Raw genomic sequence first — 72,089 nt, forward strand, 5'->3', positions numbered from 1 at the left:
ATGGGGGTGAGATTAGTGGCCCAACTAACTCCCTCCCTTCTCTGTTCTGCCTGTGTATGTGTGTGTGTTTGGCCACTTATTAGGTGTGACAGCATCCACATCCATCCCTTCCCCAAGGGATTTTGCCACACACATTCATGAAATTGAACGTACATGTACAATGAAGGGAACTATGAGGGTGTTAATTTAGTTCTCATGTTATGCTTTGTTTGTTGGCTTTGCACTCTGTGGTTTGTTAGTGAGCTGTGTGTATGGGTAAGAGAGTTTTTTGCCCTGGAGATAGTAGCTTGAAGGTGACATCTGTCTGCCAGTGTGTCAGTGCACTATAAATACCCCAGCACAGTGTGTGTGTGTGTGTGTGTGTGTGTGTGTGTGTGTGTGCCCAGGAAGCAGCTGAGCAGAAGTGTTGTGCTCGACTGCATATCTCCAACTCATTCTGTCACCTCTGTAGAGCTCTTAATTATTCTGCTATGTGCTCTGTTGCATACCCACCCTTACTTTTCTACATCACACACAGCAGTAAACATGTACATAAACACCGATAATAAGATTTCTATTAATTTATTTTGCACATGCTTTTATCCAAAGTGAATTATAATTAAGACCGTATACAATGCAGGCATATAACTGTATGGTGGTTAAGGTTCTTGATGGCTAAGGTTTTTGCTCAAGGGCCCAGCAGTTGCACTCTGGCACTCTGGGAATTGAGCTCACAATGTTATGGGATCTAGTTTTTGATAGGATAAACAAATTTAATAATCTCTAACATAAGGGATAACAGGTGTCACTGGTAGCGCCGAAAAAAGCAACAGAGCAAGAGGTTCTATTCTTATTCACCATTTTCCAGCAACATTCAATATAATATTAATGAGAAACATAGTGGAGACAGCAAACGTTGGCCTCAAAGGTCCAGAATGCAATGCAGCTATACGATGCAGTTGTATGCTCTTATGCTGCATTCAGCATGAGTTTACAACTTGTAATTCCCCGTTTCCAACCAGTAAAAGCCACAGAAAACACCTCCTCAACATGAAATATCAACTTGTAAACTTGGGGTAGTATTCTCAACCACCAGTTCCTTCTCTATTTACGAAGTGAAGTCAAATCGACACAGACATGCACACTGTGAACAGTATAAATTAGTTTATAGCAGTATTGGCTGATCACACTGACTATACTAATCTCTGAGATGGTAATCATCAACATTAGAGTCATCACTCATATACTGTAACTAACATTACAGGCTAGCTTGTTACTAACACTACTCACTATGGTCTGCTGTTGTTGCTGTACATTTACATTTATGGCTTTTGGCAGATGCCTCTTTTTTACAACTGAGCAGTTGAGGGTTAAGGGCCTTGCTCAAGGCCCAGCAGTGACAGCTTGGCAGTGCTGGGATTTGATCTCAAGACCTTCAGATCAATCATCCAATGTCTTAACCACTGAGCTGTACTGCAATATCAGTCCAAACTGTTCCATGAATGTTTGCAGCTCACTATAATAGAACAGTACCAATAGCCACTCAGGCTGTAAACTGTAAATGTGCAATTAAAGTAGCTTTTTATGAGCTTTATGTGCTTTGACAAAACAAACAAAAGACACACTGTCGTGGAAGTATATGTTGTTTTTTTTTCCACTTTGCATATTGAACGTCCCAAGATGGGAAATAACATCATTACAACTTGCAAATTGCCACTTACAAGGCACCACGAATGCAGCATTAGTTAAGGAAGAGACTCTACTCAGCTAGTTAGCTATCTACAAGATGACAAACACAGTGGTGTTGAAGACAGTAATTAGCATTGAAGCACTGGAACCTTATCTCTCTGAGCTGAGTATACAGATGAGGCAGTGAGAAAGCTGGACAGACTAAAGGACTAACGCACTGCTGCATCGTCTCTTAAGGTAGAGACTTTAGGTAAAACAAGGGCTAAATCCCACTAGTGCACCTATGAGCAGGTAGTCGAATGGTATTGTGGGTAATGTAGGAAATGGTTACCCAGCCTGAAAACAGACCAACATGTCAATGAAAGAAGTTTAAACTAAAACAGTCAATCCAGACTTTTATTAAATAAAAATAAATTCTGGATGCTATTGACGGTCACATGTTAATTATAAAGATTAATATGCAAGTAATACAGGGTGGATGTTTCCTTTATTATTTTCATAATTTATATCTTATATCTTGGCAATTTTTTACAGAATAATTCAGTCATTCATTCATATTTAGCAATTGCTTTATGCTGGTCATGGTGAATCTGGATACTTTGAACACTTGAATACACATTTGATGGGATGCCAGAGGAACAAGATATTTTTTTTCATAATCTATATAAGCACTAGCAAAAGCACGCACACATACAATATTCTGTAGAACTAATTCTGTAAAATATACATATATCACGCACAACTTGCTTCTCATCTGTGTGCCTGCTCCAGGCTTACACTGGGTCTCTTACTAAGACTCTGCAGGCAGCTAAGGGTTTCTGAAGAAAAGTAATGTGAGAGCATTGCACGGCTCGTCTGTTAGAGAACACTGTTCAGGGTTTGAGGTTAAGATGTGGTCTCCTAAGTGTTGCTGCTTTAGAAGAGGGTGTGCATTATGTGAAGCCAATAGGGCAGAGCTGTTTAAGTTCACTGTAAATGGGTAAGTGTGTACGTGTTTGTGTGAGTGTGTGCTGTGGTGTTAGTGGGAGAACTGAATAACGTCTGACTGCCCACACAGAGACAGAGACAAATTGTAGGTCTGTATAAAGTCCATCACAATGCATTATACACACAGATGAATTAAAATGGCTGACATATATGCAGTGATGTTTTCTATTGAGAAGCGTGCGCACAAACACACACACACACTCCAGTAGTCAAGGCAGTGTCAGGTTCCTACACCTCTAACCGCCACACTAGGAGCCAGTGTCGCCTTTACTTCAATTTGCTTTAGAAGAAAGAGGGAAAAGCCCTCCCCTCTTCATGTCAACATTTGAATTGGACGCCATTCTCTAACCACCTCAGGCCTGCTGTGGTTTTTGGCAAAAATGAACAACTCTTGGCATTTTTAGGACATGAGAGGTTTGTCTTGGCTAGCTCTTTCAATCTTGTGTCTACAAATGTTCTCTCTGTCTCATTGAGAGGAAGATCAATGTTGTTGTTTCAGCCTGGCATCAGGGGGAGAAAAGGTAAATTTACCATACATTTCCAGGGACGTATGCATAAACAAACAAACAAACAAACAAAAAAACACAAATGCATCATCGATGTCAAAGATTCCCTGAAAGCAGGGCATTATGTAGAATTTCTTGAGTAATTCCAAAAATAAAGTAGACACTAATGCCAAAAAGTGCTTTTTAGATTTATCTGATGGTTTGTCTAGCTTGAAGATTTCCTGGTGTATTGATCCATGCAAATTGAATAAATTCAGAGGAATAAAGGCAAATCGAGAAAATATTCCATTCATTCATTCATTCATCTTCAGTAAGCACTTTATCAGGGTCACAGTGGATCTGGAACATATCCTGGGAAAACAGAAAAAATAACAACAAATAATACAACAAATAATCTCGGTTACTCTGCTGCTAAACAAAATAATTCTACTTAGAAAGCTGTTTCCAGCTCATACAGAGTAGATACATTAAACAGCTTGTTTCTATGTTCTTAAAAATACTAGGTTCTCATTTACTTATCAATGACTCTCAGCTCCCATTGCCTGAAATCGTTTCAGACGTCACACTACCCTTTGCTTTTTAATCTGCAGATGCGCCGTTGCCTTATGATGTCTGGTGAGTCATCATGTCCCTAAACATTCAGAGCCATGGATGATGAACTTCTCATAGCAAACCTATAAACGAAAGTCTGTCACACCAAAGAGGAATATTTTGCAGGCCTTAAACCTTAAAATAGAGTTTCTACAGATAGTCATTACAGGCATAAGAGTAATCATACATTCAATTAGGCATATACATCACTCTTCATCATAAATAATAATCACACATAATAATACTATTTATTAGGTTAGTGTGATGGGCCCATCTGTATAAACACTTCACAGTTTATACACACTATTCAAAGTATTTATTTAGGTTAATGCCAGTAAGTGACTGAAGTGAATACACTAAACTGTAAAGGAACTCTTTAAAACACTTGTGAGCTTTGGGCATTTCTCTTAACCTTTTTTATTGTTGAATTTTAATTGCATGTTTAATAATTCCCATATAGGCTACATTACAAAGATGGTACAGCATCCAATGACACAGTATTACATCAACAAAACACGGCAGGATTTTATTAGGAAATAAAAATTGTAAAGTGCTTTTGCTTGAATTTTAATTAAGGTTGCTAAGCCACTAGCCACAAAATTAAATATTTATTTTTAAAGCCTTAATAGTTTTTGATGATGATGATGATGATGATGATGATGACGGTGGTGGTGGTGATGGTGGTTGTCTTAGCATAATCATGGCCAAAAATATCTTTTAATCTTTAAAAAAAAAAAAATCTCTTTTTGAGTCTTTTAATAATACAAACACCTCATCTTCACAAGTCCTGTTCAGAGTTTAGATCAAACTATATTCTAAATGATCTGCTTGGACCTAAAGCTCTTCACTTAAAATATTTCTGATTCTTGAGAAATATTTCTGAGCTCCTTTTCTTCAGACAAGAGACGCCAGACCTTGTGTTCTGTGAGCGACTATGCAATCAAATAAAAAGTCTGTGCTAGTGTTAGAACACATCATAGTCATCCTCCCACTTCCTTGAATTGCCAGGCTGCCTCTCGGCACGGCTGTGACATTTCTCATGGCCATCAAAGCAGAGTGCCAGAGAAGGCTACCAGTCAGAAAAAAATAACAGGACTATTTTCCTTGCAATCCCATTCGTATTCTTCAGATTTATCACTTTCCAACCTTGACGAGTCATGTTTGAATCGCTCAAATGGCAGAGAACCATTGAACAGTCAAATGCTTTTCATGTTTTCTCAACCTCTCTCAGGTCCTTTGATACTTCTGAGTAAGGCAATATCTTTTATGTTAGTAAATTAGATTCGAAGGTCACAGCACTTCATGTCGCTGTCAGAAAAATTATGTGGAATGTTGTGAACCTTTTCTTTTCATCATTCATTCTCTACTCTGTTTTTTTCTCTGGCAACTTGCCCTCTCTAGACTCTGTGATTTTGGTACATGCCTCAGGCACTTCAGTGTATAAACACATGATGATGAATGTAATGCCTTTGTGAATGCAGATTTTGTGAATCAGACTTAGCTCATAAACACATGTATAATATCCTACCTGCTTTTCTATATACATTGTATTTCAATCTAATGAAAGTTCAGAGTGGACTGAGCTCATGGGCTTCTCTTTCTAGTGCTTTCTGTGAGTGTTCTGCCCATTTCATTTCATTGCAAGATTCAAAATATTTCAATTATTTCACCAGCTTCTCTCACATTTAAACAGTGACTGTTAACTACCTTTTTGTTGTAATGTCTGTACTCTACAAATCCAGTCGATAAGATAACGACCCGTTTAAGTATTATGAAAGTCAACATTTAGAACCAGTTGATGAAAGCATGAAAGCCTCTAAAGTTTGGCCTAATTATAGCCAGATTTGCAATGAAATACAGACCTTTTCAGGAAATATGAAATATATTAATTAATTCGGGTAGCAGTTACCATGTAACTATTCTCTGCCACATAGGACTGTCAAGTAAATTCATTTAGATTTTATTTTCAAACACTGGTTACAAATAAGTTGTGATTTTTTGTTATTGTTATATATATTTTCACTGTCTGACTTATGCTAGAAATATTCTCAGTTACCCTACACTGCAAATGATGAATGAAATTATCTTATTATGAAAATATCTTTATTAACCTATATTAACCTATTTCCAGGCATTTCTTTATTTCAAGCCTGACATATATATTATATTGTGACATATATAATATTATATATTATATTCTTCTATTGGCTTCTTAATAAATAAAGACATAAATGCTTGAAATAAGCAAAATGATATGACAAGAAGATAATTTCATGTTTTATTAGTAAAAATGACAACCAAATGTCTAGAAATATGTTTAATTATCTTATATTTGTTTTATTGTCATCTCATAATGAGAAATATTAGATACATTGATTATATTTAAGATATTTTCACTTGAAAAGTATCTCATATTTGCTGTAGATTTTACCATTACAAAAATAATTCTGAGTTAATATAATTAATTGAGTAAGCTTAATATTTAGAGTTTTAGTATGCACAAACAGTAAGCATAATTCCAAAATTTATCCTTGGAGGAATTGTGAAGAATGTGTATTTCACTGTCAGCATTCTATTCTGACAAAAGACTGGTGTACTGTGTGTGTGTGTGTGTGTGTGTGTGTTTTCTTTGTCACACAATGATAGACTAAGACCCAGTCAAACTGATTAGATGCAGCAGACCCTTGGAAAACTCGTTGTGTTTACAGAGGCAGTCATTGATTTACTTTAGCAGAGCCAATTTGCTTGTAAAAGCCATTTTATTTGCCTCTTCTATGTTGGAGCAGGAACTTCACTTTGTAATTTTACAGCAAATAAAGTGTAGAGTAGAGAAATAAGACACAATCACACTTCATAACACTCTCATTTGCATGCCAGGAATGACCTAGCACACCAGAAGGATTATAAAATATCCACCTCAGCAGAAGAACAGATTACATATCCGCTTGGTGTTTGAATATTTGAGTGGAGACGCAGCCATTGAGCTAAGTGCTTATTATAATCCAGGCCATCGTTGTTTATAATGGTGGAAGGTTTAAACTAGCCATGGCCAGCAGCTGTCTAACTGAAAGCTCAAAAGAGAAAAATATGAGCGTCATGCTTTTTGTCAGCTTTGACACCTTACCAACAGACCACAAAGTGTGTGGTGTGTGTGTGTTTGTGTGTGTGTGTGTATGTGTGTGTGAGAGAGAGACAGTAAGAGAGAGAGAAAGAGAGAGAGTGTATGAGGGTAAACGAGAGAGTGAGCTATAGTGACAACACTGGATAGATTACCTAATATGGACTGAGCGTGTGATTAGACTCCAGGGTCGCTGACTAAGTCACTCCAAGTTCAGTGTCTGGCCTTTTAATTATTCATCAAGGTATTGCTTGGGATGTAACCTCATTTGGAGCAGGCTTTGGGGCCAGGCCATGTGTTGTTAACACTGCGCTATGATCAGATTAACCACAGGGAGGACTGCCAAGGGGAAGCCACACTGTGATGCCTGGCGCAGGGCTGGGAGCCACTGACTGGATTGCATTTAGCACGGCTACAACTGGCCTTCTGACGCCCATTTCATGCTGCGTTGGCCTGCGTAGAGTGGGCCTGGTTAACGCTTGTCACATTTCAGCTCCTGTCAACAGCCTGAGCTGAGCACTGAGATTCAGAAGAGAGGCCGAGAGGAATAAAAGGACATGTGGTGGAGGAGCTTTGGAAGGAGAACGTGCACCAGCTGAGCTCATTAATGAGTTTAGGAGAGAGAGAAAGAGAGAGAGAGAGAGAGAGAGAGAGAGAGAGAGAGTAGAATCGTGTTTGTCTCTGTGCTATGCCGTACCTGCAGTGTGCGTGTTGGCCGCACTATCACACACTCATACCCCCAAGGTGATGGCAGGACACAACAGGTGAGTTTTCAGTGGACCACATCTAGGATCTGCACTGAACAGTATTTTAGCTTCTTCTCTCCCATGGCCATCATCCAAAGAACAAATGAGGAAAGAATGGTGCACAGATCATTTTATGGCTCACATAATATAGCTAATATTAAAAGTAGAAGCTTTTGAGAATGTCATTACAGCTCTTTTCTTTCTTTATCTGTGTCATATGCTGCTGGCAGACTGGCTTGGTATGCGGGCGGACTGATTAAAACTGAGTTATTCTAACTTGACACCAACAGAAGGTGGCTTGGCAGAAGGAGCTGCCTCTTATGCTAACATTTGTTGAACCTGTGCTCTTGCGAATGGATAGAGAAGTTGTTTCAAGCTGAACATGCGCCAGTATCTTTAGCCCAAATACCTACCCCTTACAAAATCTTTAGAGAAACTTACAAAATCTTCTGCAGAGAGACCACAAAACTGATCTCAGGTTACTTCACCAAAACTGGATGGTGTCCAGACAGGATTAATGCTTCAGTCATGGCGTGAAGACACCATAGCGAGATACTGTAGCGCCAATTCGCTGCATGAAGGAAGTGTTCCAGATCCCCAAGACAGGATGTTTACATTTCAGTTCCTCCTGTGTGTGTTTGTTTGTGTGTCTGTGTTAGAGCCTTCACGCTGTAATCTAATGAAATGCTAAAAACGCATCTTGCCTTCTTTTCATGGGCTCTGAATCATTTTCCTGCCATATGTGGACTAAACCAATATGGAGAGGCGTAACAAATGTCACCCTTATTTATCTACCTGCCCCTACACCTTTCTGCAAGTTATGAAAAGCCATTTCTCTGACTCACAAGCATACTCTAGGGAATATGTCTTACAGATTCATTAGATGCTATTTAAATGTTCACACCCGTCTCTTCTCGTCAATCTGAATTGGTTCGTGCAGTGAAACACAGGCGTCCCTTGCGCCCTTACTTTCCCATCAACCTCTCTGTCATGCAGATTCAGGTAATGCTAATGAACGGCGCTGCCATGGTAATGTGTGACGAATGGCACTTCCACGCTGCTTTAGATCTTGGGCCCCGGCCGTGTCATTTCCTGTTGCCTGAACTGCTCGGCCCTCAAAGCTTGACATTGATCTCCACCATCTGCTCCTCAACAGGGGAACAAATTGCACATAGAGCCCTTCAATTTCCCCCACTGCCATTAAACACAACTGATTCAATAGAGGGAGAGGGCAGGGGAGAGGTAGAACGAGCAGACATGTGGGACCAATCTAGAAAGCACTACAGGAAAACACTCCCCCTGCCTTATAATTGACATGTGCTAACCTTTACCAGAGTGACCAAAGGTGCTGATTTGAGATTTGAGTTATTTTCAACAATGTATCCTTCCTGCTTGCCAATTACCCCTGTTTATGTCACACTGATCCTGAAACAGCCTTCACAACTCATGAATATGAGTCTCAGCATGGAGATATGACGAGAGAAAATCCCAGCATGTGCCAAACAAGAGGCTAAACATACAGATCATTACCACCCATCTCACACCACCATATAGAACACTTTGTCTTTCACGCAACATATGGCACGGGGGTAAACATGTGAGGCTGATGACTAAAGCAGAAGTTCTTCTGAGCTCCAGGAGAGGCTTGATATTACACCCAGGAGTCCCACACAGATGTCTTGAAGACGTGTAAGCAGATCCAGAGATCACATCCTGAAAGGGTCCTTAGACAGGAAGCAGGAGCAGATGGAACATCCTGTGTCATAAATAGTGGCCATGTTGCGAGCACACCAAAAGAAGTTTTGCTTTATTGACAGTGATGGATGATTTGTGAGGTTGCTTGTATATCATGTTGGATGATTTACAAACATTTTGTTTGTTCATGGAAATTGTGTTTATGACAGAAATAGCTCAAGATATGCTTGAAATGGGCTGGATAGACAGAAATAGATCACAAATGCTTTCTTGCCACTCCAAAGGCAGCACAACATAACTAGTGCACTTAATAAATAGGGAAAGCTGAGTGTTCTTAGGAAAAATGGACGGCATGTCACATTGAAAGTATATTTTTGCATGTATTATGTTTCATCTGTTCGTGTGCTCTCCTCCACTTTGGCAGTTCAAGATCTCAGAGCTCATATTTAGCACCACGTTTTTCATTGTTAGTTGGAAAGAGCATTTAGTGTAGCATTTAGTTTGGCAGAGCCGTGTGCTATGCGTTTTCCAAAGGAAAACTAATTCACAGGAAGCTATATTCCACTTCCTACAGAAGCCGTGACTGAAGAGATAGAACACTGAAATGTGACAAGGGTTAAAGACATGTTATAAATTATTTATTCTGAGACACACTTTGTTCCCCCATCTGCATCATCTTCCAGACCCAATGATTTTCATTAGTCCAGTATTTGCATTTTGTGCCCATATCCTTTGCGTTTATCTATCACTGGGTTTGTAAAGCTGACAGCCAGCAACGTGTGAAGACAGATTCTTAAATGGCTGGATTTATTTACTATGCATACATGACAGGATGTTATTTTTATCGTTGTTAAAAAAAATAGTGTATTTGAAAGGAGTGCCAGAGTCTCGTTTATACATTTCCATATTCAAATTAATTGGCTGGCTTGATTGGATGAGGTTTCAGCAAAATGAGCCAAGATCTTCCTCTGATTTGCAAGTGACAAATGGAATGGCTTCTGCCTCAAATATTCAAATTTGAAATCTTCCTCCAGCCAGTTTCCACTGATACACCATGCCATCATGTGTCAGTGTGAAAAGCTTGTAAACACTGCGTCCAACATCCTTTCGTTCTTTACTCTGGGAAAAACAATTTCTCTGGGAGGTATAATATGGAATAGTAGAAACCATATGTTACCCAGCTGTTTGATTTGCATATGATATATAATTACACTTGAATTCTTTATGATAAATTTGTCTTCTTATACTTGTTAGTAGTATATAATTGATGTCTTGCTCTCCTGAGACTAGCCGGCTGAAGAATTAATTTGTTTAGATAATGTAGATTAGTAAACAAAAATATAAAAATGATGTGATTAATGAATCTAAATCTAACATATAGCATTTTACATACAAATGCACAATATTATTCTCAATATTATTCAATACAATCCTACATTATACAACAAAAACCTCACAGAACCCAAAAGTGAGAAATCACAAAGAGAAGTCTGTTATTGTCAACGTTAGAACATAATTTCCCTTGTGAAACGCAATAACCTTCTCCCTCATCATTGTGACCTCATCCTTTTATATTGCATACATATGGATTGGCATTTTATTTTACCTTAGCACTGCTCTCCAGCCCTTTCATCCTCTGTAGCTTTAAAATAGAATGTAATATCAGCTTTATTGAGTGTGCAGTGCCTTTGTTCCGGGATATGAAGGTAAACTGGGCCTCTTCGGGTGATGAATCACTCCAGAGGCCCGTTTGGGTGCCTGGCTTGTGTTAACGGCTTGTTCAGCGGGATACTCCTGGGTGGCTTGGCTCTTTTCAATTGCTACTCGGCACAATAAAGTGGTGAGAGCGCTATAATAACCTGGCAGGGGTTAGAGATGTGACAGTGCTGCCAATGATGCACGGAGCAGAGAGCAGTGACCCGGGCAGGATTATCTATGGCAGTGGGGTGGCAGGCACTTGGAGAGAGGGACTTTTATTATGGAGTGTTTTATTGCTCATGGGGGTAGGGGCTGACTGACAGGGGAGGAGATGCAATAAACTGGGGTAGTAAAATATTGCACCCCAAGCTTCCAGTTGTCTAGTAACGGTGACAGAATTACTGTGAAGGGGAGGCGGGTGGCTAAGTGTGTGCGGGTATGTGTCATATCTGTGAGTGTAGTGTGCATATATAAACAAGTGGCTAAGAGAGAGACAGAGAGAGAGAGTATAGTGTGAGTGTGTGTGAGTGTGTGTGTGCATGTGTGTAGGGTGCCAGAAAGAAAGGTGAGGTTGATGTTAATACTGAAGTCAAGTGGCTGAAATAAAACACTCAACTGAACTATATATCTGTGCTGCTGACTAACGCCTAATCTCCATTTACACACACACTCACACACACACACACACAGGTTTATGTGCACAGAAGAGGCTACAATTAGGATTACCATAAAGTGATGTCACCTCTGTTTTTGGGACTCAGAGTGGTTTCACTATAATTAAGTGACCCAAATATCCCATCATGCATCACCCATCATGTACAAGTAAGAGTCTCAAATCTGTGCAATGCTGTTTAATTTATATATATATATATATATATATATATATATATATATATATATATATATATATATGTGTGTGTGTGTGTGTGTGTGTGTGTGTGTGTGCGTATGTATATACTATTCTTTAATTTATATCTATCCACTGTGAGTGAAAATATTATTCTTGTAATAATAATTTTTTTGTGTGTGTGTGTGTGGGTCAACCCAAACCCATCACTGGAGTGTGTCTGAAATTTTTTGAGCGTGTGTGCGTGTGTGTGTGGGTGGGTGGGTGTAAAAGATTAGACTGAACAGAATGCTGACACACACACCCTGCCAAGGCCAAACCCATCTCCTAGTCTGTCTCTGAACAAAAACCCACACACAACACAACACATCATGTAACACACTGAGTCGACTTCACACTTCAGGGAATTATGCTTTTTCTTTCCAGATGAAGACATGGCACTGAACAGGGCTGTTGGAAATAGTGTGTGTCCACACTTATGTGTGTTCTTATTGTATATCGCTATTGAATGTGCATATGTGTGTGCTGTTTCTATTTTCTCTCTCTCTCTTTTCCTCTCTTTTCCTGCGTCTCTTATTACAGTTGCTTTGGCAGCCTGGCTGTGGGTAATGGACGCCAAGCTGTCAGGGAAATTTGTAGCTGTCTGCTTTACAGGAGTTCTCCATTCCAATCAGTAGCTGTCAGCCCAGGCCAGGGCGGATATTAATGGAGGCCACTAACTGCCTCGCAAATTCTCCGCACTATTTGGGAGCAGCCATGACATAAAGGCCGCACTCTTCCGAGTGTGCAGTGCTTGGCTGATGGTTAGAGGGCTCGGGTATCTTACCACACTAGAGGCAAGCTTTACAACACCCTGCTTAGCTGCCTTTCCCACTCAGGATTAGCACCAGAGCTAGGGGACCAATGGCATTCTTTAAATGGTGTTTACAGGTGAATTGTCATCATTCTATGCTGATTAATTGTACAGAATGCCTACAACAGGGGAGTAGGATCATAAATAATGCTCTTCTGGCTGGGAAAGAGTAGGCTGTGCTAATAGAAATGTTCTCTCAGAGCCATAAATGTGGCTCTGACAGAAAGAGCATGTGTGGGCTAGCTAGGGAGCACTGGCACATTTGACCAATAAATCCTCCAGGTTATGGATGCACAGGCAGACTGGAGATATCAGTGCTTCACTTATAATTGGCACTATTGCCTTCTGATTGGTTTGAATGGCAAGTTCTAGAAGTTCTACACATACTTTGTGTTCTAGATCTGAGGCCATTTGGGAAGGCATTACACAGAACGGCTGAGAGTGTGTTGTATTACAGACCAGTCTGAACTAATTACAGGTTCACCTCCTTAAACCCCCTCCTGAACCTTATAAATCAAAATTAGATTTCAGGATAATGTGTAATTCTTCTCTTTTTTTCACCTTGACAAGCCTTTTGCCGTTGGCGACTTAACACTGGCTGATCTGCTGTGCTGCTCCGGTACATTTCTTTCCGTTCGGCTTTATCTTTCATCTCTCATCTTTCAGTCATCACTCACACACACACCCCTGCCACCCCCCAACCTTACAATACAATTAAGAGCACTGCCAGCAGACATCCCACATTCCTGACCTGACCAGGCACTCATTATGCTCTTAAGAGGTGTAACAAGCCCTTGTCTGCAGATTTATTCCCTTAACTGGCTCTGGGAGGCTGCCAGGAAAGATGCCTGTCACTTTCACTCTGCCAGTCAGAATTCACTGCAGGCTAGTTCTCTAAAACAACCCAAAGAGGACATGCTTTGTGCTTTAAACCAGTAATTACTCTGGTTATGCTCAGAGGCTCCACTTGTACAGGCTTAATCATTCCTGATGCTGAAACACAAAGCAGGTAAAATGTTAGACCGTTAAAAGAGAGGAACTTTTTAAGCAGTTAATCTCATTGAAGGAACCAAGTGTTATATGTGTAGATCTGCTTCCGGGCACATATCTAACCACAGAGAACAAAGAAAACATGATGGCGCCTTGTTGTTATTTGCATGGCGAGAGATAAAAGCTGTGGACTTTTGTCTTTGCTGCGCGCTGGGTAGAGACAGAAGCTAAAGGAGCATTTATGAGAACTTCTGGCATGTGGTGAGGCAAGTTAGATGAAGTGTTCACATAGGGGCATAAGTTCAAGTTAGAGAAGTAAAGCCACCTAGCCTGCAGGCTCCCAACGCCCTTTCACACACCCAAATAAGTGTGCGACAACAAGTTCGTACCTGCAGCTAAAACAAACATACACACACACACACACACACACACACACACACATATATATATATACCAGATGCCAAAAATGTGGGTCTGGTTGGCTCTATTTTGGAAACAGCCAGATAAGCAGTGTAAAACAAATCGGTGTGATAACACAGAGCATCACAAAAGAGAGAAGTCATAATGATGTATGACAGTGCGGTGAGCAGTGATTTGGCCTCAGCTTCCGGTGGCCTCCTCTCCTCCTCTGGCTGTCTGTCTGCGCTGCCTCATTAAGGCAGAGCCCACTCCTGGGACTGTGGACACACACATTCAACAACACCTGGAGATGCTGTCTGTGTTCAGGCAGAGTGTGGGAGCTCATCTGTGTCTGTGCAAAGTCACAAAGGCCTGCTAGCTGTGCTTGACTCATTCACGAGAGTAACAGAGCATGAACTAGTCAAGCACTCTCATTATCTTTAGACAATGGGAATAGTAGCTCCTTGTAAAAAAATGTACACATTTTGTTGAGGCTTTTCTGTTCTTCATAACTGGCTACTTAACTAAAATCGCAACATGAATGAGTACCATACGAAGTAATCTACACCTCGCTCAAGGCATTGGTCTGTTTGTTTGCTTGACTTGAGAGACGTGCACTTGGGGTTATGTGCGTATGTGTTGTACATGACAGAACAGAGCACAAAGACTGGCCCAGCTATGCCACCACATCATTAGAGAGGTATGTAATCTCAGATTTCATCACAAACTATCTCTCTAACTTTCCGTGAGCACCTCGCACCTGTTTCCCAAGCTACACACACACACACACTCACACAAGTCTCTGTAAATCACCTCTTCAAAGCCTTCATTTGTTCAAGGCTTTATGTGTTGACAGTTGCCTTGGGTGTAAGCAGTCAGCTGTCATAATAAGGTCAATAAACACTCACTTTAGCATGACTTGATGGTCTGCTATTCTGAACGGTGCGTGTGACAGGTTTGTGGGTTCAAAAATGAACATGATTGTTAGGTGGGAAAGCCGCACCCATGTTTCCTCGACTTCTTGTGTATGGTTGAAAGAGCTCTGATTCAGACTAATCTTCATTCCAAGCCTGACCCTTTTGTAGTGAGGAAGTTAAGCAGAATTATTTTAGTTCCTGTTAGTTCAGTATAATAAATGGCCTCTGTATGTCTTTCATTACCCATTAAAATGTAGTGCACCACAGCCTTGGTTTGCTACTAAACCACAAGAATTGTAATTCCTATTGGGGGAATGATAAATGCATCACTTCCTTTTTCATGGCAAGTACTCTGTGGCTGAGAACCCCACAGACACAAATGCAGAGCTCAATATTTTAATTCCCATCATACTGAATATTTTCAAGAAACTGATATTGCTTTATTTTATACAGCTACTGTCAAGTTATAAAATTAAGCATGGATTGTATCTACTGCAACACAAGTATCATAAAATATTATTTACCAAACATATTTTCTCTAAATATTCAATTTAAGAAAGGGCAGGGAAGGAAATGTTGAAAGACATGGACCAATTTCAGAAGCAATATAAAAATCACCTCCTCCAATCCATGCATGATTAACAAGCAGTAATATCACGCTTGAAGGTCTAGCCACCTTCTGACAATTACACCTATTCCCTAGTGCTCTCGTTTGAAAGAAATCAATTTGGGCATGCATTCATGAACCCCTGTTTCATATTTCATATCACATTTTTATGCATATTACTGGGTGCATTTGTGAAATAGAATTTTTTATGGCAAAACAATTAACATGTGGCAGATATCAGTACTGCAGTAGATGGAACAGTAACGTTAAAAAAAAAACTGCTTGGCTCTCATTGTAAAAGAGAATATCCATGGTGTATTGGTTTAATTTCAAACTATTTCATAATGATACATTATTGATAGGTAAAACATAAATCCTGTAGGTAGTGTAGCAGTATTTTTGTGTGCTTCAGTGCTTACATATGGTACATGATGACACTGAGTTATGGCCCAAACAGGACCAGTTGACAACCGGCATACAGGCCTACTCCTGCTGAGGGCTGTGGGCAAATCTGCTCACACTCATCAAGCTCTAAAAACACCTCTGTAGGACATTGGAGGGTCGAGCAGTGGGTGCTGAAGTATGTGTTGAAAGCTGCGAGTCCTCCAAAGAGCTCAAACTCTAAGGACTAGTTTGACAGCAGCAAGGAAGTGGAACGGATTCAGCTCCTTTGGCTCGTGTTCAGCACGTGGAGGGCCGCCTATGTAAATCCAGCCCTGTTTTTCCCTTTCAGAGAAGTTCCATTGCTTTGAAGGGGGAGAAGAGGCCTATAATTCTTCGGTTTGGCCTACCACAGCCTTTGCCAACCCCACATCCTGTGTGTAAGACCTGCTCTGTTGGGAAAATCAGTTTACTTTACTCACTGTAGCCTATTTAAACTTAAATTACAGCGCAGAATGTTATTGCACTGTCATTATTTGTTGCAATAATTTGTCCGTTGAGTTGCTGTGTGTAAGCACTCACTTAATTTGTTATTCAGATGCTTTAACAGCTGTTTGGGAGGCTGTTATTCTTGGTGTGTCACCATGCTAGGGAACGAGTTTAGAGCATAAAGGGACCTTTCACCTGTCACTGAGAGTGGGTTGTTATGGTCTCAGAGCTGAAACACAGAGAGATTTAAAAAGAGCTGTATGAGTCATTTTATGAAGCTAGAAAACAGTAGAAACGTCAGGCTTCCACAGAATTACTACTATACTATGTATAATGTTAAATTTGTGTCGTCTGGCAGATGTATGAAAATAGGAGCTTTTCACAAACTTGAATAAGATGAACAGTTAAGGCGTACGAAATAAAATCAGTCCTCAAAATGTTTCTTCACCTACAGTGTTCACGCCACCAGCAAATATTCACTATATTCAGCCAGTCTGACCTAATTTTGCCATTTAATGAAGCAAAAAATGGCCTGTGCTTGAACCACCAAATATGGCTGAAATGTACTTTTAAGTATCTGAATAAAACATAGATATAAAAATCCCACTAAATCTGTACAATGAACTAATAAACTAAAAAAATAATTTGGTTTAAGGATTTGCTATCATTGTCTATCCATGTAACGTCATGCGCAAATTTGAGTCTGAAAGATTAAGATATGTGTAATATTTTGCATGCATATGTTTAACTTTACTTAGTTATACAATTATTTTTTCATTTTGGTTTTGTCTATTAATGCTTGAAGTAAGAGCCCACTCCTTTACTGACAGGTATAACTGGATAGTTTCATAGTATTTCAACTGGCTACGTAAATTAGTTAATTATTCTCTTAACTGTTAAGTATCCAAGGCTGTTGATGTTGTGTTTATTCATGCTATCATGTTAGCCAAAGTTAGTAATTACAAAGTAAACTATGTCCCCCGAAAAACAGCAGCTCTGGAAGGTAAAGTACACACTTATATTAATGCACTCCTTCTAATACTTAATACAGTGGACACTTCATAATAATCTAAGGCTAATAATAAATGGATTAAAATGCGTTGTAATTTTAACAAAGAAATATGGTTAAGCTTTCTGTAAGGAGATGTTTATTTAAGTTTTATGGAAAGAGTCACGGATGTCAGCACTGAGGACTTCTCAGTTTCTTGGCAACATGACAAGCTGTGTTTTTTGTCTTATTAACATAAAGAGAGAGAAAAACGAGAGGCTGGTGAATAAACGACTGTTTATCGTTGCTATAATGTAAGTGACAACAGGAAGTAACGGATGTTCCACAGCATTAAATGTGACTATAAATAGTTAAATGTATGATGATCATTAAGAATTGTAAATTTTAAAAATGTTACAAGAAGGATAAAACACCAGGATGTGCTGTTATTGGAAAATAATCAACTTCAGGAGTGTGGCATCACACCGCCCTGTCCTTGATGATTTTCCTATCACAGCATGACCCACCATGTTTTATGACTTATTTAATGCCTGGGTACACAATCCTTTTGTTCCTACTCTGTGTCCTAGCTGTGGTCATGCAGAGGTGTTTAAACAACATGGTCATAAAAAAAAAAAAAAAAGTTCCTGCCACCCTAACCCCAGGGCCAAGTTACTGAGAAGTTAACTCAAATACCACCCACATATTTTTTAGCAGTATGATGAGGCTTCCAGATTAAATAAATACATTCTGTGGCTAGGCTGTTTGTGTCTTACGCAGTTTGCAGCACTGGAGATGGAGGGATTAGCTGACTGTGATGGCAAGCATCTCTGGATCAGATCTGGAGAGGGAGAGGGAACAATACAGCACATTAGAGAGGCAGCCAGCTAACACAAAGTGGAGGGGGGAAATGCAAGATTTCTAATTAGCATTCATTAACAGCAAGGAGGAAAGAGTGATTATGGTGTTTAAGGAGTGCATTAGCTAATGCTGCCTTTTTTCACGTCAGCAGATCCGAATTGGAGCAGTGTGTTTCCACATCAAAAGGTGTTTGTGTTCTGCTGACATTGTTGGCTTGGGGGTATAGTGGGGGAATGTTTTCATTGGTAATCAGAAAAGATGTTCACTCTTCTGTTGGTTTGTTGTTTAAATATAGCAGAAACCCGTTAGCCTAATAAGGGATGTTTGAGTCTGACACTCACCTCAGATGTTAAGCTTACTGATCCGTATCAGAAACTCAAACCACACACAAAAGCAGGAAAAGGCAAGCGAGAACAATGGCTGTCAATGATGCTAACAACTCTGGTGCCGTGTTTGTTGTGAAATTTGAACTAGCATTGTATATTCTAATGATATAGTTCAAACACATTATATTTTCATATAGACAGACCTATTGTTCAGATTACCCACTGACTTTAGTGCATCAGCACAAATTGTTCACGTATGTCCTGAAGCAAGGAAAAATATTTTCTTTTGCTGGCATGTTGACAGCGTCCCAAGGCCTGGAGGAAATTGCTACAGGGGTATATAATACCGAGAGAGCTCTGGTTCCAGACGGTCAATATTAGTCTCTTTGTTTGCCAGGAAGGCCTATAGATTAAATAGGACAGGTTAGCAAGCCTCATCTAAACAGTCTGATACTGTCATCGAGTAGTCAATCTTTCTCCTTTATTCACATTCTATAATGAGATGTAATTCAAACATTAGTCACCCTCCTGTTGTTATTAAGGTACTCACCCCACACAATTGCTTCTATGGAGCATTATAATTCACACAAAAAGCCTTCAGTGTTTGCAGGGGGTCATGTGACAGCCACTGTTGATTCTCCAACTGTTTGCCCAGCTCTCGGCATATAAAGCAGCCGTGATTGGGGAGTGGATGTGTTGATACGAGCGTGCAGGTGGGGTTGGGTGTGGGACCAGTGAATCACTCACTGCACCAAAGTCAGAGGAAAAAGACCTTGGGTCAGCAGACTGTTGCTTCCTATGGAACCCTGGGAAAATATAGCCCTGATAATCCCAGGGATTGCCATGAATAAACATTTCACTTTAAGGCAGGTAATCACTGATGTCTCCAAGAAGAGGTGCCAGTGAAAAGGATCTCTCTGTATCACGACATGATTGCTGTTGCTTGCTGCCAAGGTTGGTGGAGACACTCTAAAGTAGAACGAGGCACTCCTCTTTCTCATATACACACACACACACACACACACCACTCTCTTCCCCCACCCTCCCCCTGCCCTAACCCCAGTCTGTGTACTCTGCTAATATTGACTCTCCTGGCTAACACTGCCTCTATTGAGCCCAGCCTTTCACACTAACGTTTGACTAGCATTAGTACATCATTGAGATAACAGGTTGAGGCGAGCAGAAGGCTACACTGAGGCCACAATGCGAATCAAGGACAGGCTGTCAGCTAATAATGAAGGCCTGCAAGGAAAGGGACGCACCCAAAAGTTTTACCCTTACACCCCAACCCCCCAACCTCCACTATGTTTTCCATATTACAGTGCTTGTGTTTACTTCCCCATGCTTCACTGTTTCCTTTCAGCTGTGGATTTTTGTCAGGGAGGTATGATTTGCAGACTGTGTTCTGACAAGAAAATAGGGCATTTTTGTGGGGCATTTACTTTACCTCCAGCCATCATGCTTGCACAGGACATTGCAGTATGGCTCATCAAGCTGCTGCACTCCCGCTAGCAGAGGGGAAAAGAGTGGAGAAACTGCACATGGTGGATTACCAAACAGAGCCAAACAGACAGAGAACAGTGCTGCCATCTGCTGGTCATGAGCTGGTCTTGCGCTCACTCATACAAAGCCTTTCTGAATCACCTCAGGATCCACCTCCATTCAGCTAGGTAGCCTAAATCACAGCTTCCCAATCCTGGTCCTGGAGAACCCCCCTGTGTGTCCTTGGTGGCATGGTGGTGCAGTGGGAAGCATTGCCATCTCACAACTCCAGGGTCCCTGGTTCGATCTTGAACTTGGGTTACTGTCTGTGTGGAGTTTCCCATCTTCTCCCCATGTTCACATTTCCTCTGGGTTCTTTAGTCTACTCCCACTGTCCAAAAACATGCAGGTAGGTAGACTGGCTATGCTAAATTGCCCCTTGGGTGTGAAGGTGTGTGCATGGTGCCCTGTGATGGACTGGCATCCCATTCAGGGTGAGCATTTTTCTTTTTTTTTTTCGAGGCTGTAAAAAATCATTGCTGTTGCTGAGGAGAAAGTTAGAGGAAATGTTGTGTTGGGTAATATTCATGCTGTTTTATAGGTTTATTACTTAAATATTATAAAAAAGAAAAATATTTCTTATTATGCTATAGAATAGTATACATAATGATCATGTTGTCTAGCTATATTTATAGTCTAAACCACATATTAGTAGAGAGTCAGTTTAAAGCTTATTGTTTGATCTAAGTTGTAAAGGCTCGTTTTATGATAATTAAATGTAATCTCATATCATAATTTCTGATATCAGACCATACGCCCATTTTTAATTTAAACAGAACTAATTAATTTATTTGGCCAACGCCCTTATCCTTTCATTTTTGTTTGAATTTTCCTTTGAAAGAGAATACAGTCTGAGCAGGTAAGTGCTAAATGTCCATGCACTAAGCTCAGTATTGTTATATATTGTTTGACATATTTTTAAAATAAAAAATTTCACCCCATTTTTTTCTCCCAGTTTTATTCTGTTTTATATTATAATGACCTGATGGGTTTGCATTCAGCACAAATAATGCAAAGCCTATTTCATGTCCACACTGAGAAATATTTCCTTGCTTTTTAACTTTTCCCAACCATGTGCTCCTCTGACGCATTGTAAGGGATGAACTAGTGGCGCTGCAACCTTCCACAAAACTCCTCAGCAAACACAAAAGCTCCAGAGCTCTGGCCAAACAAGCTCATTCAAAAGCAGACTTCTCTGAGCCATGTTAGCTCAGCAAATCCAGCCCTCTACACAGACACACAAGGCTTCAAAGAATGAGTTTACCTCTTCCTAACCTCTGATGTATTGTGTATTGATCGTACAGAGAGCTGGGGCAGACCTGAACACCTTCATATGGATTAGTGAGGCCTGGACCTGAACCGAACACTAATGTTGTCATAAAGCCTCTCCTTTTCTCTAACTGTGATTTCTCCTTTTTCCTTTCAAATACTGTTCAGTTTTAAATACTATTCAGTAACTAATGTGAAACATAAGAATAAGAATTATGAGATGCGTCAGGTCCAGAAAAAATGTAATCTGGGTTCTAATTTAACGTTCTACACTTTCCACAGATTATTATTATTATTATTATTATTATTATTATTATTATTATTATTATTATTATTATATTAACAGAATTGCTCAGTCTAGTTTAGTCTTAGTGGCCATTGACATACACACACACAAACACACACACACACACCTTATTTATAACTGTATAACACTGAAACCTTTTCACAACCCTTATAATTATGCAATATTTTCTCTGAAAGACCAGTTGTCAATACCATATGATTTAGAATTGCCATAAACAAAATGCCAATCACTATTCTACCTGTCACATGGAGATGGAGCGAATGTAATATCACTGAACGATATATCCTGACCTGTAGATAACCTGCACCTGCATTTCACAGGACTCATAAAATTGTGATTAAAATACAGAAAGGTTCCTCACCAATGGGTTACATTCAACAAAATTGCTCTAATTAAAACTGATAACTTTTGTTTCTAAGCAACAACACACAATACTGCACAAACACTCAGAGACTAATAAATTATGGCTCACCAGATGTGCCAGATAATAGCTTATAAGGAAGTGGTATACCTGTGGGTGGATAATTGACTCGATTCTTGCATGCCCTCACTGTGTTACAGCTTGCCTCTCAGGTAAATGAAAATCTATTTGAGTTCTTGTGTAAGTTAATTAGAGCTGTGGTGCCCTGTTATTCCTTTTATCACTTGATATAACAAGTTTAGACATGCAGTAGCTATGAGGCATGAAATGGCAGGAAACTGTTTCAAACTTGGGGGCCAGAACATTTAAAAACCGTCTGTCAGTTCTTTAGAATTACATATTACAACAACGTGTCTCATAATTATTGCTATATAATTGTTTATTATGTATATTATGGTTATACATTTAATATTACAACATATAAATCAGGTTTAAATATGTAATTGCACATCTTATCATTTTACACATAAAATAGAAAGCTATGTGAGCATCAGTGGAAATGCTTTATCGATGAGAGAGGTCAGAGGTTTGACAGGAAGGCTACAGTAACTCAAATAATCACTCTTTTCAACCGCGGTGCGCAGAAAAGAATCTCATAAAACACAACACATCAAACCTTGAGCAGAACCTTGAACCTGCAACAGCAGAAGAGTGCATCAGGTTCCACCCCTGCCAGCCAAGAACAAGAATCTGAGGCTGGACAGTTGAAGATAGGAGAAAGACCAAGCGATGTTTTTCCAATCCTGAACTGTCCAGTTTTGGTGAACCTGTGCCTACTGCAGCCTTAGACTACTGTTCTCCACTAACTGTCTTCTGCTGCTGTAGCAGATGCCTCAAGGTTCGACATGTTGTGCATTCTGAAATGCTTTTAAAATCCCAGGAGATCAACAGTTTCTGAAATACTCAAACCAGACTGTTTGGCATCAATAACCATGCCATATTCAAAGTATTCATTTTTCTCCATTTTGATGTTTGATGTGAACATAAACTCTTGACCTGTGTCTGCATGATTTTATGCATTGTGCCGCTGCAAAATAATTGGCTAATTGGATAAGTGCATGAATGAGCAGGTGTATAGGTATTCCTATTAAAGTGGCTAGTGAGTTTTTATAGGCATCATGGCTCCTGTAAAATAATAGTCACATAATCCACTGCCACAGTGACTGGATTAAATCAAAAGCTCTTGGTAAATAGGGGGAACTCATATGCACACAGTGAAAGGATATGAGTCCCGACAGTTTGTCACCACTCTGAGGTCACCGCTTGTTAATGTGTGGTCATGACATGTCCTGGGCTTCAAGAAAGCAAGCACATGACAGCTAGAGGTGTTTAGAGTGCTGGCAAGAGCAAAGACTCAGGCAGGGAAAAATCCACATTCACAGAAAACAGTCTATTTCCCCAATTCTGAATTACAGATCGTTTTAGAATCAAGTGTCGCTTATGCATGATTACATCACATATTTTTCCAGATGATGCATCTGTAATTGTGCAGTGAGTCATGGCACAAAAACAGCCTCGTGTCATCTAACCTCAATCATTACATGGCCTCTTGGAATACCCTTCTCTCCTTGTTAACAAGCTGTGAGCAGTCAGTCATAGACTATTATATATCTATTGGTATTTATGTGATAATAAACCTGTCCACATTTTGTTGGTTGAGGGGAAAAGACTTGAACGAGGTATTGGTATGCATGAGCAGCGAGAGATCTGTAGACGAGCATAGCAGCAGGAAACAGCGAGATGAGACCCCAGGGAGGACGGGGGCACGAGATGTTCCGAATGACAACAGGACCAGCCTGTCAACACTCATCTGCATTTTAACCTCCCTTTGGAGTGACACGCTCACTGGCGGCCCGCCTGATGTATTGAGATGTAGTGTGAGAAACCCTGCTCTGGGCCTTCATTATCCGAGTGCTGAGCTCATGCACTATTTACTGAGTGGCCTGCTAATTGAGTTTTAATGTCAGGGAGTTCTCCCCAGGAAGCACAAGCACAGCTAGGTAGATGAGACTTTAAAGGGCAGCTATAGCTGTGACTGGACTGCTGTGAACCACAATGCTTTGCTCTGATGTGTGCAGGCCCAGAGGCGATAAAGGTCTACAACACACACACACACACACACACACACACACACACACACACACATACATACATACTGCACATGCACACATCCCCAGTCCAATACAACTTAAGGTTGGGGAAAAAAAACAGCATACACTGTTGTAGCCTCGTGATCCCAGTGCATTAATAAGTAAAAGAGTAGCTCAGCACAGGCTGTTAAAACATGTACACTCTAACTGCAAACACTAATCTGCTCTCCAAAGATATGCATAAATCATATGATCATAAAACGTACAAACAGCAACAAACTTGCACACTAGAGACTTCTGCACTGACCTGAAAGATGCCGAAGCTGAAAGATGCAATGTTCGCACACTAGGTTCAATATTCATTAAAAACCAGTCAAAGTCAACTCTGAAATTCTTCTTACAATCATCAAATTAGAATGTGTGAAATGATTAGAGGCAAACCGAACATTGAATAAAAGGAGTTAATAGGAGAAAACAGACTAAGAGTGTGCACTCTGATTACCCTATAAGCCGAATAAACAACGTGGAATTTGCATCTCAAATGATTCAACATTCAGAGATGAAATACTCGGAAGCTCATTAGAAGCCCACTTTACTCCAAATTATTTTGCTAGTCCATCCTCTCCTGCACAAGAAGACAGACAGCCAGGGAAAACATTCTTTTATTCATGCAAATAGCAGATAAACCCATGGCAATCATTTATTTCTAAAAGCTGGGCTGGTTAATTAACAGTGTGAATTCAAGCAGGAAGTTGGTATTCCTTCCAACACACTTAACTGCATTGATGTATATTGTGAAGATTATAAACTCAAATCGACAGAATCACGTATTTCTGGAATATGAGAGTTTCCTGTTTCAAAAATAACTGCCAGATTCAGCTGATTAGCTCCCTCCTGTGCTTAATTTAATTTAGTGTTATCAGAAAATATTTAATCCTGAATGGAGTTTGTGGAACGTCTGCGTTTATGTTCTTCTTCACTAGATCCTGTTTTTGCTACATAAGAATTCAAGTAGATATCATGAAGGGATTAAAAGAGGTGCTAAATTAATTCCCAGAATGAACACCGTGCAACAGTGATGTAACAAAATGACACTATCCACATCTGTATCTGTTTTTTGCTCCAAAATATCCGCATCGGTATCCGTATCTGTATCTGTATCTGTTTTCAGATTTAAACCTGAAGAGGGTATGGCCTAAACCAGAAGGGTTTTTTGTTTGTTTGTTTGTTTGTTTTTTTATTAATAATTAAATATAAACCCTACCACTCTGGCTCGGGAAACACTGGAAAGTTTATAATTGGTCTTGACTTTTTAATCCCGGTCATGCAGTCATTATTTTTGATCGTATCTTCCCGTGATATTTTCTAACAAATTTACTTAGTTCTACTTCCCAAAATATAAACAAAACTAGCAGCCTACTGTAAACCACCGCGACCCTGACCAGGCAGTAACTAAAGAGGAATGACTGAACCTTATGTGTGAATGCATTGCACAGCGACTCACTCTCATGTTAATAAAAGTCCTTTTTTCTTTGTCACACAAACTTTATAGCCCAAGAACTTCATATCTGACTTCTGCTTGCCCGCATGAAAGTAAAAACCTCCAGCTCACGTAACTTTTTTGTTGCTTTCCTTGTCCTTTGCTGCACACCTACAGTCTCAATCAGAGGCCCTGTGAACCTTTCTGGTAAGCTTTTTTATTTTATTTTTTTTAGATAATACACCTCTTTAGATACACTATTTGTATCTATATTTGTATCTGTTTAACACATCATTTGTTCATTCTGAATAATGTATTCATATCCAGTTATATCTACCATACGATTACATGCTAATTGAGAATTACAGCTGAAAACATACCTCATCCTCAATTAGTACCAGTTAAGAAGTTCCTCAAAATAAGCAAAAGGCTGCCAAATATTTTAATTCTTCTTAATCATATTGGACTTTGAGAGACTTTTTTTGGCATGATCAGGGTCATAGAATGATAGAAAAATGTCTGTTGATAGATATTTTCCTATATCATCTATATTGCCAATATCACAAAAGTCACTTTTCAGCAGCTGATTTACATCACTAAGGTCAGCGCTAGGAGCTACTAGCATTGTGCTGTAACAAAAACAAGCATGGGGGAGCATGACACAGAGCCAACACTCCGACACAGAACAGGTAGCCCAGCTAAAAGATGATGAACATGTACCTAAAAAGGGAGGTACTTCTGTGGTTTGGATGTAGTTTTCTGTATAATAAATCAGATACTGACCAGAAATCTGCCATTTGTAAAGTATGCCTCAGACCTTGTGTTTACTTCACAGAATTATCAAAAAGCAGTCGTGAATGCATGCAGTTATTCTGTATAGATAATTTTTTCATCAATTTTAGAGAAAATGTAATATATAGTGATATGTATTGTCTCAAGATTAGAAATTATCCATATCGTGATATTAGAGTATGTCCAGATCACCCAGCCGTAGGCATGACTTTTAGTAAATTTTGAACAATTGTTACAATTGGAACACTCAAAACCTTCAAGCAAATTCTTTAAATTGTAAATCCCTTACTAGAAAATGAACAGTTGCTGAAGTAGGAGGTCAATCCACCAGCGATAACCTACTCCTATTACTCCTACTCTATCCCTCCCTCCCTCTCTCTTCAGTGGATCCATCCATCCTAATGCAGTCATTTTAAGGTTCCATCATCACAACGAGAAGTTGTCACCGGCTGCATCTCGATGTTGAGAGCGATTATTATTGTAGAGTGGCTCATCACAGCTCCATGCTAGTGCACAAAAGAGTTTAATGTGTGAGCCCTTGACCCTTTTCTCTCAGGTTAGTCACTCTCCAGCAAGCTCAAATTGAATCCAAGCCAGGGAAGCAGAGGTAAATGAGACACCCTCTATATGTGTCTTGGTGACAGAACAGCAGGGATGCTGTCTAAATTTAGTCCTCAGTGTAACGTGAATCACTAAGAATCACTACCTTACAATCAATTAGGCAAATGGCTTAAAATGTTAATCAATTCATTTGAAATGACGGTTAGGTTTGTCAAGTGGCAGATTCCCTATGACCAGAAGAAATGTTAAAATAAACTCTACATACATTTTTCACTAGTTGCTGAACTAAGACATACTGGTTGTATGAATTTTGCTTAATTACTTTTGTATTGGAGTTAGAATTAGGATCATGCTAACTGCATCACATGCTTACTTCAGTGACTAATACCATTTGTTAATTCTCTGTAATTGGTTTTTTATTGTATCAACTGAGCCTGTCACTTTGCTTTTCTGTAAATGTAATTAAATTCAGTTGGGTATTTTTAAAGTCAAGCTTGATTCTCACCTTCCAAGCTGTGAACTGTGCTATTTTTCATTTTTCAGCCTGAAAGTGGAAATAGACAAGTAAGTGTTGCTGCTTTTTTTTTTTTTTTTAACAAGCAAAACTAGCTCTATAGATGCTTGCAGGTCTTTTGTAGCTTTGTGTTATACAAAAGCACAATGACCAAATATCTAATAGTACACAGAAATCCTTAAGCAAATTACATATAACCAGGTTTGTCCATGCTACAAGATGCTATAATGCTGTAACATATAGAGCATGTCATGAAGAGTTATATTCCTATCATAATCATAAATAAATGGAAACAGGAAATCAGAATTTTACGATGTTGTATTCCGATTACAAATCACAAATTTTATTTACCTGCATACAAGTTTCATATTGCATGTGTTCATGCTATACAGTTACACAACCAGGAGGTCATTCATAAAATTAACAGCCTACTTGTTAAATACACACAAATACCACATATTAAGTGCATTACTTTTTTTTTTTATTTTATTACCATTTCATGCATGAAACAACAATGAACAGACTTGTGCATAGAATCTATTGTCCTTTTGCAACCTGCTAACACTATTTATGCTTAATCAAACTTGCAGAATAGCAGAATAACTCATCCTTACAAATAAACTTCTTTAAAAATGTAAATATTAAATGTCTCCATGTTCAAAATGGCCACTAGATTTTTATCTACTGTTAGATTTTTATAAATAATAGTATCCTACAGTGTTAGGGTTATGAATTCTCAATACTCTTTCAACTTTGCAGTGGTATTTGCAAGCAATATGATCAATCAGAGAGTAAATCCAATTGAGAAGTTAAAATAGTAAGCATATATTTCAGAAACGGTTTATTCATTTGAAAATAAATGCCAGAGATATATGTACAATGCTCTACTGCAGTACTGATGCAGATTGGACTGCACTCCCCATTTTAAAAGAAAAAAAAATTCAGAACAATGATCATTAAAACATCTTCAAACCCTTGTAAAATATATCAGATCAACATTTTGTACTTCTGCAGATTAACTACCAGATAGGGCCAAAAGCTGCAGTAGTGGGTATTTTATTTATTTATTTTTTTTTTATAAAAGTACAAGGGAATGTAATAGGTAGTCAGCCAAGCATGAGGACATGACAGATAATTTCACCTTTTTAATTGAATTTAGCCTTCAAAAAGCCATGGAGGGAAAGTATTTTTCCATAACAGTTGTTCTAAAATTGCTTGTCCTTATATAACACACTCTGACCTGACTAGCTGCTGACCTGTATAGAAACCTGAAACATTACCATTACAGATGTAATACCATTACCACATGATACTGGTACACAGGGGGAAAAAAAAAAAAGTCTTATATAATGCAATGAGATTAAAGTCTCAGAATTAGCTGTTTGTTCAATTTGTTCAGTAAATCATCCATGATTGAAACAGTAATTAAATAATTAAACTTGTCAAAAGTGCTGTCAATTGTTTTGCTTAAGAAATTCATTGCGATAGGAAATCAGTTTCACGAAGCACATAACAGAGTAAATTAATATACTTTTAAATACACTCACCATCCACTTTATTAGGAACACCTGTACACCGGCACATTTATGCAGTTATCCAATAAGCCAGTCATGTGGCAGCAGTGCAATGCAAAAAAATCATGCAGATACATGGCAAGAGCTTCAGTTAATGTTCACATCAAACACCAGAATGAAGAAAAAGTGTGATCTCTGTGACTTTACCCACAGCATGGATGTTTGTACCAGTAGGGCTGCTTTGAGTATTTCAGAAACTGCTGAAAATACACAACAGTCTCTAGAGTTTACACAGAATGGCAGGAACTCACAACCAGCTGCCAATCACAGAAAGGGGAATGAACATGGCTGATGCCTCAATTTTAAACATATCTGCGCCAGACGGAATCGATTGGAGCCTTCAATGGTGGCGTCATTTGTAAGTATTGTAAATAAACTGTAAGTATAAATTTCTGTTTGATTAGTTGCATTCATGAACTGTGTTGTTTATAAGTCTAGCTAGCTAGCTGTCACTTCCTAGCAGTCTAGCTGCGTTTGGGATGAAATGACAGGCACTGCTAATGTTGACCTGATTTTAGAAAAGTCTTTGATGCTCATACCAGTGGCGAGGCCAGAAATTGAAGAAGTGGGTGGGCCTGAGTAAAACAATCTATTGGCTTAACATGTACACAACAAAGGGCCTGTCAGAGAATGCGCTGATTCACGCCTAACATTACATATCAACTAAATCCTGCAGCTGAACACATCACACCTAACACAAAATCACAAAGTGAAACACAACTGGCTGCAGAAAATAGGCTGATAAATGTAGAGATGTTCATCTGCATGTAGTTTACAAGTGTGTTTGACATTAAACCCAACTATAATTTAATTTCAGTGAAATACTAGTTACGGTTATCGAACATGCTAAAGCCACATAGCCATCCATCAATCCATTTTCTGTGCTGCTTATCCTACATATGGTCATGCGGAGCCTGGAGCCTATCCCAGGGCACAAGGCGGGGGACACCCTGGACAGGACACAATCACACACTATGGACAATTTGGAAATGCCAGTCAGCCTACAATGCATGCCTTTGGACTGGGGGAGGCATGGGTGGAACATGTAAGCTCTGTGCCCACAGGGCAGAGGTGGGATTCAAACCCCCAGCCCTGGCGGTGCAAGGCAAATGTACTAACAAGCCACCATAAACCCCCAGCCATGCAGCCAGCTTATGTGAAATTAAATCATTATTTTCCCAAACAACAACAACACAACACAACCAAAACGATTGCCCCACCTTTCAACAAGATTTTAACCTTAGCCTACACAGGCTACAACAGGAACAGAGAAAATGTACACTCACCCTGTAAAGTGTGCTAGTTATCCTACAAGTAAGCAATGAAATGAAATGAGGAGGGTCATTGTGCTTAATAACTGTTAAAATTTGCAGTCATATTAATTCAAATGGAACATTTTTTTTTCTTCAAGCCTAATGTTTGCTATAGACTGACGTTAAATTGTGAGGGAACATCTAACAAAAAATACCTTTTCAAAAGAAACCAACAAATCACACAAATCTGTTAGCAGAAGTATTATTATGGACTGGCAGATTAATTGTTGGTTGCTAAAATAATTTTATTTAAGTGAGGACTCAAACATTAGAAATTGCCAGAATTGCCAACTGCCCCATCAGATTTTTTATTAAATCATTTCATTCACACACAAAGCTACTGCCTTCAGATCTCGACTGATATAAAGGAAACCAGGCCTACTCTTATACCTGTAATTAAAGGTAACGTGTACAGACACAGCCATTGTTTTGTTCTTCACTCTGACAGCGTGTTAACACAAACGGAAATACACATTTCACGTTATTATATCCTTTCATTACATTGTACGAGTGTCCGGGGGGTATGGCGTGGCGTGTTTCAGAGAAAGTGAACTCTTTATTGAACTAGCCTGGTGCAGGACTACACACCGAGCACACAAGTTTACACCCTGTTGAGCAACTTCACTCAGAGAGACCTGGGTTTTGTGAATAACGTTAACAAGACAGCGGTGTAACCCTCTAGCTATAAGAGTGCTTTTTTTATTTTTTTTTTTTTGGGTTGGTGTCCTGATGAAGTCCTTTGTTGTGTTGGCTGTGTGTTTTGGGTCATTGTCTCACTGTATGATGAAGTTTAGTTTGGATGCATTTCTCTGTAAATTGGTTGACAGAATGTTTCTGTAGACTTCTGAATTCATTCTGCTGCTACCACCATGAGCTACATCATCAATAAAGATTAGTGATCCTGTTCCAGAAGCAGCCATGCAAGCCCAAGCCATGACACTACCTCCACCATGCTTGACTGATGAGCTCATGATCATGAGCAGATCCTTTCTTTCTCCACATTTTGGACTTTCCATCACTTTGGTAGAGGTTAATCTTGGTCGCAGGACTTTTGTGGCTCATCGCTGTATTTCTTTAGGAATTCCAATCTGGCCTTCTGTTGAGTGGTTTGCATCTTGTGGTATGGCCTCTATATTCTTCTTCAAATGGTGGATTGTGAAACCTTCATCCCTGCCCTGTGAAGGTTGTTGGGGATATCCCTGACTGTTTTTGTGTTTTTCTTCACAACTCTCACAATGTTTGTCATCAACTGCTGTTGTTTTTCCTTGGCTGACCTGTTCAGTGTCTGGTTATTTAGTTCATCAGTGGTTTCTTTCTTTTTTGGGACATTCCAATCCTTAGGCTATGGCTCTATTTGACTTTCCCTTCCTTCTCATATATAAACCGATATAAACAAAGACAGTTGTCTATGTATAAGAAATCTGTATTAATCTCACAGGCACAACCAAAAAGTACAATCAAAACCTCAAAATCCACTGCAGCCCCCACTTACTAACTGCACCTCATCCTTCTGACCACCAGAGTGCATCAGTGTGCACTGTATTGAATTAATAAAAGCATAATGAATTTTTTTTAAATAGCTGTGAAGAAAGCTTCATTGCTTTAGAATGCATCTTTTTGTCTAGCCCAAATTTAAGTTGCTCTAGTTTTCAGCTCAATTTGTTCACTACGGTGTGGACCAGTTTTAACTCTGAGCACTGTATTTTCCTGAAGCTGCTAGAATGTGAGTGTTGTGACTTTCACTCAGTGAAATAAATAAATGAAACCAAGTTAACAAGTATACAAGTATTCAATTTATGTGAAAATAACATTCAAAAGAAGAAAGATTCAAATGCCATTTAACAGTCCATGTGTACTGTGAATGCCACTGTGTTCAAATTTGTTCTGACAAGCTGTAGTTATATAATACAAGTGAGAAAATAGTGCTTTTCTAGGAATATGACTACAATCAACATTGCACTCAATAATGGGGCTCTAATTAGAAAGCACAATCCAGACTACCATATGCTTCGATTTCCCTACTTCAGCAACAGCCTATTTCAAAAGAGGGGAAAGGATTATAGAAAAGCTTTACACACTTGAGGGTCAGCAGGGGAACAACAACACACACCATACCTTTGTTTCAAGCCACTCCAAGGCCTTGATTAAATTAGGCCTGAATATTTCACGGTAACACTAAAGTTGAAAATGCATTACATTACAAAACCACTTTGGTGAATTTATATACAGGCCTATATATAAAAGTGTCTTATATAAAAGTATTATTAAAAAAAAGTTAAATAGTAGAAAGTATTGCACAGTGATGAGGTTTCAAGAAGGAAGAACTCTTGACTGTGATAGCAATGCCAGGGCAATGCTTAGGGCTTTCTGCGTCTGCAAGACAAAACGTTAGGTCCTGCTCAGTTACATGCTCAAAAAAATTTCAGTTTAGTGGTGGGATTAAATGCAAATGGTAAATGATATGTTTAGAAAAGGACTTACTTTGGATATCCATGGTGTTGATAACCAGGTCCGAGGTTGGAGCCAGTCCTCATCTCCACAGCCACAGCACACTAAACAGGAAAGAGACAAAAAGAGTGGGTTTGAGCAGTCATAATATGCAGTACTGCCATTAGAAAAAAAACAGGCAGTCAAGTTATTCAGTATACTGGAAAAGTTTTGCCATTACATTACAAATATAATCAGTAAAGAGGTACAAGCAGAGCAACTAACTATCCCTTACCCTGGTCTCTACATCTGTCCAGTCTCCATCCTTACGCTCATCCTGGCGGTTCTCTGATGATCTCCTTTTACGGCTGCAGCAAAAAAACATTCATAGCTTAACGTGCAAAGTACAGCCAATAAAATATATAATAATAATTAAAAAAAAAAAAAAAAAAACTTCTATGGTCTCCTGTAAAGTATACACTACATTCAGCTTGCCTTTTTTTTTTTTTTTTTTAAATAAATATTCACCTTGGACCAACAGCATTTTCTTGTTTCAGTGTTTCAATATCAGTGAACTGAACTGCTTGTCCTCCACCTCTAGTTTTGAACACCTCACCCTGGAAAACAAACTTTTTATTAATGAGGGACCTCAATTATAAGACCATCATATGCTCAGCAGGTTAGATTAAACATTCAAAAGCACCTTGATGAGTTTGGTTTGGATCTCGCCATCAGAGGCCACTTCTTGGTGTGTCAGCATGTACTTGTCACACTTGGACAGGGCTTTCTCGCTGGGAGCGGTCACCTTGATCGAGTTGGAAACGCTGGGCTGCATGACCGTGTCCAGCTCCACATTGGTGCTGGGTTTGTGATCCACCCATCTCTCACCACCAGCTGAGTGCGAGCGCCTGTGCAGAGGCCGAACCGCCGGCCCAGTCTATACAACCAAAACACACATCAGTCAGGATATAGCCCAGAAAGCTACCCAATACATACAGCTGTTAGCAGGTTAGTGGAACTACATTCTATTGAAGCGTGGAATAAACATGCTACAAGAGCAAACACATTACGGAATAGCAAGAGTAGTCCAATACACATTCAAAAGCAGGATAAATCTATTTTGTTTATGAGAAATGGTTTACTGGCAAGCCATAATATATACAAGGATGCTGCTACTCAATGCTCCAGAGATGACACTTGTTTAAAAATAGAATTCAATTTATTTGGTTAAAGTGCAAAACAGGACATAAAAACATGGCAGTTTAATTAGCAGCACACAATTTCCCTACAGAAGTGCATCCATCAAGCGACACATTTAAGAACAAAGTTTGGCAAGTACTATGTTAGTATAAAGGCAGCTCTACCTACAACTACAGCATGATACATCACCGACCCTGTAACCTCTCTCCTCTACGTCTACATCTGCTGGCTGAAATGGCACCTCACAGTCTCTGGCCCAGCACCTGCCTCTCCTCCTGCTAAGGCTTCCAGGAAGACCCTGACCTCTGCTTCTACCATGGGGAGGGGAGGGGCTGCCCTGCCTGTCGGCCTGTGGCGTTCGCTGCTCCCACTCGGAGATGCAGGAGGCCACAGACACACTGCTAGTGCTGGGGGAAAGAGGGGCTGGCCTGACAACTTTGGGAAGGACATATTCTGAGGCCTGACAGAAGGAAGCAGTGGATTTAGACTGCACACAGATTTCAGTTAGTACACATGGATCACATGCACATCATATTTGCTTAAGAACAAGATCAGTAACTGATTCTGAAATGTTAGGCACAAGTATTATACAAATATTTCAGAAAAGGATAATGCAAATGAAAAAAACAAAAGCTTAGAAGCAGACAGTAAAATGACAAATTATAGAGTGGGTCAAATTAAAGACGTACAGGCATCGGCGAGGGCGAGGCTGATCTCTTTGCAGGCACTCTGTCCCTTTCTCGGGAAGGTCGCTCGGGTTTATCTGGTCGGGTGTCTGCCTTGCTCTCCGTTACTATAGCTTTGAGCTGCTTCAGCTTTTCGTCCTTTACCCAAAGCTTGTTCTGCATTTCCAGTTCCTTGGCATTTACCCGCCTCTCCTGAAAAATAACACAAAGCTTCAAGCCAAAACCCATACAGAATCTAACTCGGCCTCCTTGAGAGGGTAACACACAGCCTGGGCAGAGACATATCACAGGAAATGGACCACTGGAAACCTAACTTCCCAAATATCTGATGGTTTGGTGTTTCTAGTCAATGCACCGCTTATGTATAGATAATTTAACAAATAATTAGCATACTGGTATCAAAAAGCAGAGTCTACACTGATAGAAGATAGGCATTATTTCAATATCTGTAAGAAGTAAATCAAATGCTCATCTTTCAACTAGAAAATCATAACATTTTCAAATATAGTCAGCAACTGAGAGGCAAAAGATAGCAAGGCTACTCACACACTCCTTCTGCCACCTGAGCTTTTCATCTGAGACCAACCCTTGCATGCGTGCCTCCATTCGCTTCTTTTCTGAAAGCTCCCGCTGCAACCTCTGCTCTCTGCTCTCCAGCTCGTGCTGTAAGGCACGCTTATCCTCCTCATAGATGTTTGTGGTTTTCTGCAGGATGTCAATCTGGACACAAAGAAGGCAGCAGTAAGCTTCACACCCAACATAATTGTAATAATGATTTCACGGTTTTGAAGGTTCAGAATTACCTTGTACTCCAGCATCTTGGATTTCTTCTCCAGGCGATCAATCTCATTTTTCTGGTTCTGGATCATTTTGTCCTTCTCGCCCAGCTTGCCGCGTTGCTCATGGATGAAATTCTCTTTGGAGACGAGGTTGCCATCCAGTTCTTGAAGCATGGACTTCAGCATATTGGCTATGAAGAGAATAAATAATGAGCACTTGCATTCTCAGTAGACACTGCAACCACAAACTGCTGAGACAAACATACCGGATTTGTTGTACTCTTCAGTCATCATCTGGCGGATCTTGTGCCGCTTCTCCAAGGCCTCAATGAGTCTAGGAAGCGTATGGTCATCAGTAGGGTCAGTGATTTCACAGGGAGGCAGTGGAGGCAGGTTTTGCAACAGATGGCTCAGGGCCTTGGAAGGAGGTTCTGGACAGAATCACAAGCATTAGAAACAAACAACTTGCACCTTGCTTAGAAGTGCCATTCTGTACAAGAGGATAAGCAATACCGCCATCTACTGGGCCTCCACGTTCCTCTAGCCGACGAGACAGTTCCTCTTTGAAGGCCTGGTTCCTCTGTCGGCGTCCTGCAGCAAAGCCACACATGGGCCTGTCAACAGGCCGGGCCACTTCCACCTCCTGAGTCATCTCAGCAAATCGCATCACCAGCTGCCAAACACACACAGCACAGTCACAGAACCACAATAGTGAATATCAGAATTCATAACTCAAAACATAATATTAGCTTACCATTGTTTCTTCATAATCATCAGCCTTAGGGTTCACACAGACCACCATTCTGACTTTCCCCTCTCCATCAAAATAATTTTTGAACAGATGAGTCACTTTAGAGTCTCTGTATGGGACCATCTGTGAAGAAAAAGTGTACATCATTACATCACAACACCACGTGATAAATGGAAAATAAAAGAAAGGTGAAAAAAATGAAATACCTTGTTTGTTCCACACATCTGATTCTCTCTGAGAACTTCAATGCATGTGCGGAGAGTCATCAGAGACTGATTGATGTTGCCTGGACAAAAACAAAATGAACGATGCATTTCATATGAAACAGAGTTTAGAATTTTGAGAACGGAAGGTCCACTTTTTCAACTGAGACCGCTAACCTGCTTCCCGAAGGCGGCTGCCCTCTGCGCGAGTTCTGCTTGTGCGTTCACTGCCAGCCAGATCCACCAGACACAACTGACTCACATTCACCTGGTTCTTATCCTGGAAGGAAATTTAAGCAAAGCTGACCGAAAAGTAGAAAAGGGCCATCTTATCCTGAGCCCTTCCTTCAGCCAACTGTGCAAGTATACATAAATGTTTACCTGAAGGACATTGTCTCCATCTGCATCCAATGGGGCTTGTGCCAGTTTAATGATGAAGACGCTGTGTGATCTGCTCGACTCGCGATTTAACTGAGTGTTTGCAATCCTGCGCTTCTTTTGACCTAGTGGACAATATTTAATGGCAAAATATATTTAAAGCTCTAGATGATATCATGTATGAGAATGTCAACTACAGGCATTTCAGCTCACCCCTCCAAAAGACTTCAAATGCTTCCTCTGTTGATTTCACTTCAAGCTCTGTGCACCCAGCCACATACATGTTGTGGTTTTGATCTTCACGTAAAATCTTGGACTGGGGTGGTCTAAAAGGAGCGTATACAACATTTTAACACACTTATCTTATGTTTAGAGACAAACAAGCACAAAAATAGTTTTCCAGCCATGCTGCAATGGGTGATAACCTGCTTTACAGCAGAAGCAGAAGACAAATGGGAAACAAACAAGTTGCAAGACATTGTCTATAAGCCAAAAAGCAGAGGGGAAAAAAGCTCGGACGACAGCATTGCACATCCCAGCTACACAGTGAAAAAGACAGGACATTTTGCTCAAGTATCTGTCTATCTACAGGCGTTATCCACTGGTCACGTACATGAACTCAGTGTTGTGCCGCAGAGGTGTCCCTGCACCATTCCACCTAGCAAAGGAACACAAACATTTAGACTGCAAGCTAAAGTATGATAGATACTTAATGTCCAAAAAGAGAAATTTTTAGAAAAGTAGGGCCAAGTTCTCAATAGAACAGCCATCATGTTCAACCAGAGCCTTCATTTAACATACATGTAAATGATAATTACACTCTGTGTGCTCTTCACACAATGATTCCTACACATATAAATAAAAGCAAACAAAATCTAAAGTAACCAAAACCATGAGCTTACTTTGGCCTTATTGGGTCAAATGGAGTCTCCTCCAGGAGATCATAGATGTAGTTATTGTATATCTCTATATAGGAGACAAACACGCTGTAGCTACTGTCCTCATCCACCCCGTCAGCCTTAGAAGCTTCTTCTGGACTGATCATGTCAGCAAACTCTGGATCAACTCTTTGCCTGCAAAACAAAATAAAATGAAACATGGCAATTTTACAAAAATAACCAGTCAACACATCATATAAGGTTGAACTGTTATGTACCTTGAGGATGGAGTCTTTGGTACAGATGGCTGACTCTCTTGTTTCTGTCGTTCCAAAAGAGCATCCACCTGGTTTTGCACTTCCATGCCATTCTTATCATCTGGCTTGAAGACCTGAAATATAAATTAACAAATAATTAAATAAATAGTAGAATGTTAAATTTACTAATGAAACAAAAAGCACTAAATGTTGCATACAAATCTTTTGGCCTGGTAAGGTCCAATGCTGTTGAAGATCATGTCCAGTGAGCGGGGCAGGAGCCCGCCTTGGCCCGGGGAACCCGTCATCGTGTAGGTTTTTCCACTGCCAGTGACGCCATAGGTGAACAGAAGACCTAATATTGACACGGGCAAAGGTCACAGGTGCAATCACTCAATCAATATATAAAATTAAACGATTTCATAGTTAGTGCTAAGTGAATTATTCTGATACCGTTTTTGCCATGAATAAGATCTTCCACAAGAGGTTTTGCAACATCCTCAAACAACTCCCTCTGTGTGGTTTTAATTCCAAAAACCTTCTTGAAGGAATATTGAGTCTGCAAAGCAAGAACAATGATTGCAACAATCAACACACAATACTGGATTATGTAAGGAATAACACACAACAGACAGCGCTGTTATACAAAAATAATCCAGGTGGCCGAATTGCATTATTTTTGCATAACAGCATTGGCTGGAGTGTGTTATTCCACTTATGAAAATTATTAAAATATCTGGACTATGTTATGAGATACCCACTGTATCAATCATTTCATCTAGACTAAAACACATTGTATGTTATGTTCTTTATCATTTGATGGAAAATTGTGAAGAGCATTACAACAAAACTGTACAACAAAAGTCTTCCAAATTATGTGAACACTTTAAACTCCACAATGTCTTGGGTTGAACCGTGCTTAATAACTGCCAGATATTCTGTTTAGAAAACATTATCTCGTGTCACTTTTGCCAAAAGAAAGTCATAGATTGTATGGCAACGCGATACGTTCAAAAATGACTGAACATGGAATGAAAACTTTGTATATTTAATTGATAAATATTTTGTGATAACGCATTTATGTGGATCAGAAAGTTGTGAACCTGAATTAACTGTTTTTTTAAGTAGTTAAAACATTGACCCAGTAGTGTTGATAAAAATATATTGCTGCATTCAACTAGAGGTTTTAACTTATAATTCCCAATCTCCTACCAGGAATAGCTGGGATAAGAGAGTGCTGCTGCCACATGACTGGCTGATTAGATAACTGCATGAATAATAAAGTGGACGGTGAGTGTAATTCAGAATCAGAATCAGTTTATTTGCTATATACATTTATATGTTTTAGGAATTTTTCTTGGTATTTGGTCACAACATGATACATTCAACACACACATCTCAGACAACACAATTACCACCCTAATTTTATTTATTTTTATATAATATATACACACACACACACACACACACTCAACTACTCAATTAATTGAGTCTTAAATTACAGATTTTCCCCCCACAAATATATGCAAGACATAACCCAGGTACATGTGCAATAATCCAATAAACTCACAATCCCTCATAAGTGCAATATTCATCTTGTATGTTAATATTGTAATATTGTGTTGTACTTTTGTCGTTGTGGCGTTTTGTACTGTACCTGTGGTTATCGTCATTTGTAGTTTTGTAATTCTTTGTAATTTTTTAGGCATCAGCTTTCAGATATCACCACCAGAAATTCCTTGTGTCAAACACAATGACAAAACTTTCAATCCTTGAATCCATTTACCTCTTTAAACTCCCCATTCCTGTTGGCTTTGAGGCCATCAGGGGCATGGAGCTGGATGGTAGTGCTGCTGATCACCTCAATGCAACATTCTTCATCCTCTGCACCTAGTGGACGCACACGACAGTACACCTGCACACACACACACACACACACACAGTCTCATCAAAAGCCTAAGGTCAAAGTCAGATGATGATCAATAACCATTACGTCCATTAATAACTTCCATTTGTTACTATGGAGTGTGCTTGTTGTGTGCTAAACTACAAATAAATAAATAAGTAAACAAACATATGTACTTACTCCTACAGGATCCTTCAGGTTGTTTGTTGGCTTTTTAGGAGGAGGACGGCGCGGGGTCTTGCCCTTGCTGTAATAAAAAATTAGAACAGCTATTATTAGCTGAAAGATAAAAGTCAGATTGTCAAACCTGAGTATTGTTGCAGGTTATAACTTCCAGATACAAGGCTGGGTCAGTGGGCTAGTCATGCTAACTAACTCGATTAGCAGCAGTATTTAAAGTTAGCTAGGTAACAGATATAACCTGCTTGTACCGGTACACGGGTAAATGAACCCTAAACTCAGATTAGGCTGGAAGCTTTGATTCAGTAATAACACTGCTGAACGTATAAATGCCCCTCAGAGCACACTTAAATATAACATACACTTCAACACGAAGTCAAATTACCATCTAGTCAATAAAGTAGCTAATTAGCTTGCGACACCTAGATATATTTTCTAGCACTCAGCCTAGCCAGCTCCTGTATGTCGCTAAGATGGCCAGCTAGGTAATGTCCGCTGCTTTTGCAAACGTTCATTACTAGAAAACGAGAGGAAAAAAAGAAGACACAAACATTTCTCACAGATATTTCTCTCTTTGAAAAACGTTTCACTGAAATACAGCCCAATACTCACGTAGGCCTTATCATCTTGTGTTCTTTGTGTTCAAATCAGCCACTCCGTAATCTTTCTCTTCTCCCCTCTCAGAAATTCGAAGTTCGTTCCCTCCGTCTACCGACAAACAAGTTTTTCAAATTGCACCAATCAGAGCGCAGCAAAAGCTCCCGTGCCTACAGGATGCCCCGCCCGATTCTTACGTCATGTCCGCTATGCTGATCCGCCCTCCACTGTTCCGACAGTCTACTGACCAGTAACCATTTCCAGCTCAAATTACTTTCCATTCAGAAAAATAAACTATTTATCATGCAACCTAACAGCACAAATCAGGAGGAAGAAAATCTGTGAGTAAATATATATTATATATATATATATATATATATATATATATATATATATATATATATATACAGTGTGTGTTGGGGGTGTGATGTGACATGTTCTAAGTTGTTTAACACATCTAGATGTACATATCAGAAAATGAAAGCTGAAATTCTGGTCTATCATCTCATATTCATCTTTTAATCTCAAACCCAAATGTATTTGGTGTATAGCGAAAACAAGAGAACTGGCCTTGCCGTTCCAATACTTTTGGAGGAGACTGTATCTTTATCATTTATATATCTTTTTTTTTTAAAAAAAAAAAAAAAAGATTTTCTTTACTACAGCCCCCATGCTGTTTTGAGACTTCATGAAATATACTGTATAATTTAACAAAAAATCTCCATCACTGGCTAAATACTCAACCAACCTCTAGCTGTCAATATTAGTAATTTTGACATTTGACCTAATAAATCAGGAAGTATGAAAATCAGTACTGAAAACCATGATACTATTTGGTGTCATGGGACTGGAAGATGTTAAATGAGGAAAATTGCCAATGTTGTCTTGTTTGAAATGTTCTTTCTAGTACTGATTAAAAATTGATACCCTAATAATTCTAATGATCTTAATCCTAATAATTCAAAGCAAAATCAATTAAAATAGTTTATTGATAAATAAAATAAATATAATTATACCAAGTAACAAAACTTCACAGAAATAAAAAAATTTTCAGTGTACATGTGGGGAATCCAGGTCTTGAAATTGAAGCAAAAAATAATAATAAATCACATACTGAGTGTCATAATTGTAAACACAACCCAGTGAAAGGCACAGCATGAATCCTCATTTCAGTTTTCAACTTATTTTATAACAAAATCTAATTAACAGATCTCTAACAGGAGATCTTGAATAATTAACACAGATATCAGTCTTGTATAGAACATGCTTCAGTCCATGAAAAAAAATCCTTCACCTTAATTTTTCCTGTCTTAAAATAAAACACACTTTTGCATGCTGTGAGTCAGAAACTGCAGCAAAATGTGACCTTTTCAAATCACTGTCCTTCCAAATCCTTGTGCAGAAAAGTGCCTTACTGAAGACATAGATTATACATAGACTGAAGGCTGCACAAAGCAATGCTGCACCTACTGTGTTGGTGAAGGTAATGGGTTGTGAATGAGTCAGAAGCCATTGCTTCCGTAAGGTCATGTCTAGCTCAACTGCAGCGAGCTGGAAGTACGTGCCAGTGATTGCGAACACATGAAAGAGCTGGTGACTGTGTCCTGTGGAAAAAAGAAAACCACATTAAAGCAAACAACTAACACGATTAGCTGATAACTGCATGAATGTGTAGGTGTACAGCTGTTCCTAATAAAGTGCTACGTAAGTGTATATGATTTGTGTTTATATATAAATGCGTGAATATCATGAACACCTATATAGTCAAAACTTCCAGGTGCCAGGCGTTCAGGTAGGTGTGAGGCAAAGAGGAATCCTGTAAGTAGTGCCAGTGCAGTGTGCTGGTAGTGAACAGTAATGGCTTCATTGAGTGTGCAATCCTCTCCAACACACACAAAAATCTACAAGGGCAGACAAGCCAATCAAAATGACAACTGACATATCTGGAACATAGAATTGACAACTGCATAAAATATCTAATATGATGATGATGACAATTTGACTAATGAGGTCTGGCTGGTACTCACCCTATAGAACAAAGGGATGTTGTCAAAGAGATACGGAAGTGCAAAGGACACAATGCGCAGAATTTTCTCTAGTTTCACACTTGTTTTCTCAACAGACCTAAGAAAAAAATATATTAAAATATTAAAATGTATAAAACTTACGTCATTTCAAACATTTGATTAGGAAATTCGCCAAGTGAAGTTACCTTTTATTTAAACGGTAGTTGTACTCAATGAAAGGTAATCCAAGCCTAAAAGATAAAGGATATAAAGATAAGGATAATATGGAAGTTGATGAAGTTGTAATTTCATGACAATACAATGTTTTCAGCTAGTAGTCAGAGAAGAGGGGGCATCAACACTGATGGGAAGCAAATAACCACTGTATTGTAGAAATAATAACTCACTGTACTGAGTCATCCATCTCACCTTGAGTAGCAGGCCAGTCCAGTGGAGAGGATAGAGTTGAGCATGGCAGTGGGAATGTAATATTTATGGAAAACACTGTTCACCCATTTCTCAGGAAATATATAGGAGGAGTATGCGATGGCAGAACCTGTTGATGCGCAAACATTCAAATAAAAACCATAATCAATAATTACTTTGATTAACGCCATTCACACTTTAATTGAGTAAACAACTCCTTTGGTCTGTAACAATTTATCATTATTTGACACAATACATAATTAATTCATTTTCATAAATCAATATTCTACTCGTGATGAATTCCAACCTCCTGACCTAAGCTGTAGAAGCTGAGTGCTCCATAGTCGAAGAAGAAGCAGATGTGTCTGGCACGTTCAGACATGGTACTGAAGGTGTGTGCACAGCTGGAAGCCAGTGGGTACAAGCAGCTGGACAACAGGAAGACCAGCAGAGGCCAACAGTACGAGTCCTGCCAGTCTTCCTCTATTAGCACCACAAGGAGCTTCCACAAGAAGAACCTAGCAAAGCAGTACATTTAACCTGTTATATCTTAAAAAGTATTATTCAACTTAGATTACTTCTGTTAAAGAATAAATAATAATGTAACTGTAAATAATTTACAGAATAAATTATTTTTAGGTTTGTGGGCTGCAGTGCAATGGGTAGCGTTCAGTCTCACAGCTGCAGGGTCAATCCTGAGCTCGGGTTACTGTCTATGTGGAATCCCTGTGTTCATGTTTCCTCTGGGTTCTCCTGTTTCCTCCAACCTCCCAAAAACATGCAGTTATGACAACTGTCACACTAAATTATCCCTTGGTGTAAAATGCATGTGCCCAAATGTGTCCTATCTAGGGTGTATTCCCACCTCGCCCCCAGTGTTCCTGGGTTCCGGATTCATAAATAAATGATGAAACAGCTTTTGTAAGTAAATAATACAGTATTTGGCTGTAATATTCCATGTATCAGGGACAAACATTCTTCAGGCCACATGGTCATATTTCCATATGTTCTTATGTGCACAGTCTCAGAGGTGGACAGAAGATCATAATATTGATGGCATTTACTAGATTTGTTCCCAGAACTGCCCCCTATATTCTCATGGATATAAAAAAGGAAGGTTGAGAGAAAGGGAACATTGTTTGTCTAGGAGAATTATACTATAATATTATATATTTCTACAAAAAACATTTGCGAACCACCCAAAAGTAACTAAACTCGACTCTATAGAAAATGTGTGTTTTTCATAATAAATTTTCCACAGCACTGTTAAATGTTTGATTATAATTATTCAGAAGGTGTTGATTCATTTTCTGTAACAGCATGGCTTGCAAGGTTTTCATAAATGTGCTTGTCCTAATATATTATTGTTTCTATAGTAACAACATACACAGGGATATGTTTGGCAGTGGGTCCATATAAATGTTAAAATAATTGTGCTTAATTGTTACAATTAAAATTGTGTGTAATTGTTGATATGATGAAGTTTCTTTCAGAAGACATTTATTTAGCATTTTTGGAAAGAGCCTCCAAGGAATTATTTATGTCATGTTTTATTCCTGAAATAAGGGTACTGTGATCATACCATGTAGGAAGAAAGTGGGTCCAAATGTTGAGGGTTTCATTAGTTAGCTGGAAGATACTTAGAACACAGTCTTTAGCGGAGCTGTATGGATATCGATACCCAGATATGATCCCATCCTCATGGAACACCTGTATAGAAAAGATTTAATTCCATAAACAGCTAAACAAAAGAAAAATGATCAGATTTTCAATTTGTAAGAAAAGCAAACGAGCATTATACAGGATAATTGTACTACTATTTGTAACAATTCCTAATAACTAGGCAAAATTGGGGGGAAAAATTACACATTACACATTGTTAACCAACATGTACTCATCAGCTTAAGCCTCTCTAAAACTAGACATTAGCTCTCAGTAGAAAAGCTGCTTTAGCACAGCATTACTATTAAAAAGCTGCTCATTACAAAACCTGATGAACTTACTTTTGGAACTTGGTTGATGGTTAAGACTCGAGGTAGTTTGATAAGGCTCAACATGATCCTATAATCCACTAGCAGTCAACATTGAAAGGTGAGAGAATCTGGCATGAACTGTGCTTGTAATGTTCTCTTTAGTTGCTCCACCCTTTTCCTGGATCACCCAGTGTACTTACTCCTCTGAGCATATAAACCTGGTGGGACAGGGCAGAAAATGAGACAGTTCCAGATAATGAGACTCAGAGACAAGTGAAATACAGACTCAATCTACATGAACTGTTTTGTTTTTTTGTTTTTGTCTTAAAGAAAGAAAAAGAAAAAAGAAAGAAAGAAAGAAAGAAAGAAAACTGTTGTTTAAAATTGCTTTATGGTACAGGGAGCTGAAACTTTCAGTAATGTGGACACGCCTTAGAAGAAATCAATGGAGGATGTTAATATTAAACCAAAGCTTACTACCTGTGCATTGTAATTAAAGTAAATATGTTTTGTCTTACACAAGGTCTTGCACAAGCCCTTTTACTTTTACAGTGTACTTTTCAAACTCAAACTTTAGTTCCATACAGTTTACAGTTTTAGAAAAAGTGTTCCTTAAGAGTTTTTATATGGTTCTTATATAGATAGAATTCTTAGCATCCTAAAAGGGGCCTACTTGGAACCCTCTTTCAGAGGGAACCACTGTTGTAGGGTTTCCTCAAAAAATAAACCAAAGAACCTGTCAGATTTGTAAATTTACCAACATAAAACTTGCATTTTATGTTCTCACAGAACAACCTCCAAGATCCTAACCAGTCTGGCTTCAAACCGGTACATTCCACAGAGACTGCCCTTTTGACCGTCATTGAGAAGCTACATGCTGCTAGATCAGCCAAACTGTCATCAGTCCTCATCCTCCTTGACCTTTCAGCAGTGTTTGACACAGTGAACCACAAGACTCTTGTCCACCCTCATGAGTCTAGGATTTCGTGGTGCAGCATGACAATGGTTTGCTTCCTACCTGGATGGTCGGTCATATCAGGTGACATGGAGGGGATCCACATGTGCTCCCCGCAGACTCTCCACTGGTGTCCCGCAAGGCTCAGTATTGGTCCTCTTCTGTTCTCCCTCTATACTCGATCTCTTGGTGTGGTCATATCCTCACATGGGTTTTCATACCACTGCTATGCGGAAGACACTCAACTCATTCTCTCCTTCCCTCCCTCAGACACTCATGTCTCTGCTCAGATATCAGCATGTCTGGCAGACATCTCATCATGGATGACAGCTCATCAGCTGAAACTTAATAGCAGCAAAATTAAACTGCTATTAATCCCAGGTGATTCATCCCCATGTCAGGATCTTGTGATCTCCCTGGACAACTCTCTGATCTCACCTTCGGTTGCAACCTTGGGGTAACCATGCACAATCTACTGTCCTTTTCCTCTCAAATTGCTTATCTGACAAGCTCATGCCAATTTCTCCTTTATAACATCAGAAAGATTCGTCCATTTCTTTCCACACAGGCCACTCAGGTGCTTGTTCAGTCCCTTGTCATTTCAAGACTGGACTACTGCAACTCGCTCCTGGCAGGTCTGCCTCTGAGCACCATTCGACCTCTGCAACTGATCCAGAATGCAGCTGCATGACTTGTTTTCAACCTACCTACGTTCTCCTATACCACCCCATTGCTACACTCCCTCCACTGAATTCCTGTAGCTGCCCGCATCAGATTTAAAGCACTGATACTCGCCTACAAAGGCAAAAAAGGACCAGCACCCACTTATCTCAAAGGACTTATCACGTCCTGCACTGCATCACACTCCCTCCGATCCTCTAGCACTGCTCGACTGGTCCCACCATCTCTCGCATGCATCGAGACTCTTCTCTGTTCTGGCACGTAGGTGGTGGAATGAACTTCCCCTAGATGTCTGAATAGCTGAGTCTCTGGCAGTCTTCAAACGACATCTAAAGACTTAACTCTTCCTAAAGTACTTAAATTAACACTTTAAAAAAACAACTTTGTATTGTCTCAGCACTTGTTACTATATTGCCTCCCCAACAGAGTTTTTAGACTGATGGTATTCTTAGTTTGTGACCTAGAGAACCAGTATCAGAACGTATTTACTGATAGAGACGTCAAAGCACTTTTGTAAGTCACTCTGGATAAGGGCATCTGCCAAATGCCATAAATGTAAAATGTAAATAAAATCATGCAGGTCAAGAACTTCAGTTATTGGTCACATCAAACATCAGAATGGGGAAAAAGTGTGACCTCTGTGACTTTAACCGTGGCATGGTTGTTGGAGCCAGATTAGCTGGTTTGAGTATTTCAGAAACTGCTGATCTCCTGGGATTTTCACACACAGAGTCTAGAATTTACACAGAACCATGCAAAAAACAAAAAACATCCTGTGTGCGGAGGGAAGACCAGACTGGTCTGAGCTGATAGGAAGTCTATAGTAACTCAAGTAATCACTCTTTACAACCATGGTGAGCAGAAAAGCATCTCAGAATGCACAACACATTAAACTTAAGGTGGATGGGCTACAACAGTGGAAGACCAAATCAGGCTCCACTCCTGTCTGCCAAGAACAAGAATCTGAGGCTATCATGGGCACAGACTCACTGAAACTGGACAGCTGAAGACTGGAAAAAGAACAGGTGATTTTTTTCCCTTCAACTGTCCAAACTGACAATTTGCTGAAATGTACTGCTGTGGGCTTTTTTTTTTTGTGTGTGTGCATTTTATAGTTAGATTTGTGAATGTCTGATTTCTAGACTTTCTTTTTAACCAATTAAACACGAATCAGCATTTTATTTTTTTTTAAATAATTTTATAAAAAAAAACTTAATTTCCTATTTTAGTATGTGCCAAGAAAAACAAAAATAAAATCAAAAGCTGTTTTGTTGTTTTCCCATTTTTGATATGAAACAAAAACCAAATTACAATTTACATACCAGGGCCATACAGTTAAGTTACTGATGTATCTTTTCCTTCATTCATTCATCTTCAGTAACTGCTTTGCTCTGGTCAGGGTTGCAGTTGAATCCGGAGCCAATCCTAAAAACACTGGGCGCAAGGCTGGAGAATGCATCCTACATGGGACACCAATCCATCGCAGGGCACCATTCACTCCTTCACACACTCATTCACACAACATAGCCAAACTGTGTCAGAGAACCCGGAGGAAACCCACAAGAACGCAGGGAGAACATGTGAAACTCCAGAAAGATTGTAACCAGAGCTCAGTATAAAAATTTATTTACAGTTATTTTAATTTTTTGGGAAGTGTTGAGGTCAAAAACAAAAGCCTGCTATTATATACCTATTATATACACATATTATTTTTAGGCGTCACACTCATATGTGGGTCTTCCCCAAACTGTTGCCACAAAGTTGGAAGCACACAATTGTATAAGATGTCTTTGTATGATTTAGCATTACAGTTTCCCTCCACTGGAACTAAAAGGCCCAAATCTGTTCCAGCATGACAATGCCCCTGTGCACAAAGCGAGGTTCATGAAGACATGGTTTGACAAGGTTGGAGTAGAAGAACTCGAGTGGCCTGCACGGAGCCCTGACCTCAACCCCACTTCACATCTTTGGATGAACTTCATGCCAGACCTTCTTGTCAGACATCAGTGCCCGACCTTTTGTGCACTTGTGGCCGAATGAGTACAAATCCCCACGTTCCAAAATCTAGTGGAAAATCTTCCCAGAGGAGTGGAGGTTGATACAGCAGCAAAGGGGGACCAACTCTGTATTAATGTCCATGGTTTTGGAATGGTACACTCATCACCAATGGGGATGAGACAGCCTACATGGATGAGATCAGAACACTGTCACAGTGGTGCTATAAAAACCTCTGTCTCAATAGCCAAGATTCCATCCACTTTTTGTGCTGTTCCGTTATTGACAAAGTGAAAATGCGTTAAAAAAAAAAAAATAAAAAAAAAATAATTAAAAAAGTGTGAAATTTGCTGTCTCCCACCTGTTTCCATCCAATTGGTCTTTTACCGATAAAACGGTGTGCATGATGACATCATGCTTAAAAAAAAAATTGTCACATAAGTTTTGGGGTATCGCAAAAGAAATCTGCCCTTGGGCCGTTTCCATACATAATTTTGTGTACATCACAAACTGTGTACCTTTTGCATTCCACATGTCCTCAAATCTTTGTAAAATGGAGCGAGTGCTGAGACAATTAATTGAAATTGGCCAGTTTACTGTCGTCATTTTAATTTCACAAATAATTGCAATTGTATGAAATATCAGAAGACAATGTCAGAATGGAGCAGTTGCTCGTCTGAAAGGGCTCCAAGTAACTGCCCTTATGTGACGAAGCCCGTGGGTCTGGGAGAGACCACGCAATAGGCCGTTCTGGGCAGTAGAGAGACGCTTCACAGAAAGTCTCTGGCTGCAACATTTTAGAATGTCATGACCCACGTCTGAGATGCTGCGCCAATTAATTGGTCCTGATGTTGTGCCCATTGCGGGTTGCCACCAACCACTGGTTCCAACCTGAAAGCGGATTGCCATCGCCATGGTCAAGCTGGCAACCTGCATCGTGTACAGAGTAGTGGGGGAAACTTTTGTGGTTTAGTAAAACAACTGTCCATCGATGTGTATATGCTGTGTGTACAGCTATTAAAGAAAAATTAATGTAGCGGAGGCCAATGAAATTGCATACCATAACTCCTTGGCGCATCTTGTGCCACAGGTTTACGGTGCCCTGGATGGCACGCACATCCCTATTCTTCCTAACCTGGTTAAGACCATTCAACATCCTTTACCAGTGTGAGTAATGCTACATGCACAATAAACTGTGAGGTTTTTTTTTTTTTTTTGCATGCCATTTTTCCCCAAAACAAGTTGGGACTTGTTTCTCCAGCACATCCCACAGATGCTCGATCAGACTGAGATCTGGGGAATTTGGAAGCCAAGTCAACACCTTGAACTCTCTGTCATGTTCTTCAAACCATTCCTGAACAACTTTTGCAGTGTGGCAGGGTGCATTATCCTGCTGAAAGAGGTCACTGCCATTAGGGAATACCATTGCCATGAAGGGGTGTACTCGGTCTGCAACAATGTTTAGGTAGGTGGTACATGTTAAAGTAACATCCACATGAATGCCAGGACCCAAGGTTTCCCAGCAGAACATTGCCCAGAGCATCACACTGCCTCCGCCGGCTTGCCTTTTTCCCATAGTGCATCCTGGTGCCATCTCTTCTCCAGGTAAGCAACACACACGCAACTGGCCGTCAACATGATGTAAAAGAAAACAGGATTCATCAGACCAGGCCACCTTCTTCCATTGCTCCATTGTCCAGTTCTGATGCTCACGTGCTCATTGTAGGCGCTTACGGCGGTTCACAGGAGTCAGCATGGGCACTCTGACCAGTCTGTGACTACGCAGCCCTATACACAGCAAGCTGCGATGCACTGTGTGTCCTGACACCTTTCTATCATAGCCAGCATTAACTTTCAGCAATTTGTGCTACAGTAGCTATTCTTTGGGATCGGACCATACGGGCTAGCCTTCGCTCCCTACGCACATCACTGAGCCTTGGGAGCCCATGAGCCTGTCGCCAGTTCACCGGTTGTCCTTCCTTGGACCATTTTTGGTAGGTACTGAACACTGCATACCGGGAACACCCCCCAAGACCTGCTGTTTTAGAGATGCTCTGACCCAGTCATCTAGCCATCACAATTTGGCCCTTGTTAAAGTCGCTCAGATCCTTACACTTAACCATTTTTCCTGCTTCCAACACATCAAGAACTGACTGTTTAATAATGAAATTAAACATTTCTACATTTAAAAAAATACTATAAAGAGCAGTGAACAGTAATAAATGAAACAAAGTCAATATCTGGTGTGACGATCCTTCGCTTTAAAATAAAAAAAAAAAATAGTAGTCTCAGGTACAATGTGTAGAGTTTTATAAGGAAATGAGCTGTAAGTGTTACTGAGCATCCTGCAGAAGCAGCCACAGTTCTTCTGGAGACTTTGACTGTTGCACTCGCTTCTTATTTTTGCAGCAAAACCCAGCAGCCTTCATTATGTTTTTTTGTCTGAAAAGTGTCTCTTATGTAATATGCTGCTTTCTTTACTGACATACCAACATTTTTCTATAACATTTAATTTTGTGCTGGAAAACTAATGTTTGGAATTCTAAAAAGTTTTTGTACTGAATCAATAATGTAGAAGTCGTAAAATAAAAATCTATAACAAAGTTTGTATTAAACAAAAAGTAGGGTGCCCAAGACTTTTGCACAGTACTGTATATATATGAAATACAAGATATACATACATGAAAATATTTTTTGTTTGTTTTTAAACCAAAAACACAAACCTATACAGTCAAGGTCCAAATACTAGTGCAACAAAAGAGTGGAGGCTGTTATAGGAGGAAGGTGGGAACAGCTACACATTCAGGGCCATGGTTTTGGAAAGGGAAGTTCAGTAGTCACGTGTCCACATACTATTGGCCAAAAGTGTAACTAGTATTCTGTAGAACAAACACTTTAACCAGAGCAGTTATAATCATGTTTAATTATGATTAAGAAAATGTATGCAGCGTGTTTAGATATACTACAAGCTAAACGTAATTTTTAAATAAATAAATAAGTAGATAGATAGATAGATAGATAAATAAATAAATAAACCAACCAACCCAGGGGAAAGTGGGCGGCTGCTTCAGCACAGTATCAGAGCCTGTGCATGGTAGCTTTGTGGAAGGTTTACTAGAAACACAGATTTCTTTCACAGCTTTATCTAAACACACTGACGCCATTGATATAAAGTTCACAAAAGCGCAGCGTTCCTCAACATCAACATCAACATTAACATAAAAAAAAAACAGTCACATGACTGCTGCAACTATTTTTTTTTTAAATAACAAATATTGAGATTTTAACTTACGATGTAAAGCTGTGGAAAAGTGCTGCCCGTGGACCTGTGCAGTGCTAAATGACGGGAATTTCTTCCATCTTTCTCCCTGACAGTGACACAGCCAGCAGCTTTAGAGGGAAAACATACCTTTCTTTGTTTTCGTTGTCAGCTGTGGCTCCCAGAGTCAATCTGATTGGCTGAGGCGCCGTTTCTAAGCTCGCGCGCACGACGCCGCTGGTTTTTTTGTTTTGTTTTGTTTTTTTGTAATCTGTATCAGGTGTAAATGGAGTTATGAATCACTCATAGAGTAACCTGTGGCGTATAAAGATCTGTGCTAATTACAGTTATTATTATTATTTTTTAAAAGATTACTCTTTATGTATTCATATGGTCCTATAAGAAAGCCATACTTCAATGGGTTTGTTAGACTATTGACTATTGGCAGACATACCACTAAAGACTGAAATAAGTGTCTTAATGAAAATGGAGGGAGGAGGTGAAATGAGAGAAGGGTGGAGAGGAGATAAATACATAAATACAGAGAGAGAGAGAGAGAGAGAGGAGCAACCAAGCTCTAAGGGGGAGCTTGTGAGATAAGTACATCTTTAACTCCATTTTCATTAGTTATGGAAAGTCAGTGTTTTTTTTTTGTTTTTTTTTTTGGGGGGGGGGGGGGGGGGCAGTAATTAATGAGCAACACACACACACACACACACACACATTATTCCTTACTCTTTATGTATTCATGTGGTTCTATAAGAAGGCCATACTTCAATGGGTTTGTTAGACTATTGACTATTGGCAGAGATACCATTAAAGACTGAAATAAGTGTCTTAATGAAAATGGAGGGAGGAGGTGAAAAGAGGGAAAGGTGGAGAGGCCATAAATACATAAATACAGAGAGACAGAAAGGCAGAGAGAGTGTGTGTCTGTGAGAGAGAGAGAGAGAAAGAGAGAGTCTAAATAATCTTATGTCTGAACCTAACCATAACCTTAACACATTAACCTCAGTCAACAGGAAATAATCTTTTTTTTTTTTTTTTTTTTTGGCTCTTTCAAAACGCCTGCATTTTTGTTGTTGTTGTTGTTAAAATACACTTCTTAGCATGAGGACCATCCTAATGTCCTCACTGTCTTAAAATTGTCTCATGTTCATATTAACATCTGACCCTCACACAGAGAGATGTGTGTATGGTGGTGTGCAGCAAAGTGCTTGAAATTTGGTCTCAGATGACCTGCACTAGAGAGAAAAGGAGCTGAGAAGCACACAGCACGAGGGAATTTATTTAACTGTGGGAATACTGCCTGTCTCATGACACTGGTTGAGAGAACACCACGAGTGTAATAAAGGGTGGTGTAATAAATCAAAATTATAAAACTAGATCACCTTTATGGTCACTGCATAATTTTTTAATTTTCTCACAGTAGGTTTACTGTTGTGTACTGAATAAGTGACTGTCTATTATTCCGTTTAATTATGCATTTTATGTTTTTTGTGTACATATTTTATTTTATGTTAATTAATAAAATATTTAATCATGCCTTTCATGTCCATGACTACCTTATACAGTAAGAATATATAAGTATTTGGACACTTTTGTGTTTGTTATTTACAAACTATACTTCCAGTGCATATCCAGTGCATATCCACTTCAAATTTACACACACGTCCTTTGACTTTGTACTTATAAATATGAACCAGAAAAAAAAGTATATATTCATAAGCATAAACAAACATAGATTTAGGAAACAAAACAGATAAAGAAAAACATATTACAACACCATAAATTAACATTAGTACTTTGTTGAAAAGCTGTTGTTGGCAATTACGGCTTCAACATGTCTCTGGTAAGAAGTAATTTACGTTTTTGCAGCATTACTGTACAATTTCTATTTCAGGAAAATTTAATCAAGAAAATTGTGGTAACAAATTCCACACATAAAATCTTAGGAAATTTAAGTAAGCATATTTTAAATAAAGTTTACATAGCACTAAGGATTATTCTCATATAAAATGTAAATGAATTCAAACCATTTCATAGTACTTGCAAAGTAATATTAAATTTAACCCAGTAAAGTAAGTTAAATATACTCTGGGTTTTAGCCACATATTTACATGATTTAATTTAGTACAGAACTTAAAGCATTTAAGTAATTCTAAGAGTCTGCTTTTTTGTGTAAAAATCACAAAAAAAAGTTGTTTTTTTTTTAAAGAGTGTTGCATGGGGTGTAGGAATGGAGATGATTGCTCCACCTTTTTCAAGTCTTTCTCTTTTTCTCTTTTCTCCTTCCTAATTTTACATATACTTGACTATAACTGCTAAACGGCACATAATGAATACATAAAAATAAAAAATAAAACCACCATTGTTACATGTGCATGTAGCCCCATTCCCTTCTCACCATACCCTCCCTTTTATAACACACACACACACACACACACACACACACAACTGTTGCTATATACTTTTGCATTAAGCTGCAGACATATTTCTGTTTCTTCAGAGTTTGTGCAAACTTTGTTATAGATTTTTATTTTACGACTTCTACATTATTGATTCAGTACAAAAACTTTTTAGAATTCCAAACATTAGCACAAAATTAAATGTTACAGAAAAATGTTTGTATGTCAGTAAAGAAAGCAGCATATTACATAAGAGACACTTTTCAGACAAAAAAACATAATGAAGGCTGCTGGGTTTTGCTGCAAAAATAAGAAGCGAGTGCGACAGTCAAAGTCTCCAGAAGAACTGTGGCTGCTTCTGCAAGATGCTCAGTAAAACTTACAGCTCATTTCCTTATAAAACTGCACAAACTGTACCTGAGACTACTAATTTTTTTTTAAAGCAACAGGCTGTCACACTAAATATTGACTTTGTTTCATTTATTACTGTTTACTGCTCTTTATAGTATTTTTTTAAATGCAGAAACATTTAATTTCATTATTTTTGAAGGCATCATTGCTCTACAGCATTTCTTCGACTTTTGCATTTCAAATCTTTTGCACAGTACTGTACATTAAACTTTATAACTGCACACTTTGAAGAATCATCTATATATACATATTTACATATGTGCCCAAAGTCAAACTGAAAAAAAAAATCTAGTTTATGTTGTGGTCTACAGGATGCTGTATCTGTATACTTGTGATATGTATACTTCATTCAACTGATTTCCTGTATTACAGGTTAGAAGAATCAGGAGAATATATTTGCATTGATGAGCAGTGTTGGAATTCTAACAAAAGTAGAACTTTATGCTTTTTTTTTTCATTTTCTGGGGAAAATTCAACTTTAGTCTCCTCAGACCAGACCTACTTTCCACATATACTGAGCCAAGAGTATTAGAGACAACAAATTTAAACAGATATAACTGTGTGTTTGAAGAATCATATACAGTATATTTACATATTCACATATGTGACCAAAGTCAAACTGATCCAAACTGGTAAAAACTAATCAAGTTTATGTTGTGGTCTACTCTACAGGATGCTTTATCATCTGTATACTTCATTCAACTACATTCTTATATTTCAGGAATATTTTGTTAGAATAATAAAGACTACATATTTGCATATACAGTGCCTTGCATAAATAGTCTATTAGAGTTAATTTTGTGAAAAACATTTCAAATAAAATAATAAAATCCACAAGCAAAATATGAATGATCAAAATGTTGAAATATTTTTGCAAGTAATGAGAATCAGATCAAAATTTATTTTTCCACAAGATTACTTCTGATTCATACTCTCATTTTACTTTCATTCTATTTGCAGATTTTTCTGATGTAGGTTTTTTTTTTGCCTTTGCTTCTGTAGTTCTGCTTTTGCAATCTTTTTGCACCTGTAGATGATGCCATGAAGAGCACTAATATCATACACAATTTCCTACACCATTATTTTTAATAATGGGCCTGTGAAAATGGCATGCCTACATGGCATGTAAGCAAATTGCACTTTGCCTAATTCCTACACCATTATCTCATTATTAAAATAATACATTACACTTATTTTCATATGAAATGGTCTGAAATGCCAAGTTCACAGGGCCATTATTATAAAAAATACTACAGTAAATTTCTTAATATTGAGTATTTTGAAAGTATATTGCATTTAGTTTCATGCAGAATTGTCAGATTTTTGAGACATTTCCATAATGAGGAGATAATGGTCTAGAAATTAGTCAGAAGGTGGAAAAAAGTCAGAATGAGAAGCTGGTGAATAAGAAGCAAGCTTCAGCTTCATCACCTAGTTATCTTTTTAAACTGCTACTCAACTGGATGGAATGAAGTCACTTGTGTGATAAAGAAATATGTGTGAATGCATCTCCACACAATTCAGTGGCAACTCGTATTATTTTTGTGAGCTTTTAAATGCAAATATAATAGTTTTTCTGCTGCTTTCGGCTCAGCTGGTTCTCAGTTTCCCCTGAGAAATGTAGTGACTTTTTGACCGGATGTTAGTGACTGTTCTGAACAGGACATGGCTGTCCAGCTCACATCACAGCTGCTGATGGACAAGTTGAGATTCGCTCAACTCACCATCAGTCTGTAAAAACCTGACTGTGTTGCACTTGCAACCAATCATGGATTACCACTGTTTTCAACTGACCAATCACTGCTTACCACTGTTTCCCACTGACCAATCACTGCTTACCGCTGTTTCCTAATGACCAATCACTGATTACCACTGTTTCCTAACGACCAATCACTGCTTACCACTGTTTCCCAATGACCAATCACTGCTTACCGGTGTTTACCATTGACTAATCACTACTTACTGCTATTTCCCAATGACCAATCACTGAATATCACTGTTTGTCCCACCCTCACACTTCTTGTTCTTCATTTTAAACTCTCTTCTTGGAAATATTTTCAATGCAATAACAGCAAGTAATCGTTTCCTTCATGACAATTCAGCTTTCAATGGTTCAATTATTTGCAAAATAAATTAGAATTTTTCTATTCATGTCATTGTCCTCATTTTCACCCACATTTCTCATCTCACCATTTCTGTTATGCCCCAGTCTAGGGTTGGGGCTGATAACAGAAAGGTGAGATGAAAATGAAGACAGTGACATAAATGATCTTTTATGAGATATATTGAAGAATATATTTACAGTCATTGGTATTGCTTCAGGCTGGTCCAGGCCAAAACAACAAACACACACCCAAACCTACCTATGCAAAAGCAAGCAGTCTTACCTATACAAAAAAAAAAAAAAGATGATAAATAAATGATAAACAATTTCATTTCATTTCTCCCTGATGAACCAAAAACACAGATAAAAAATGGCAACCAAACCAGCAAAAATGGCAGCCAAACCCTACACCCGGTGACACGGGTAACATATACACAAATATTTTACATAAAAAAACACTACAATATTTATACAATAGGAAATTTATATATATATATATATATAATCTGTAGTCAAAACCAAAGGGCACTGGCAAGCTTGGGGTCAAATACCAGAATCAATCACAAATAACTAGTAGCACAAAAAGTGCGAATCAAGTGAGCGCGAGGCTGATGAGTCCAAACTGCCGACTACTTAAGTACTCTTTTTTTTTCATTGCAGTACAAGATGATACAAACATGGTGGATAATAAACAAACAACAAAGAAATATAGAGAAGAATAGATGAGTAAATAAACTAAAAAATTTTTTTAAAAAAAACAATGCACAATCTAACAATACAACTAACTACCGCCAGGGGGAGCACAAGTAAAATTAAACAGGTGTACAAGTAAAAACCTGGGACCTAATAACCTAGGACTGGTTTGCAAAAGTATTTTTTAAGTAATCTCAAATATTTAATGATGAATTGGACTGACTCCAATGGTTCTTGAGGCAAAGTTGTTCAGAATGAGGCACTCCATCAAATGGTATGAGTTACTTGTGTTTGTGTGAAAAACTGCAGTGTATAAAACCATTTATGTGCATGAAAAACTTGATTGATTGGAGCTTCTACAAAGACACTGCATGCAAATTTTCAAGTCAACTGGACCAATGGATCTGTAGTTAGAGCCAGTTTCATGTTTTGTCCTGTTATAGCGCCACCAACTGTTCACACTCAGTCATTTTTTACCTGTGTCCTCAGAATGAGCTCATACACGAGTGTGTCAGTTTTGGTGAAAATAACTCATTCTGCTCAAGAGCTATAGCCATTTCAGTAAAAAGTGGCCACGCCCACTTCAAACGTTGTGACGTGCCGTCGTGAGGTTAAATCAAAAGTTCTACATATTTTTGATCATTATTGATAATGTGACTCCAGAGAATCTTTTTTGCACTGGTTTAGTTCCAAGCAGACAAACGGCCAAGCAAACAGGACTAGCTCACAAAAGAAGGTTTTGCAAAAAAAAAAATCCAATATGGCAGACCATTTTTTGTGCTGTTCGTCTTGACCCAAGGATTCCAATAATATAAGACACCTGAGTCTGTGACCAACGGTTCAAAAGTTCTGGGCATTTTTGTGAATTGTTTTGTTTTGATCAGTGTGGCTGATCGGGGCGAGACATTGCTCAGGTGTAGACGGGTGCAGTGCTCCCATCCCTCAGTTTCATGCCTCTAAGCCTTACGGTTTGGTCTGCATGCTCAGTTTTAGGGCATGATAATAATAATAATAATAATAATAATAATAATAATAATAATAATAATGTTTAACCCAAGTCGGCACTCATGGCCGTGTGTGATATAGTAAGGATTGTGACGTCACCGCAATTGTTATATGGGCACTCAACCTCACTTTGGCAAGAGAACAGACATGTTTCAGATGAACAGACTTTCAAAAGACATGACTACTTTCAAGAAAACGAAGGTAAAGTTTTACATTTTGACTATTAATAGTCAAAATGTAATTTCAGATTATGAAACATTTAAATATGACAGTGGTGAGCAAATGTTTCTTAATCTGACTTAGAGTTTATTTCTGTATATTGTCCTGTATTAGAAAATATAATGCTGCGATTTGGCCTGTATTTTCCTACACATCAGTGAGCTACAGGATATCTGTACAAGACAATGAATAGGCCGACAATTCAAATGTGCAGTTTACAGTGGAGCAGCTGATACCCATAAAATAATCAGGCTCTTAGGTTAACTAGTAACAGAGACACTGTTAAGCTAGCTAACATCATGGTGAATATTATACAGTATAAACCAGGAGCCAAGTCAGCTAACATCAGTCTAACTCTCTATTAGGCTATATATCTAGGCCTGATTAGTTCAGTAGCTTAATCATTCTGATAATATTGCATAATAGTGAGAAAAGCTGATCTAGAATGAATGCTTTTCCTAGAAGTGAGCTTATTTCTAACATTTACTCACTGTATCTATTTTCACATCTGGGTTTCCTGATGCTGATTGTAAAGGTGGAGTGCTTCACCCAGCTCGGGGCTCCTGCTCCGCACACTGTCCCCAGAAGCGATACCTCTCACACCGTTGCTCATTTTAAACAGTTTATCCTTCATTAAACATACTGAAGCATTTGCAGTTGGCATCTTTATGAGCCTCTGAACACACATATCTGCCAAGCTTGTTCTAGAGATCTGTGTGCTTACTGGGAAGATATTGCATACTTTATTACATTACACACTTACCACTGAGTTAAATTAGAGTCATAATTAGGAAGACTAATCTTTAGAACTGCAGTAAGAGATGATTTTAAAAAAGAAACCTGTTGAAATAGTGCGAAATAAAACCTTGCTTCTCATTCCTAGTCCTGCAGACAGACAATATTGAAATATAAATGTGAAAGAATTAATAAAAGCATCATATATTTTAAGTAAACGCTACAATATTTTAAAAAGCAAAAACTTGTGTGTATAATCTCAGTGGATTGTCTTAACATTTCATTATTGCAGTCAGTAGTGTATTTCAAGTGTAAATCAATACAGCACTGCTGAAATAAAATACAGTGCCTTGCGTAAGTATTCACCCCCTTTTCCATGGTTTAGTAGTGTTACAACCTGCAACTGAAATGGACCTAACTGTAATTTTTTTACCTTTTGGTTTACACAATTTAATGGTGCAACATATTTTTTTTGTGGCACAAAGGTAAATAAAAAAGCAGACATTTGTTGATACCATAAGTGTTCCTTTCCTGGTTGGATATTATGGGATATTTTGTGCATATTTATTACTTATAATCCCACTTAGGTCCATTTTCTTTCCAGGCTGTAACGCTATAAAATGTGGAAACGTTCAAGTGGGGTAAATATTTGTGCAAGGCCCTGCCAGCTGGCAAGATATTAAATGTGTAGATATATTATATGGCAATACGAGTGTTTAATCTTTGTTCTACTGGACAGTCTAATCACATTTGATGTGTTTCTAGTACATTCTGTGTGTTGATTGGTTGTTTTCTTGAAGGACGTGTGTTGTGCTCAGCCCAGCAGGAGACTCTAGAGTGTGTAAAAGCTCATCAGCCCGACATGAACACACCATGGTGACTATTCAATAAAACACTGATTGAGTCATCTTTAGTTTGTCATTGTTAATTTCTCTGTAGTCAGCCTTGGGTTACTGTTTGTTTCCTTTATCCCTAGATTAACTTGATTTCTCTAACTCCTACTCTCTCACTGCTATAGTGGCTCTCAGCAGGTGACTCATTATACAGAAAGCTTTTGTTTCCTGCAAGTTGTCCACCCACCTCCTGCTCTGAAGAAAACTACACACACTTTGACTTCGACCTTTCAGAGCACACCTGACATTCTGTTTGCAGACAAATATCTATGCTACGAATACCAGGCTGTATACGGTCCTAAGGTAGTATAACACTCTGTACTAATCACCAAATAGCAGATACAGTAGTACTTACAATGATTTCCAGACTCCATTACATTTACGGAATTTGGCAGACCTTCTTATCTAGAGCAACTTACTTCATGCTAGTACAAGTAGATCAGGGACCAAGAATACTATAAAATAACTGTGGAGATATGATCTAGACAGATATGAGCTCTTCATGATTGCTACTTCTTTGTGACCTTCTGACATTAGTTACATTAGTTATGAAATTTAGGTAAGTAAATTGCAGTTTCTGTTCTTTTCACACCACAAAGGGGCTTCCTGTGACTGCCAGATACATAACCCTTTTGCCAAATATTAGTAAAGTGTGCATTTTGCATATCTACTTTTAAAATAATAGGAGGCCCAGAGGCGATAAGCGTCCTGTTATACAGGTTATAGCAAGAAATGGCCCTGTTATAGCACAATGCCTTGAGTTGATTAATTGTTTATCCCACTTTATACCTATTATGTTTCCTTCCCTCACAGAAAAATCATCGTTTTCTGCCACCCCTGGTGAAACCCACCACGCACCACTATCTACAGGCATCCCCTCTTCAGGATGCTCCTTCTACAGCTTCCAAAAAAGCTCTACCTGGTGTGTAAATACTAACATTAACAGAACAGCTGGTATTTAACACTGTCAAAACTGTTGCTCAGACCTGTCATGTAAAACCAATTCTTATATAAACTCTATCAGGCACCTATTAGATAAAGTCATGTTACATAGTAGACTCAGTTCAAAGCTTGATAAATCTAAATTTGAGGAGAAAACCATGCAGATAATAAACAGATGAGTCACTTTAACACAGAAGTTGGATTTTTGTGAATAGTAATGATGATAATGTTGTCTGGTGTAATTCTCTGCTATTACAATAAGGAAATTCACTGATCCTTGACTACTGTGCTGATAAATTTTTAGGAAAGATGTTTCCAGTCTTGGCTGTGTTTAGACTGTATAAATTTCCATTTAAGTCTTAGATATATTTGAATTAAATAAAAATGAATTCTGTTCTTTGCTTATTTTTGCCATTCAGGGCAAGTTTATCAAAGTTTATCATCCTGAACTCAGGTTCAGGGCCAAATAACACATTCTGTGCAATTCACTGTAACCTGCATATTACCTGTAACCTTAACTCAATGTAATTCACATAAAAGCTCTATGAGTAACAAATAGTAAAGAGAAATGGAATGGCAGTTAGAAGGAATATAAAAAAATCTTGCCTTATGGTCTTCAAGGAAAAAGAGAAGAGCTCCTAGAGCAGCTTGAAATACAGAAGAGTAACGCTCCTGGAAATGCTCAGGAAGCTCTCTCGGCTAAGGTGGAGCGCCTCCTCAAGCTCCGGGCTCCTGCTCCACACACTGTCCCTAGAAGCGATACCTCTCACGCCGTTGCTCATTTTAAACAGTTTATCCTTCATTAAACATACTGAAGCATTTGCAGTTGGCATCTTTATGAGGCTCTGAACACACATATCTGCCAAGCTTGTTCTAGAGATCTGTGTGCTTACTGGGAAGATATTGCATACTTTATTACATTACACACTTACCACTGAGTTAAATTAGAGTCATAATTAGGAAGACTAATCTTTAGATTATTTAGAACTGCAGTAAGAGATGATTTTAAAAAAATGTGCCAGATAAAGACTTGCTCCTCACTCCTAGTCCTGCAGACCCACAATAATGCACATCAACACCATTTTGTGTATATTTATTACTTATAATCCCACTTAGGTCCATTTCCTTTTGAGGCTGTAACGCTATAAAATGTGGAAACGTTCAAGTGGGGTAAATATTTGTGCAAGGCCCTGCCAGCTGGCAAGATATTAAATGTGTGGATATATTATATGGCAATACGAGTGTTTAATCTTTGTTCTCCTGGACAGTCTAATCACATTTTTAATGTGTTTCTAGTTCATTCTGTGTGTTGATTGGTTGTTTTCTTGAAGGACGTGTGTTGCGGTCAGCCCAGCAGGAGACTCAGCAGGAGAGTGTGTAAAAGCTCATCAGCCCGACATGAACACACCATGGTCTCCTCACTGTGGCTGAATGGGCACAAATACCCAATACCCACAGTCACATTCAGAAATATAGTGTAAAGCCTCTCTCTCTCTCTCTCTCTCTCTCTCTCAGTGAGCTGAAGGTGTCTGTGGTTATGAAATAAGTGGAGAGTGTTTTTTTATCCCTTCTTTTTTAACCACCATGTTTGCAGCAGAATAATAAGCTCAAGATCAAGTTCATCCTGATTTGTTAGTTCCTCAAGTACCTTCAATAACTATTATGAATGATTCACTCTCCTGAAAAAAATATACAGGAAATTGTGTGTGTACGAGAGTAAGGAGTGTTAATGTGAATCCACCAATGGGCACTGAGGGTTTTAAGGGGTTAAATCAGGAAGGAAATCTTATTACTTTCCATTATTTTTGGAAATTATTACCCTGGAGCACTTAAAAACGTTATCGTCTTGTATTGTAAAATTCTTGCAAATTTCATATTCACTAGAGTCATGTTTCTTTATATACCCAAGGTCTAAGGCAATTTTATGTCTCTCTATCTGTCTGCACTTCCTATTCATTCAAGTCACAGCACTGGAGCCTGAAGCGCAAGATACACTTTTAAAAAATCTGTTTGATGTTATTCTAGTTTTGATCTATAGTAAGAGAACAGATGTCTTGATTCAGCTTTATTCAGTGCTGAATCCCCATAAAAATGTGCCAAAAGTCAGAAGCAAAAATGATTGCAGAAGCAGAAGCAAAATACTGCATCAGAAAAATCTGCAAATAGAAAAAATTAAAGCAATGGAAGTGTAAATCTTTTGGAAAAATTAAAAGTTAGTGATATCTTCCTAGTTCTCCACTGTGGCCAGAAGGGTACTTTACTTACACGTTCAACTCATTTTCTTTTCATAATAATTTTGATAATCCAGACTATATATTTGCATATACGCCCAAAGTTACATTATTCTGTCTAGTTCTCCATTATGACCTAAGGGGTGCACATTTGGCAGGTGACCAAATATGGGAGAAAAATGGAGAAAAATCCGAAAGAAAAAAATGTTAGGTAATTATAAGGAGAAAACATGGTGTTTGCCACAATTATACATTCAACTGTCACATGTTATGTTTAATTAAGTGTTGTGGCAATCAGTGGTTGCTTGTCAGTTCTTAAATTGCATTTCCTTTCCTTGCTTCATTTATTGGAAATATGTAGCTTGGATATATTAAACAACCTGTACCTATAACTGAGCTGCATGTACACAACAGTAATTATACAATAACCTTACATATATATATATGTATTATATGTAGATCTCATATGAGATCTACATAAGATTCTACTCCTCACCTGACTGCTATGGCTAATTTCTGTAAAGCAAGGCACATTTCTATTGTCAGGTGGTAGGGACAGACACAAGTGCAGGTAAACAAAATGTTTATTTAAACAGCTTGCAGACAAATCCAAATCATAAAACAATCTCAGGAACAAAAGGCAAGCAATGGTCAAGCAACAGGCAAACAGCATAGACAGGACAAAAAGGGAAAAAAACAAAAGGTTAACCAGAAATAAGATAAAAATTCCAGAGTCAGCCCAACAAAATCCAAGGCTTGGTAACATCTGACAACAGACACAGAGCACATACTTCACAGTGAGATTGTGGTTTGGAAGTCCCTAAATGCTGTGACTGTGATTGTGTACAGATGTGGGTGATCAGAATGACGATAGGTTTGTGTGTGCTGGGTGTTGTAGTTTGCGGCAGCCATGTTTGTAGGCCGCGTTGTTGTTCCGGGAGTTGTAGCGTGACACCGATTCAGGCTTTGACATGACATCAATTGACATTTATCCAGATTTTGTTTGTACCCCATTCCTTAGTTTATTTTTGGATGCTTTTTTTGTATTTGTGCTTCTTATTATTTGGGAGATTTATACAGTTATAGCGTATGCTTATAACACACACTACAATAATAAGATTTTCACACAGGAAGCATCTGTGTATCCTTGATCTAGAAGCCTCTGATTCTTCCACATGCATTTTAAGATTTGATACATCCTTACAGATGGCAGACTTTGATTGATTTCCTGGTCACAGGCTGAAGGATGCAGTATTGAAGAAGGCATCAGTGTACATGTCAGCCATGTGTATACTGCTTCTGACACATCTGATCTAACTTATGGAGAGCTTGATAAGTAGAGTTGTGTTTGGAGCAAGGAAAACATGAAAAAACCAATGGCACTGAGCCTCAAAGATTGGATTTGAGAATCACTGTCACATAGAGAGTGGTTCCTCCCCTGCTGCCTCATCTTCTGTCCCATGGAATGTTGGCTACCCTAGTTATGGATCCAAATCTGCTTTTAATACTGTATATAGCCAAAAAGCAAGACTAAGGCAAGTGTACCAGTTTTAAAAAAATGGATGGTTATAGAGACTTCCAAAGTGTATGAACTGCAGAGAACAGAGCAGAGTTCGTACTATACAGACTAGCAGTACATACTATACTGATGTATGTCCTTGATCATGTACTGTTATTTTTGTCGATGCTGTTTTACGTCACATTAGCCATCTGTGTGTACCTGGGTGAAGTGATGCTTCACAACTTCATATTTGTCCCTGATTTCAGCTGACAGACTCCAGAGTTAGAAAGAGCCCAGAGATCTTGTAGAACTAAACCAGCCAAATCATAGACTTCATCAAGTAATTCTGTTTGTTTATATAATCACAAAATATGACTTTTTTGGTGAAATCTAGCCTCTGATTAAAATCTACATTGCATCCAGTGAGTGTTTGCTTTGTAAGCAATGTAAGCATCTTGAGCAAGAGACACTTTTTCGAAGAACACTACAGTCTATGGAGAGGACTATGCGGTGTTTGGATAGAGAAGTCTTATGTTTGTATAATGTTGGACTAAGCACATACTGTCCTAGTTTTTCCGAATTCTGTCTCTGTTAGTCAAGTTGTTTCAATCACAAATTCTGTCACAAATTCCAAAAGTTACACTGTAATTCACAAACTGTGATTTCCTCAAAAATATCTTGAGGGAAAAAAAAAGCATTTTGACTTTGAGTTTGCTGCTTTCATATAGTTTAAACCTCAACAGCTTGGCTTGATATTAAAGATATAAGTTAGGTTAGTGACACTTAGTTAGGACAATCCACTTCTTATCTTCTGACAATCATGAGGATATTAGTAATAATGGTTTTAGCATGGTTGATCTAACATCCCGTATGTGACCCCATGGATGGATGTTACGTAAATCAGAGGTTCTCAAATCAGTCCTCGATCTTCAGCGCCCCTCAGGTCAATGCTTTTGCTCTATCCCAACTCACACCACACAATGTCTGGGGGGCCAAGAGGACTGGATTGAGAACCACTGACGTATATAACTGTACCTTTAGCTATTTTATGAATTCTGAAAAATGCAACACCTACTCCTCCTTTAACAGACCCAAAAATAATACATTTACAGAACTATTTGATATGTGTTTTAGACACCTTTTGGCAAACTAAGTGCATTTACTGCAGAGGCAGAACTGTGATCTTTTCAGAAAGTCTATACAATGAAAGCATTTAAGTTAAAAAAAAAATTGTTTTGATGAAATATACTTATGGTTTCCAAAAGTAGAGATGTCAAAGTACATTACTGGATGGAAAACTTAATTTTGGTCAGAACCCGATGTTTGAGTACCCCTTGCTGCAGAACCAAAAGTCTAGGGTGGAGCTGGACCTGATCCAACTCCTCCTATAAGACCAACCCTAACCTACAAGATATTATATAACACAGAACAACAAACTCACTTATCATGCATGAAACATACTGAGTTGTCTCCACCTCCTGGACTTTTATTTTGACTCCACCCAGGTAGGAGGATTCTGCAGCAAGGGGTACAAATGATTCATACATATTACAGTAAACTCATGTGAGAAGCAAAAGCAAGACTGAAGAAAAGACACTGAAAACAAGTTGGGCATCCACTACTACTAAACATTATACACAATCAACTACAGACTCCATCTTGCCATTGATATTTACTTACAGAAAGGAAATATAGATATTATAAGCTTACTTAGAATTATAGTCATACAGAAAGGAAATACATATTATACACAAATAACACAGTTTTCTCTCAGCATTGACTATATTGTGTTTCATGCATATGTGAAGATGAAAGACTGGAGGCTCTGATTGTTTTCTGCATTTTGCGGCATAATTCAAGATCTGCGTAGCTGAACCAGAGTGACATTTGCTAGGCGCCCGAGGATACCTGCCCACGCCTTCCGCTGACTCTCTTGCCTCTTCTCTCGGACCTGGTAGGCTGAATAGATGATTCCCAGAATGAGTGTCTCAAAATTATCCTGATTAAAAGACTGCACTTTCTTTTCAAGCGTGACCAGCTGTTCCTCCATCGCTGGCACAGTTTTGGGTATGTCATCATTTATAAGGCTTAAGAAAACTCGTCCCTTCCGCATAGACGCCATTTCTTGGTCCCACATTCCAACATTGTTGTCGTCATCAATCACAAGTCCACTCAGTAAAAACTAGGATGAACAGAGTGATGTCATCATAATATTTTCTTATGTATCCTTCAACATTCCAATATTGTTCTTAACACACCTTAATCAACTTTCTCTTCTCATGTGTCTCAGGGGAATCCTCATGACCATGTTCCAGTACTTTAGTAGCTCAAGTTAGATAACCCCTGGAAAGTCTATGTCAGACGAATGGGCACTTGCATAACTAAAAGATGAGTTTTTTTTTTAACAAAAGCAAAAACATCTTGTAGTTATGCAAGTGCCCACTCATGTGACATAGGCTTTCAAGTCAATGGAGGCATTGGATGTTATAAACAGTATTGGAATGCAAAAAATATTTTAAAATGTATACAGTACAGTGTTTAATCCTGAAATGTGTTCTATAATTTTAAAATTAACATTATTTAATGGTATTAAGATCCTACCTCATATACCAAGTTGGCATCACTGACAGAGGTGATTAAAGTTTGGCCCATGACTTTTCCTTGTGAACCAGCATCTGCACACAAGGTTTATTTATTAAATCTCTTTAAACTGTTAATCTTCCATGAGGCTGTCATTCAGAAATGTCAGAAGTATGGAACTTCAAAAACATAATAAACCTGAATAAATATTTAATGCATAAATAAGAAAAATTGACACCTGCTATTCCCTTTACGCAGTGAAATTAACTTATTTGTTAATGGGCCAACATTTCTGCCCACAAAGTAGGACAGTAAGGTCAGTGGACAAACTATTTAGTAGGGGTGTAACGATCAGACAGAATTATAATTGACTATAAATCTATCATTATCTAAAAACAACAGACAACTAGAGTGTCAAAAATAATTCGTGTTTTTAAACTGATGTGTAAACAGGCTAGCAAGGTTGCCCATAACTTATGATACTTATAACTTATAACTTATGCCTATAACTCTGATAATGATACTTATGATAAATAGTCCTTCACTCTCATCATAATTCATGAATTAACAGTTGGTTACACCAGTTTCTATACAAAGCTGGTCACATTTCAATCACAGGCTAGTGAATCTAGCTGTATCATAAAAAATTCAGTGGTATCATTAAATATAAAATCTTTGCTTAAGAATGGAAATCTTATTGTGAAGTGTGGAAGGTTGAGGTTTACATGCCCTACTGTTTAGTACAATAGTAAGCCCAGTACCACACCGTAGATAAAGAATTAAAGGAGTCACAGAAGTTACTTTTTCCAGGACAATTTAGGACAATTTATAGTGGTATTTTCTGAAGAAAAAATGTCATTAAATAGCCAAATCCATCCATTTTCTGTACCGCTTATCCTACACAGTGTTGCAGTGGAGCCTGGAGCCTATCCCAGGGGACTTGGGGCACAAGGCAGGGGACACCCTGGACGGGGTGCCAACCCATCACACGGCACAATCGCACACACATCACAGACAACTCAGAAATGCGAATCAGCCTACAACACGTGTCTTTGGACTGGGGGAGGAAACTGGAGTACCCAGAGGAAACCCCTAAAGAACAGGGAGAACACTCTGCGCACTCTGTAAACTCTGCGCACACAGGGCGGGGGCGGGATTCGAACCCCAACCCCAGAGGTGCAAAGCAAACCATGCCTCCCAAACCCAAATAGCCAGATACAGAATCTAAATTCTCTTTTGTCATTAATATAGCATATAGCCCTAAAAATCAAAGTCTCCACTGGACAAAAAAACAGTCAAAAGCAATCAGTCAGTTAAGTTCATGTCCTAAGCTGAAGTGCAGTACTTGATGACAAATGTCTGAGCCAACACTTGGCTGAATAACTAGGCAATGGAATGCTATGAATGCAGAGTCACTTTTATGGATGTGCAGCTTTATTCCGAGTTTAAAAATAATTTCCTGCTTGTATACATTATTGCAAAGTCTGTGCGTTTACAAGGTGTACAATACAACAAGCTACAGGTCTGAAAACACACTGATCATATCCATCATATCCAATCTGGAGGCTACATAAGAATGTAAGTTTAACGCACCCATTCTGCTTTAGAAAACTGACAAACAAAAATGGCCAAATAGGCAAAAGTTAGGAATGGAAAGGAGTACCTGGATGTGAGTGCCACAGGTCCGGGAAAAGCACGAGACACAGAAGAAGCCGTGCGACTTGAACGAGCTGCATTTTCCCCGACATTACTGTGACGTCAGAACATCCGCCCGGGTTCAAGAGCTGGAGAAGAGCAGAGGCACACTGTTACTCAGCTTCCACTCCTCACAGATAAACCCTTGTGTCGCAGTTGCTTTATTTCTTCTCACATTGCTCCACCTGCGGAAAACCCGCATTTCAGCCAACTCACAGTGGAAAAAAATCCTGTCTGTAAGATATTACTATGCAGTGCTTTGCATAAGTATTCACCCCCTCCACATTTTTCAGTCTTAACAGCTAGAACTGAAATGGACTTCACTGAGATTATACTGTAGGTCTATGCCATGAAGCTACACCAAATAGCCCATAATATTCAGTGAGGGATGGGGGGGATCAATATAGTTTGAAAAAAATATTTACAAATAAAAATTAATACTTGTCATTGCATAAGTATTTACCCCTTTGCTGTGAAACCTCTGCATTAGTTAGTCTACATATAAGTCACATAATTAGTTTAATGTTTTGTGCCATGAAAGTACAGCTGTTTCTGGAAGGCCTGAGAGTTTGTTAGAAAATATATCAAAACAAAGAAAGACCTGGGAAAGTATCAGTTAGGGTTTGAATATAAAAAAAATGATATCCCAAATTTTGACATGCTAGAGAGCATCATTAATTCCATTATTAAAAAAGGAAAGAATAAGACCGAGCATATTCCCACTGTCCAATAAAAATGTAACTAGGTGAGGAAACTACTTGTCAGAGAAGAAACCAAGAGGCCACAGTACACACCACCACAGTGGATTTGAAATAAAGCAATCAAGATGTGATCGAAGTGTAGACTTTCAGCTTTATTTTAAGAGGTTCCACAAAAATATGGGGAATGGACTGCACCTGGTCAATTAACTTCTTATCAGTCACTTTGTCCAAATGCCTCTGAGACCCTGAAAATGGAGGTACTTTGCTTAAAATGGCTGTAATTCCTAAATGGAAAATGCCATGTTTTTGTCGAAGTCTACACTTCGATCACATCTTGATTGTCTTATTTCAAATCCATTGTGGTGGTGTATAAAGGCAAAATCACAAAAACTCTGTCATTGTCCAAATACTTCAGGACCTGACTGTATGTATATATACAGGCCTTGATATTTGACCGTTGATATTTTGAAATGTGTTTGAATAATGATGGGTGCCTTAACCATAACCAACAGTTTTATTAGATCTTAGGCTATCATCTTAGGTTCTTAGGTTTAAAAGAAGGTTGCCAGGTTGTGATTTCAAATCCCAGGACTGCCTTGGGCCCTCAGCTACTCTGCTGTATATTTGAACTGTTTCCAGTGTGCATTTACACTAGTAGCTGTAAAATCCTGAAAGGAATCCTGATCCTTAGTGCATGGAGCAAAAGAAAGCACCAGGTGCAGAGTCTGTTGATGAGGAAGCCTGGTCCTGCTCCTGTTGCTGTTGCTGTTGCTGCAATGACAGGCCTCCACCGCCATGCGGCAGCAGCGAGCTGCAGAAACACCGCCGGATTCTCTGCCTGTCCCTCATAGCAACATGTAGCACGCAAGATATGGCTAATGAAAACACGCTTCACTGGAGAGCTGGTTAGCTGCAACTGAAAAGTGCATAACCCCCGCAAGTACGCTATACTGTTTTACAAATAGTAACTTGTCTATTTCATGTATTATTGAGCCATTGGATTTATATGCTGACGAACTACAGCTAGCGTTAGCTACTTTTTTTGCTAGCTAGTTACTGATAGCTAGGTTTGTAACAGGCTAAATAGTGTCTAAGTAAACAAGAGTGTAGTTGGTGAGCTATGTTAATGAACCTGATATGATGAAAGACGAGGATATTATTTATGTTTCACTGGTTTGCTACCAGTTGCTGGTGTGACTAATCTAATATACAAGCTAGCACAGAAAGTAAAGTTTGCTTGGCCTGTGTGTGTTACTGGAAGCTGGAAATGTGAGGCACATCACAGACCATGACTAGCTTCTCATATATGGCCACCTGCTGAAGAAACAGAGAGATCACAGTCTATACTTGTTGAAACAGCATTTCCATAATGAATAATTAAATCAGCTCTAATACTGAGTGTGTTTTTTTGTTGTACTGTTAGTTACTGAGGTGATTGATGGCCTTTGTTCTTCAGTAACCACTTTATCCTGGTCAGGGTTGTGGTGGATCTGGCAGGAATACACACAGGGTGGGATGCCAGTCCATTGCAGGGTACTATGTGCACACACACACACACACACACACACACACGAGCCAGTCCACCTAGCACCATGTTTTTGGGAGGTGTGAGGGAAACTAGAACCCAGAGGAAACCCATGTAGACACAGGGAGAACATGCAAGGAACCTGAGCTCAGGCTCAAACCAGGGACCCTGGAGCTGTGAGGCATCAACACGAACCACTGTACCACCAGGCTGCCCTGATAACCTGTGTTGCTTCATAAAATTCCCGTTACATGTCACTCTTACTCTTTTTCTAACCTAAGATTGTATCATTCAATGTTTGATTGGTTTGTGATTTAATCTTGGAGTCTGTCCTGATTACTATAATTTCCTTTAATTCTCGTCTTTACTGAATCTTAGT

The 72,089-nt window shown here is 38.8% G+C and overlaps 4 protein-coding genes across 11 annotated transcripts in view; 1 reads left to right on the forward strand and 3 right to left on the reverse strand.

Moving 5' to 3' along the window:
• Positions 1-32,300: 32,300 nt before the first annotated feature.
• Positions 32,301-40,972, reverse strand: kif23 (kinesin family member 23). Of its 4 annotated transcripts, XM_034305430.2 has the most exons (24): positions 40,788-40,972; positions 40,176-40,242; positions 39,876-40,004; positions 38,543-38,648; positions 38,308-38,444; positions 38,111-38,223; positions 37,857-38,027; positions 37,568-37,612; positions 37,168-37,280; positions 36,958-37,079; positions 36,754-36,856; positions 36,580-36,659; positions 36,377-36,496; positions 36,136-36,295; positions 35,889-36,053; positions 35,647-35,813; positions 35,390-35,563; positions 34,847-35,035; positions 34,351-34,617; positions 33,661-33,894; positions 33,486-33,574; positions 33,253-33,325; positions 33,012-33,082; positions 32,301-32,903 (listed from the first exon to the last, which is right to left on the reverse strand). In XM_034305430.2, the coding sequence occupies exons 1-24, from the start codon at positions 40,799-40,801 to the stop codon at positions 32,888-32,890; spliced, it is 2,925 nt and encodes a 974-aa protein (XP_034161321.1). In that variant the 5' UTR covers positions 40,802-40,972; the 3' UTR covers positions 32,301-32,887. The 4 variants fall into 4 exon arrangements, with proteins under 4 accessions (XP_034161321.1, XP_034161322.1, XP_034161323.1 ...); XM_034305431.2 differs by lacking the exon at positions 37,568-37,612 and having other exon boundaries at positions 40,788-40,970; XM_034305432.2 differs by lacking the exon at positions 34,351-34,617 and having other exon boundaries at positions 40,788-40,967.
• Positions 40,973-41,766: 794 nt separating this feature from the next.
• On the reverse strand, positions 41,767-52,248 carry paqr5a (progestin and adipoQ receptor family member Va). 4 transcript variants are annotated; one of them, XM_034305434.2, is made up of 10 exons: positions 52,101-52,248; positions 51,853-51,922; positions 45,208-45,395; positions 44,787-44,914; positions 43,520-43,722; positions 43,208-43,334; positions 42,985-43,029; positions 42,800-42,896; positions 42,529-42,673; positions 41,767-42,376 (listed from the first exon to the last, which is right to left on the reverse strand). In XM_034305434.2, the coding sequence occupies exons 3-10, from the start codon at positions 45,259-45,261 to the stop codon at positions 42,063-42,065; spliced, it is 1,113 nt and encodes a 370-aa protein (XP_034161325.2). In that variant the 5' UTR covers positions 45,262-45,395; positions 51,853-51,922; positions 52,101-52,248; the 3' UTR covers positions 41,767-42,062. The 4 variants fall into 4 exon arrangements, with proteins under 4 accessions (XP_034161325.2, XP_026783272.2, XP_034161326.2 ...); XM_026927471.3 differs by lacking the exon at positions 51,853-51,922; XM_034305435.2 differs by lacking the exons at positions 51,853-51,922; positions 52,101-52,248 and adding an exon at positions 48,136-48,390.
• Positions 52,249-64,274: 12,026 nt separating this feature from the next.
• On the reverse strand, positions 64,275-69,647 carry LOC113534338 (protein FAM180A). The gene is made up of 3 exons (XM_034305403.2): positions 69,453-69,647; positions 67,811-67,884; positions 64,275-67,391 (listed from the first exon to the last, which is right to left on the reverse strand). The coding sequence occupies exons 1-3, from the start codon at positions 69,535-69,537 to the stop codon at positions 67,065-67,067; spliced, it is 486 nt and encodes a 161-aa protein (XP_034161294.1). The 5' UTR covers positions 69,538-69,647; the 3' UTR covers positions 64,275-67,064.
• A 1,299-nt stretch (positions 69,648-70,946) lies between these two features.
• Positions 70,947-72,089, forward strand: part of kbtbd4 (kelch repeat and BTB (POZ) domain containing 4) — a 4,949-nt gene continuing 3,806 nt past the window's right edge. Inside the window, exons 1-2 of one of the 2 annotated variants that reach the window (XM_053235170.1) lie at positions 70,947-71,125; positions 71,609-71,718. In XM_053235170.1, the coding sequence (XP_053091145.1) occupies positions 71,701-71,718 (18 nt within the window). In that variant the 5' untranslated portion in view covers positions 70,947-71,125; positions 71,609-71,700. The remainder of the gene's footprint in view (positions 71,126-71,608; positions 71,719-72,089) is intronic. The other variant, XM_026927813.3, reaches the window with a different exon arrangement.

The sequence above is a fragment of the Pangasianodon hypophthalmus genome, chromosome 6 (genome assembly GCF_027358585.1).
Source record: "Pangasianodon hypophthalmus isolate fPanHyp1 chromosome 6, fPanHyp1.pri, whole genome shotgun sequence".
Taxonomy (NCBI): domain Eukaryota; kingdom Metazoa; phylum Chordata; class Actinopteri; order Siluriformes; family Pangasiidae; genus Pangasianodon; species Pangasianodon hypophthalmus.

Bases quoted from the DNA above. Each gene is read 5' to 3' on its own strand.
- paqr5a (XM_026927471.3), bottom strand. From the start codon at position 45,261: ATGTTGAGCCTTATCAAACTACCTCGAGTCTTAACCATCAACCAAGTT. The intron at 42,897-42,984 runs GTAACTTCACTT...TTTTTTTCTTAG, and splicing joins AACTACCGTTTAAATAAAAG to GTCTGTTGAGAAAACAAGTG. The intron at 42,674-42,799 runs GTGAGTACCAGC...CTGCCCTTGTAG, and splicing joins ACATCCCTTTGTTCTATAGG to ATTTTTGTGTGTGTTGGAGA.
- kif23 (XM_034305430.2), bottom strand. The intron at 37,080-37,167 runs GTGAGCTGAAAT...ATTGTCCACTAG, and splicing joins ATTTGAAGTCTTTTGGAGGG to GTCAAAAGAAGCGCAGGATT. The intron at 33,326-33,485 runs GTGAATATTTAT...TTTTTGCTGCAG, and splicing joins GAAAATGCTGTTGGTCCAAG to CCGTAAAAGGAGATCATCAG.
- LOC113534338 (XM_034305403.2), bottom strand. From the start codon at position 69,537: ATGTCGGGGAAAATGCAGCTCGTTCAAGTCGCACGGCTTCTTCTGTGT. The intron at 67,885-69,452 runs GTACTCCTTTCC...CCTTGTGTGCAG, and splicing joins CCTGTGGCACTCACATCCAG to ATGCTGGTTCACAAGGAAAA. The intron at 67,392-67,810 runs GTAGGATCTTAA...TGTTCATCCTAG, and splicing joins ATGCCAACTTGGTATATGAG to TTTTTACTGAGTGGACTTGT.